General features: G+C 34.6%; 4 protein-coding genes across 7 annotated transcripts in view; 3 read left to right on the plus strand and 1 right to left on the minus strand.

Annotated features, from left to right (window-relative positions):
* Positions 1-3098, plus strand: part of LOC142349362 (uncharacterized) — a 10468-nt gene extending 7370 nt beyond the window's left edge. For all 3 annotated transcript variants that reach the window (XM_075400847.1, XM_075400846.1, XM_075400848.1), the window contains exons 3-4: positions 1652-1781; positions 2607-3098. In XM_075400847.1, the coding sequence (XP_075256962.1) occupies positions 1652-1781; positions 2607-3054 (578 nt within the window). In that variant the 3' untranslated portion in view covers positions 3055-3098. The remainder of the gene's footprint in view (positions 1-1651; positions 1782-2606) is intronic.
* Positions 3099-18882: 15784 nt separating this feature from the next.
* On the plus strand, positions 18883-28123 carry LOC142349424 (uncharacterized). The gene is made up of 4 exons (XM_075400966.1): positions 18883-19114; positions 21185-21546; positions 22740-22903; positions 27888-28123. Exons 1-4 carry the CDS (start codon positions 18981-18983, stop codon positions 28056-28058), a joined length of 831 nt encoding a protein of 276 aa, XP_075257081.1. The 5' UTR covers positions 18883-18980; the 3' UTR covers positions 28059-28123.
* Positions 28124-40759: 12636 nt separating this feature from the next.
* Positions 40760-60209, plus strand: LOC142349220 (vesicle-associated membrane protein 3-like). Of its 2 annotated transcripts, XM_075400636.1 has the most exons (5): positions 40760-40994; positions 42638-42807; positions 54533-54699; positions 58770-58877; positions 59981-60209. In XM_075400636.1, the coding sequence occupies exons 2-5, from the start codon at positions 42690-42692 to the stop codon at positions 60089-60091; spliced, it is 504 nt and encodes a 167-aa protein (XP_075256751.1). In that variant the 5' UTR covers positions 40760-40994; positions 42638-42689; the 3' UTR covers positions 60092-60209. The 2 variants fall into 2 exon arrangements, with proteins under 2 accessions (XP_075256751.1, XP_075256750.1); XM_075400635.1 differs by lacking the exon at positions 40760-40994 and having other exon boundaries at positions 42565-42807.
* Positions 60210-66926: 6717 nt separating this feature from the next.
* LOC142349145 (tryptase-like) overlaps positions 66927-69832 on the minus strand; it is a 31595-nt gene continuing 28689 nt past the window's right edge. The window contains exon 6 of the mRNA XM_075400560.1: positions 66927-66965. Within this exon, the coding sequence (XP_075256675.1) occupies positions 66927-66965 (39 nt within the window). The remainder of the gene's footprint in view (positions 66966-69832) is intronic.

Below are 69832 nucleotides of genomic sequence, written 5' to 3' on the forward strand. Positions count from 1 at the left end.
ATGGTTAATTACAAAAATCTTCATGGCAAAACTAAATGTGAAATAGGAAAACATTCAGCTGTTTTGTTACTACCGGTATCACGGCCCACAAAATAGTTACTCTGAATTGGCTCTCAATTAATTGCAACCTAATTGCAAGCAATAAACTGTACGGTTAATTCGTGAGTTTTTTGTAGGACTAATTTTTCTGAATCGTCGAGAATTGTCAATATGATTGTGGAAAATTGGAGTCAAAATAATTGAGAGCAGCATTGCTGTCATTGATGTCGAAAATAAACAGATGGATTTTTCATCGTGGACTAAAGTGGTGTACAGTCACACTTATTGACGTAATATATTGTTCGTGAAAGGCCCCCAAAATGAAAACCTCAAAATTAGATAAAATATTTTCTGGAAAGCAATATTAATTGTTTAAATTGTCTATTAAGACCAAATGTAAAGAAACCTTAAACGTAGACCCATTTTTGAAAAAAAATATCCTTTCTGCTTTACGCGTCACAGTTACTTCTGTAAAGTTTCTATTTGCTCAATATGATTGTGCTATACCTTAATAAAAAAGCCAAAGTTCAAACTCTACGCAACAAGGGATGAGACTACTTAATTTCATCAGAAGGTTTTGAAACTTGACAGTTTTTGTATGCTGCTCTAGTATTATGCTCACGTCTTGTCAATTATTTTTTCCACCGCCTTCACCGCATTTCTTACAACCAGACAAAATTCAGCCAAAAATCTCAACCCCAGAGTCAATTGAGTATTCAACCTGTTCATCAACCACATCAACCTGTTCCGTATTTAAAACGTTTCTTGGAATCGTAATAAAAGATGACTTATCCTGTGCGGTTATCAAACTAGTTACAATGAAAACTATCCTACTTTTGGATACTTTAGAAACTTAAGTTTTCATCTTTTTCAAGCGTAGGAATAATCATTATAGTAGCTTTATTATGATCGAATACTGAGCTCAGAATGGACCGTTTTCTACTTTAAACAGATCTTTTCAATGATAGTTTTATTGATTTTATAGGAAAAGGCCACATTGATTGCTTTTGAAAATTAAGATATAAACCATTCTTGTAATTATTTTTCCGAGAACAACCCGTTATCGTTTATTGTCACAAATGACCGTTATCCTTTTGTCGAAAATTAGATCTGCGCCAGCAAATAATTAAATAGCTTTTCATAAGAACCACTTCCACTTCGGGGAAAAAATCATTATCAAACCGAATTATTAATAATTTATATCGTGATTGTGTTAATAATTTAGCGATTGACATCAAAACAAAAATTTTTGTAAGACATTGTTTCATGAAGAACGATAGAGTCAATCATCCGTTCACAATGAACATCAGAAACATTCGAATAATCTTATTCCCATTACGCATATAAAAGCAATATAATGTGATTAAAATCCTAAAAATACCCAAAAACAATAATCTTTGTAGATAGCAGTCATAATGTCACAAACGCGAAAAGATCAGCAATTCCTTTCAACTATAAAAACTATGATTATGGTCTTTTCGCGCTAAAATTCGACAGTTTTGGACTAGTCTTCTCATCTGGATAATGGTTAACGCGATGCAAATGACCAACAAATAAACAAAAAATATGACAGCATAGAATATAAAAAGGAAAATATGATCTTCTTTTTAAGGCACACAGCTAGCTGCAGACAACAGGAAAAATGAGTCAACTGGAAAAACTGGAAAGCACGTTCCGTTGTACACTGGCGTTCATTGTGCACGTTTTCAAGTGGAACGTAAGGGGTATTGGTGGACGACAATGGAGAGAACTGTTTCTTTTCTAACTTCTGATTTTATAAACAAATTTGAACCCCACAGTGAACAATATTTTCAGAACCATACGTGAACAAACTAACCAGCTTTTCTGCACAAATCATAATTTGCACGGCCTAATCTTGCAAGATAACCGTCCGATTTTGACTGGGGTAGTCTGTCCCATAAAGTTGAAATAAGCGAACGTTCGAAAACGTCAAAAACATGCAATTGAGCATTAAATTGGTCATTTGAAAGTCAACGTTTTTTCCACTAAGCTTCTATTCATCAATTTTTTCTACATGTTTTAAATTTGAACTTTCACCTTTGAAATCTGTCCAGTGGCTTCTGAAACGTTCGCTTATTTCAACTTTATGGGAAACCCTATAATATAGCGTGTCCCATAAAGTTGAAATAAGCGAACGTCTCAAAAGCCACAGGTTAGAGTTCAAAGGTCAAAGTTCAAATTTAAAACATGTAGAAAAAAGTTGATGAATATAAGCTTAATCGAAAAAACGTTGACATTCAAATGACCAATTTGATGCTCAATTGCCTGTTTTTGACGTTTTCGAACGTTCGCTTATTTCAACTTTATGGGACAGACTATACATTAAGATATGGGACTAGGTACTACAATTAATGCATTATTATAAAGGTGTACGCATGTAAACGGGTCAATTATATATGTTTATGCTGCAGGGGGTGTGGCTTGAGGGAGATTATTTCATTTAGGGGCTATTCTATAATTTCATTTATGACATACACATAGGTGTAAATACAGAAAGTCAAATGTAATTGATAAAAATCATCTGGGGAACGAAACAGTTTCCAAAAGGAGGAATACCCCTATGGAAGATGGCCTCATGCGTGTGGGGGGTATCTAGTCGTCTATTCATTTGAGATGATTGAACCTGTAAGTGACATTTGCCCTTATCATTGTATTGGTCTCCATGACAACAGTATTTTCAACGCATCCGTGCCTTGTCTTTATCGGTCTGAAGACATCTTCCTTGGTTCCTGTATCGGCACGATGAAGGAAAAGCTCATATTTGTTGAAACAATTCCGCATTCTTTGGGCATTGGTGTGAAATTTCTCAATCCCAAGCAAATTGCACAGAACAGAGAGCGCTATTACGCAATACACACAAATATTAACGATGGAAAGAAAGACCAAACGAACAATAGTCTGTTACAGAGAGTTTCGTTTAAAGCCCTGAATAACGAAATGACAGAATTGCATAATCTTTACATGAACAAAGAAAAAACAAACGCATTGTCATAAAGTGTACCCCTCGTCCGAAACCGACGGTTCTGTTGCAAGAACTTGTCACATTCTTGCAAGAATTTTGCAAACATTAAGCATAATCATACTGCAGTCTAGCAGCGATTTTTTGAAAGATAGCCGTCTTCGCAAGATGTCACAAGACCTCGCAAGATAATCGTACGAGTTTGACTAGATTCATTTAACATTTTATAATTCTTGACAGGTTCAAAATAAAGCAGGTTCTTGACTCATTTCGTTGTCTGAATCACCTCAAGCAATTAGTTTGACGGTTCTTATTCTGCCAAACCCAAGACCAAAACCTGCAGGCGCCCGGTTTCTTAGACATCCTAATAAAAAAGCCCGTAAAGCCGGCTCAATTGAAGTTAAGGAAAAGAAGTAGTTTCATATGACATTACAACCTCTAAATTAATTGACTTTGATTTAAAAACCGCCCAATCAGGGCTGGGAAGTTTTACTCTTTTGTTCGGGAAAATCAAAACAACAAGTGAAACAACTAAACCAATAGATCCAAACTGACTAGAGTAGTGTTTTACAACGTGTTTTGGAGACCCACCTCCTTGTTAACACATTGTTACCCTGTTGAAACGGATTTTTTTCTGACAAAATTATATGCCAGCATCCAAAAGACTAATTCAAGTCTGGGGAATCTCAAGGACAAAGTTGCTCCCCCAGAGCATCAAGACGATTTTTTATATCCAAAAGTCACGAGAGCAAAGGCCTGTTATTTTAAAAGAAAAGAAATTAGCAACCCCACAAAATAGTGTTCCTATATTCTATCATTTCTTATATGAATTTGCTGTGAGAGAAAGATTTGATAGAAATGTATAAAGAGAGGTTAATAAGTAACACTTGATCTCAAGAATAAATGTTTTTGAGATCAGAATTTCAAAAACCGTTTCTGAGATCGGTTAATTCAAAAGTCTTTTTCTGATTTCTGAGCCAAAAAATTTAATACTGAATAAAACCAACTATTGAATTCAGCTTTTCTATTCGTCATTAGCTTTTTATTTTGAAGAATTTGCAAAAAGTTGAACAAGTAAAAAAAAATGCAACAACCGGTTTGAAATTAAAAGAAAATTTGCCGAAAAATTTAATTTTGAACAAATTTAACTGTCGAAGTCACATTCTCCATATGTTACTAGTAGGCCAAAATATTCTTACAATGAACCAGCTGAAATATGTTTTTACTTTTAGTTTTCTTTCTGAAAAATTACTTTTCTAGATCGGAGAATTCAAAAAAGGTGTTCTGCTTTACGAGATAACAAACAACATTCACTCTTGAAAAGCATTCGATTTTTATTAAAATTGGTCTTGAAAATTTTACATCTCTTTGAAACAAATTACAACATTTTTGACAGGAGATAAAAAAAACTGCAAAACAAATCTCAAGAAAGATAAAAGTAAAAATAAGTCTTGTACTTTCTGAGTAAAAAATGTTTAATAAATTTTGCTATTTTTGCAAAAAATCAGTTCAAATAAACCCGGGTTGACCAAACTTACTTACCATAAAACGGACAATATATGGTCCATAAAAGTCCATACAAATTTCCGTTTTATGATCTTGCTATGGTTAGTAGGTTTCCATATATGGTCCGTTTTATGGATAATAAGTTTTTCTTGGAGAATACTATTGTTTCCTACTATGGTAATATATGAATGAAAGAGAGGGCCCTGCCATATATGATCCGTTTTATGGTTAGTAAGTTTCCATAAATGGTCCGTTTTATGGTTAGTAAGTTTCCATAAATGGTCCGTTTTATGGTTAGTAAGTTTACATATATGGTCCGTTTTATGGTTAGTAAGTTTTCCTATACTCTAACTACACTGAGGATACCCCATACCGAGTTTGGTTCACTTTGGACAACTCTATGACCTAATCAAAAAGACCTATTTTTTTAAAAAAATATTTAAATTTAATTATTCGAATTAATCGGAAATTAACGTACGAAAAACTAACTTTTTTCCTAGGCAAGCTCTAGCAAAACTTTTTTTTGTTTTAGACCCTAGGTGCACATGGAATACTCCATGCCGAGTTTGGTTCGATTTTGACAACTCCTTGACCCAATCAAAAATACTATATTTCAAAGTTAATTATTCAAATTAATCGGAAATTAACGTACGAAAAACTAACTTTTTTCCTAGGCAAGCTATAGCAAAAATTCTTTTTGTTTTAGACTCTAGATGCACTTGGGATACTCAATGTTGAGTTTGGTTAGATTTGGACAACTCCTTGACCCGATCAAAAATACCATATTTCAAATTTAATTATTTGAATTAATCGGAAATTAACGTAACAAAAAACTAACTTTTTTCCTAGACACGCTATAGCAAAGATTTTTTTGATTCACACTCTGACTACACTGGAGATACTCCATACCTAGTTAGGTTCACTTTGGACAACTCTATGACCTAATCAGAAAGACCTATTTTAAAAAAAATAAAATTAATTATTCGAATTAATCGGAAATTAACGTACGAAAAACTAACTTTTTCCTAGGCAAGCTATAGCAAAAATTCTTGTGCACAACCCAAAAACAACAAACACAATCTTTGTAAACTACGGGAGGGGTTATTCATACTTCCACTTCCATTGAGAGTATTCTGGAAATAAAATGTTGCAGTTTTTTGCTGACTTTACTCAATGTTTATCAAAAATGCAGCATTTATTTTGGAGTTTTTAACTGACAAATTATCTTTATCTATAGCATTCTCTAAATCGTTTTTACTATATGATGGAGCAAAAAATCGACCCCAAACCTGGATTTTTGAACTCTTGCAGTAATCTACTATCCAAAAAATGGGCATTTGATAGCACAGAACTTTTTATTGGAAATTTTGTAACCATGAAACGGTCCATGAAAAGTTTTTTATGGCGTTTTGTGGTAAGTAAGGTATCATAAAAGTGGAATTTTTTGATTTTGACGTTTAATGAATCTAAAACTGTGCTTTATTGTTCATTCGAAAAACAAACCTCACAAAATCAGCCATTTTGTACCAAAGAACTTTTTATGGACAATTTGTAACCATAAAACGGTCCATAAAAAAATTTTTTTATGGCGTTTTATGGTAAGTACGGTACCATAAAATTAGAGTACAGAATTTTGAAATTTTATGCACAGAAACGTTGTTTTGAAATTGCATGTGGCCCTTTGGACTGTTTCTCAGCCAAACTCAAAGATTTTTATGATCGTTGTATGTTTCCATAAAATCCATATATGGCGTTTTATGATTAGTAAGTTTCTTTTACGGTGGTCAACCCGGGAAACCAAAAATCAAAAATAATTGCAAAGTTGATAAACGAGACGGAAGTGGTTTTTGAATTCAATAAACTCGAAAATGTTTGATTACAGAGCGAACTAGAATGAATTTTTACAACTTTCAAAACTATGTTTCTTTTATTGTTTAAAGTTGCCTTCTTCCAGCAGTTTTTTGAATTCTCTTGTGCAAGGTTCAAGAATTAATGGATAAATATCCTTTTTTCTCACTATCTGTTAGTTTCATACGACCCCTTGGCAACAAACCCCTTCAATCATCCCCTAGTTTAAACTGTGATGGGAGTTGACAACTCATTCGTTCCTTTCAAACTTGTGTCAGGAAATGCCGAAAGAGGTTCACTTTCATTTTTATGTCCGAGTTGTCAAAATTTGAAGATTAAGCAATTTTTTCGGTCTCAGTAGTCCGTAAGTGAAGAAGAGCATGTTTTGTTTTGCCTAAATTAATACGCACCAAAGTAAATATATGTAATTCATATCTGCAGAAACACATAAAATTGAACAGAGACAGTGTTCTGATAGCAGGGATCGCTGCTTTTGGAGTATGATCTAAGAAACCAACTGGTTTGGAAATAAGCATTAAAAAAAGGACACCATTAAACTATTCTCTGTTTGTCTAGAGGTCAGATTGTTTTGTTACAAAATAAATTCGAAACTTTTTTTTGCAGTAGCTTTGCAAAGTTGCTTTGTTTATGTTTTATGTTTTAATTTATAAGGCCCATAACAATAAAGATAGAATCTATTTTGGTTTCAAGTCTTTGAATTCACTGATTTGTGAAAAAAATATTTATGATTTGCAAAAGAATCAACCATCCTTTACATTTGTTGCACTCAACGGTACAAAAAATACCCTCCCGGACCTAACGCCAAGTCAATTTCAGTACTGGACAAGTCTAAATCCAAGTCTTATTTCATTACTGATTCAGAGCTATGATCATGTCACTTTTTACACTTGTCAGTATAAATGCAAGTCTGGGCTGAGACTTGGCAAGTCTAATCCAAGTCTGATTTAAGACTTGGCAATTCTTAATCCAAGTCTGATTTAAGACTTGGCAATTCTTAATCCAAGTCTGATTTAAGACTTGGCAATTCTTAATCCAAGACTGATTTAAGACTTGGCAATTCTTAATCCAAGTCTCGGCTAGCCGAAAAAATCGCCTAAAATAGCCGGGTTTTTTTGGTCTTGTTATCCGGGGTATACGCGTTGAATTGCTAAGGTTTTCTCTCTTAAAAAACAAACTTTGGCTAGATTTAGCAAAAAGAAAATCATTAGGACACCATTTGTAACAAATTGCGTCGCTAGGGTTACCATTAGGAAAATACTGGGCAGATTAACCCAGTCAAACATAAAGGAACTACCACCTTAAATAAATTGTCGTCACAATATTTCGAGAATATTTATTTTTAGTTTGTACGAGCCAGGTCAGAAACAAATCAAATAATGGCCCGTCCTGTAAGTTGTCAGACGAAAACTGGTGGAGATATTGGTATGGTCTGAACCAGTTCAAGATCACTGGACTCAAATTGATCACCTGCTAACATACGTTGAAAAGAAAAAGCTTCCGAATTGTTGCTCTGCTGATCAATAAAATCAATAATGAAAAATTTCAAGACCAAAAGAAGAACCTCTTCAACGTCATAGCAAAAAATGTATACCAGAGTAGCATCAGTTCGGTCAAGAAACGTCACCCGAGTTTGAATTTTGGACTGGAGACGTTGAAGTTGGACATCAACGGTCTCGAAGATGATCATTGGTTGAGTCAATGTTCAAATCTAGCGTGTGATGTCATCAGTCGCGCTTGCTAATCAACCGGAAAAAATTTGTGTCATAAACTGTCACAGATCAACAACTGTCTGAAGACGCAGAAACGGCTGATAACAGAATAAAACTTTCAACGTCAGTTGAATCGTCTTAGCTCCTGTCACGGGGAAAAGGCATCCTAACATTCATTGTCCAAAATGCTTCAGAGAAGCCAAAAAATTGCTCAGAACACCGAACAACTGACCAAACAATCAGCTCAAATCGCATTCCAACAGCTAATTATATGCACGGCCAATTATGCTGTACGGGGTGAGGGTTGAAGAAGATAATTTAATTTAGGGGAAGTTTTTATAACTTCATTTGTAGATAACATACACATAGTTGTAAATGTAGAGTCAAATGCTCACGCCAGCAACAGTTTTTCACAACAATGTTTGAATGAATACAAATCTTTTGAGTAAATTCAATCTCTAAAATCTCAAACTGCTCCCAGAGACCCAAAGAACAATTTTTATAAAGATCGCTGAAAACCACCCAATCCTTCATTTTTTTGAAACCATCAGCACTGCTGTTCGAGCTAAACTCTGCTGACAATAAGCTGAAAGAAGCTAGTCCTTCAATAAGAAAAGTCCCGGACCGAACTCCAAGTCTATATCAGTACTAGGCAAGTCTAAATCCAAGTCTTATTTAGTTTCCCAGTATTGGGCAAGTCTAAATACAAGTCTTACAAGTCCGGCAAGTTTTAACCAAAACTTGGATAACACTTGGATGTTGATTCCCAAGTCAATACCAACTTTTCGAAAATTCCGAGTGAAAATTTCGAATTCAAAAAAATTTTGCAACGTGCCAAGATTTTTGCATTTATTTTTGGGCACTCTCTCGGGGGCCCTGAAAACGTGTGCAGACTGGTGCCGGGAAGGTCAAATTGGGCCGTTTTCAGTTGTTTCGGGGCCGTTTTCAATCATTTTTCAGCTGTTTTACGTGCTTTAGTTTTTTGTTAAATTTCTCAAAGACAACTATTTTGACGGATTATGTCTTCCAAACAACTGCAAGTGCTTCAGTCAGACCTAACAAAAAAACTAAAATGCCACTCTCAATTTTGTCTATTGTTGCCTGACTTTTTTTGACAGAAACAAGCAACAGCTCGGTGACGCAAGAGCTCAGAGCACACCTACAATGTCTCGTCTCATCGCCTGCAGTCATATCTGAATTCAACCAGATCAGGGATGCCTACAGAGAACTTCACTTCTATTTTCCGTGTGTTTCAGGGTAGCCAAACTGGAAGCCATTTGACAACAAAACCAAGCATCGTTGTAATGCAGCCGGAGAGCAAGAACGTTATTAGACATCCATTCAAGGAAACAAATGTCAGCGCTAACCATGGCGTTTACAATGTCCCACGAAAAGACCACGCGGAAAAATAAATTATTTTGAAGTTTTCACAAAAACAAAAATTAGTGATATTTTTCCAGAAAAAAATGAAAACAGGCTGTTGAACAGTACAACAGAGCAAACTATAGAAAACTCAGAACGGTGTAGGATATCAAAAGTCTTTCCCTGGTAGCCTGTGAAGAGACCTTGTGAACAATTTTTTTACATCTGTGCTCAGCTGAAAACCTGTGGAAGACGTTAAAAACAGATCAAAAGAACCAAAGTACCGTTATGCACTTTAATAGGCACTCACAAGGTTTCAAACAGGCAGAATTATGCCAAACAAGCAGAAGCAATTCCCGAAATCTCACCCAATGGCAGAGAAAAATGGAGCTTTTGCTAAAAAGGGGAACTCTTCATCTGATTAGTTTGTTAAATTTCTACAAAAATGTTTCTTAAGGCAGCTAAAACGCGAAAAAAAACATTTCACTATGGCATCCTGAGTCATGAATCCTTTGCGCCTATTGTTTTTTCTGGCATAGAAAATCAGAAATGGTCTTCAGATGATCTGATCCGGAAAAGTGAGAAGAGTCGGGATGATTGATACCTCAAGTTTTTTAAAATGTGCTTCTCAAGATGCCTGGTGACTTAGTTGCCATGCTAAACATTTGCCTAAAGAGAACTCGCTTCAATTGAAAAATGAAATTGATTAGCCAACTACATTCTTTGTGGTGGTCTCAATAGGGGCAATAGCCGCTATTTTTTGTCATCTTACAACTGATAGCCAAACCAATGAAATGAAAACCTCATTACTTATGGGAAAAGGATTATTTCCCCCTCATTAAACAAATACAAGAGCTAAAAAGGGTATAAAAAGCAGTTGTTAATTGAGTGTGCATTTTTGAACTGATTCAGGGAAAGACGACATTTACACTGAACTAAAATCATCCTGGTCCTGGAACCAAGTAATCGCGGACTGGATAGCCTCTGACAGAACGCAATGTGGTTTTTCATCCAACATGTTGCGAGAAATTCACGAAACTTCTCCTTCTTGACAATGGTATCACCTTTCAACGAATCAATATCAACGAATGTCAGAAACGGTCTTAAACAGATTTGATCTGAAAAATTGAGAAGAGTCGGGATGATTGACACCTCAGTTTTTCAAATTTTTCTCCCGAAAATACCCAATAAATAGGCTGCCAAATATCTGTCTAACAAGAACTCTCTTCAATTGAAAAACGAAATTGCTTAACTAACTACCTTCATTCACGATACTAGGCCTCCATTAAAAGAATTAATTGTCGGTGTTCACCATGGCGTGTACAATGTCTCACTAGAAGACCTTGCGGGAAAACCACATAATTCAAAATATTTGCGAACACAAAAATTGGCGACACTTTTCCAGAAAACAATGAAAACAGTCTGATGAACAGTATAGCGGAGCAAACTTCAGAAAACTTAGAACGATGTAGAATACCCCAAAAATTTTTCCCAGGTAGCCTGTGAAGAAAACTTGAGAACAAATTTTTTATCCTTGGTCAGCTGAAAAACTGTAGAGGAGTTTAACAAAAATCTGTCATGATCAAAAGAATCAAAGTATCGTTAAGCACTCCATAAAGACTTGATAAATAATTGATAAAGCAAGTCGATAATTCAGAATAACAACATCCGGAGACAGTATGCTTCTTCTCTTATCAACATCTAACAAATCAAAATAATCAGGTCAAAGTGATAACACTGGCAAACGCTTCATTAGAAAAATTGGACCTTTGAAATTAAAACTTTTCTATCCCTCAATTGCTGAAAAAGTTTGTTGGAAAACTTTTGTGCTTCATGGAAGACCCAGTTACAGTCATGATACTTATCAAAAGGTTATTTTTTCTGATAGATTAGAGACTTTTTGATGAGTCTACACTTGATTTTTTTGATAACAAATTACAGGGTTGTGTTTTGCCTAACGTGATCACTGTTTAGTTCCACTTTTGTAATTCATAGGTGTGCCAAACAAAAAAAGTATTAAAAGAACCCTTCAATGCAATTAAGCAAAACATTTTATATTATTAACTACATTTGGTAGGTACAGACAAATGAAAAAAAACTAAGATAATATTTCATAGTTAATTCAGTTTTATATTTCATTCAAAAAATGGAAAACAGAGCTTTTGCTACAAAGAGGAACTTTTCATCTGATTAGTTTGTTATATTTCTACTAAAAATGTTTCTCTGAGCGGCTAAAACGCAAAAGAAACAATTCACTTCTTCATCCTGAATCATGAATCTTTTGAGTCTTTTGGTTCTTGTGACAAAAAAAGTCAGTAACGGTCTTAAACAGATTTGATCTGAAAAATTGAGAAGAGTCGGGATGATTGACACCTCATTTTTTCAAATTTTTCTCCCGAAAATACCTAATAACTCAGCTGCCATGTCAAACAACTGTCTAACAAGGACTCTCTTCAATTGAAAAACGAAATTGCTTAGCTAAATACATTCCTTCACGTTACTAGGCTTCCATTAAAAAAATGAATTGTCAGCGTTCACCATGGCGTTTACAATGTCTTACAAGAAGACCTTGCAGGAAAACCACATAATTCAAAATATTTGCAAACACAAAAATTGGCGACACTTTTCCAGAAAACAATGAAAACAGTCTGATGAAGAGTATAGCAGAGCAAACTTCAGAAAACTTAGAACGATGTAGGATACCCAAAAATTTTTCCTTGGTAGCCTGTGAAGAAAACTCGAGAACAACCTTTTCTTTCCGTGGTCAGCTGAAAACCTGTAGAGGAGTTTAATAAAGATCTGTCTTGATCAAAAGAATCAAAGTACCGTTAAGCACTCCAGAAAGACTTGATAAATAATTGATAATGCAAGTCGATAATTCAGAATAACTACATCCGGAGACAGTATGCTTCTTCTCTTATCAACATCTAACAAATCAAAATAATCAAGTCAGAGTGAGAACACTTGCAAACGCTTCATTAGAAAAATTGAACCGCTGAAATTAAAACTTTTTACTATCCCTCAATTGCTGAAAAATTTTGTTGGAAAACTTTTTTGCCTCATGGAAGACACAGTTACAGTCAGGATACTTTTTTGCGCCACTTTTGTAATTCATAGGTGTGCCAAACAAAAAAATGTATTAACAGAACCCTTCAATGCAATTAAGCAAAACATTTTATATTATTGACTACATTTGGTAGGTACAGACAAATGAAAAAAACTAAGATAATATTTCATACTTAATTCAGTTTTATATTTCATTCAAAAAATGGAAAACAGAGCTTTTGCTACAAAGAGGAACTTTTCATCTGATTAGTTTGTTATATTTCTACTAAAAATGTTTCTCTGAGCGGCTAAAACGCAAAAGAAACAATTCACTTCTTCATCCTGAATCATGAATCTTTTGAGTCTTTTGGTTCTTGTGACAAAAAAAGTCAGTAACGGTCTTAAACAGATTTGATCTGAAAAATTGAGAAGAGTCGGGATGATTGACACCTCATTTTTTCAAATTTTTCTCCCGAAAAACCTAATAACTCAGCTGCCATGTCAAACAACTGTCTAACAAGGACTCTCTTCAATTGAAAAACGAAATTGCTTAGCTAAATACATTCCTTCACGTTACTAGGCTTCCATTAAAAAAATGAATTGTCAGCGTTCACCATGGCGTTTACAATGTCTTACAAGAAGACCTTGCAGGAAAACCACATAATTCAAAATATTTGCAAACACAAAAATTGGCGACACTTTTCCAGAAAACAATGAAAACAGTCTGATGAAGAGTATAGCAGAGCAAACTTCAGAAAACTTAGAACGATGTAGGATACCCAAAAATTTTTCCTTGGTAGCCTGTGAAGAAAACTCGAGAACAACCTTTTCTTTCCGTGGTCAGCTGAAAACCTGTAGAGGAGTTTAATAAAGATCTGTCTTGATCAAAAGAATCAAAGTACCGTTAAGCACTCCAGAAAGACTTGATAAATAATTGATAATGCAAGTCGATAATTCAGAATAACTACATCCGGAGACAGTATGCTTCTTCTCTTATCAACATCTAACAAATCAAAATAATCAAGTCAGAGTGAGAACACTTGCAAACGCTTCATTAGAAAAATTGAACCGCTGAAATTAAAACTTTTTACTATCCCTCAATTGCTGAAAAATTTTGTTGGAAAACTTTTTTGCCTCATGGAAGACACAGTTACAGTCAGGATACTTTTTTGCGCCACTTTTGTAATTCATAGGTGTGCCAAACAAAAAAATGTATTAACAGAACCCTTCAATGCAATTAAGCAAAACATTTTATATTATTGACTACATTTGGTAGGTACAGACAAATGAAAAAAACTAAGATAATATTTCATACTTAATTCAGTTTTATATTTCATTCAAAAAATGGAAAACAGAGCTTTTGCTACAAAGAGGAACTTTTCATCTGATTAGTTTGTTATATTTCTACTAAAAATGTTTCTCTGAGCGGCTAAAACGCAAAAGAAACAATTCACTTCTTCATCCTGAATCATGAATCTTTTGAGTCTTTTGGTTCTTGTGACAAAAAAAGTCAGTAACGGTCTTAAACAGATTTGATCTGAAAAATTGAGAAGAGTCGGGATGATTGACACCTCATTTTTTCAAATTTTTCTCCCGAAAAACCTAATAACTCAGCTGCCATGTCAAACAACTGTCTAACAAGGACTCTCTTCAATTGAAAAACGAAATTGCTTAGCTAAATACATTCCTTCACGTTACTAGGCTTCCATTAAAAAAATGAATTGTCAGCGTTCACCATGGCGTTTACAATGTCTTACAAGAAGACCTTGCAGGAAAACCACATAATTCAAAATATTTGCAAACACAAAAATTGGCGACACTTTTCCAGAAAACAATGAAAACAGTCTGATGAAGAGTATAGCAGAGCAAACTTCAGAAAACTTAGAACGATGTAGGATACCCAAAAATTTTTCCTTGGTAGCCTGTGAAGAAAACTCGAGAACAACCTTTTCTTTCCGTGGTCAGCTGAAAACCTGTAGAGGAGTTTAATAAAGATCTGTCTTGATCAAAAGAATCAAAGTACCGTTAAGCACTCCAGAAAGACTTGATAAATAATTGATAATGCAAGTCGATAATTCAGAATAACTACATCCGGAGACAGTATGCTTCTTCTCTTATCAACATCTAACAAATCAAAATAATCAAGTCAGAGTGAGAACACTTGCAAACGCTTCATTAGAAAAATTGAACCGCTGAAATTAAAACTGTTTACTATCCCTCAATTGCTGAAAAATTTTGTTGGAAAAATTTTTTGCCTCATGGAAGACACAGTTACAGTCAGGATACTTTTTTGCGCCACTTTTGTAATTCATAGGTGTGCCAAACAAAAAAATGTATTAACAGAACCCTTCAATGCAATTAAGCAAAACATTTTATATTATTGACTATATTTGGTAGGTACAGACAAATGAAAAAAAATCCTAAGATAACATTTCATAGTTGCAGGAAAAATGATAATTACAGACTGATCAGAAATGCTTCAAACTAGCAGAATTTTGCCAAACAAGCGAAAGCGCTTGCCGAAATCTCACCCAATGGCATCGAAAAAAAACAGAGCTTTGGCCACAAAAGAAACTTTCTATCTGAATAACTTTTTGTTAAGTTTCCACAACGAATGTTTCTTCAAGCAGCTAATACGCAAAAAAATCAATTCACCTTGAATCATGAAACTTTTCGGCCTTTTGGTTCTTCGAACATAAAAATTCAGAAACGATCTTAAGCAGATTTTAATCTGAAATAATTGAGAAGTGTCGGGATGATTGACACCTCATTTTTTCAAATTTTTCTCCTGAAAATAGCTAATAACTAAGCTGCCATGCCAATCATCTGTCTAACAAGGACTCTCTTCAAAAGAAAAACGAAATTGACTAGCCAACAACATTCATTTACGTTACTAGATTTCCATTAAAGAAATCAGTTTTCAGCTTTTACCATAGTATTTTCAATGTCTCACGGGAAGATCTTGTGGAAAAACAAATTAATTCAAAGATTTTGCAAAAAAAATTAGTGATATTTTTCCAGAAAAGAATGAAAACAGGCTGTTGAACAGTACAGCAGAGCAAACTCCGAAAAACTCAGAACGGTGTAGGATATCAAAAGTCTTTCCTTTTTAGCCTGATAAGAGACCTTGTGAACAGTTTTTTTAATCTGTGCTCAGCTGAAAACCTGTGGAAGACGTTAAAAACAGATCAAAAGAACGAAAGTACCGTTGTGCACTTTAACAGGCACTCAAAAGGTTTCAAACAGGCCGAATTATGCCAAACAAGCAGAAGCATTTCCGGAAATCTCACCCAATGGCATAGAAAAATGTAAAACAGCTTTTGCTAAAAAGGGAACTTTTCATCTGATTAATTTGTTAAATTTCTACAAAAATGTTTCTTAAGGCAGCTATAACGCGAAAAAAAAACAATTCACTCTGGCATCCTGAATCATGAATCCTTTGCGCCTATTGTTTTTTCTGGCATAGAAAATCAGAAATGGTCTTCAGATGATCTGATCCGGAAAATTGAGAAGAGTCGGGATGATTGATACCTCAAGTTTTTTAAACTGTGCTTCCCAAGATGCCTGGTGACTTAGTTGCCATGCTAAACATTTGCCTAACGAGAACTCTCTTCAATTGAAAAATGAAATTGATTAGCCAACTACATTCTTTGTGGTGAAATTGATTAGCCAACTACAACTACAAACAAATTAATTCAAAGATTTTAATTAATTTGTTTGTAGTTGTAGTTGGCTAATCAATTTCATTTTTCAATTGAAGAGAGTTCTCGTTAGGCAAATGTTTAGCATGGCAACTAAGTCACCAGGCATCTTGGGAAGCACATTTTAAAAAACTTGAGGTATCAATCATCCCGACTCTTCTCAATTTTCCGGATCAGATCATCTGAAGACCATTTCTGATTTTCTATGCCAGAAAAAACAATAGGCGCAAAGGATTCATGATTCAGGATGCCAGAGTGAATTGTTTTTTTTTCCTCAATTCAGGGAAAGACGACATTTACACTGAACTAAAATCATCCTGGTCCTGGAGCCAAGTAATCGCGGACTGTATAGCCTCTGACAGAACGCAATTTGGTTTTTCATCCAACAGGTTGCGAGAAATTCACGAAACTTCTCCTTTTTGACAATGGTATCACCTTTCAACGAATCTCAACCCTCCTGATAGCAAAATTGTGGTCTTCTATCAAATGATTTTCAGCCGAAAGGGCTATGTTTACACAAAATAGCAGAGTACGTGATTTGTCATGTACTATTGCCAGATTTTCTCGGATTGGGCGCCTGAAATTTTCGAATGACTTATTCAAAAATTGATGCAATTATCCCGTAAGTTATTGCAGAGACATATGTTAGATACGTTGACTCACGAAAAGATCCTGTGTTGACCAATGAAAAGATTTTTGTTAGATATTTTGACTCCTGAAAACACCCTAATTAGATCCATGAAAAAAGTTTTCCTCGGTTACAATAGTCTATGATAAAACCATGACTGGACCCATAAAAAGTAAGTTGGACCGTCTAAAAAAAACCGTGATGGACCCATGAAATGAGTTTGTCGTGACTTAAGGTATGCAGGCTCGACCGTATATTTTGAATCAACATCGTCCGGCATTGATTTTTTAGGTCTTTTCATCAAGTCTAGATCTCGACCAGGATATTGTTTTGAAGAGACAGAAATACCATTTTTTTTTAAAAAAAAAAGATTTTCGGTGTGACTCATGAAAAGAACTTGTAGACTTTAACTCGGATCCTCGACTGTGTGGCTAAAAAGTCAACCTTAAACCAAAGCGACTACATGTCATTATTTCTACGTGATAAAGTATTGCTCAGGGTTTCTTGAAGCGTGGAGCTCTTCACTTGAACCTGGTTCACTTTCTAAGCTAATACGTAAATGTAATTTAATAAAACAACATGTCACACTCGATAGTGGTTTTAAAAGTGCTGTTAATCCTGACCATTGGTTAACAGCTCCGACAAACAGATTAAACATTATCAAAGTGGTATTACATTCAATTTTCAAGGTTGCCAAGTTTTCTAGGCAGATTAAGAACACTCAAGTAGTGGTATCAATTGTAATCATAAAAGAGTCATATTAACTCTCAGCTAGGGATAGTGAGAAACTCAACATTTGCGGTATATTTTAAATTTAGGCATATGTTTTTTCATTCGCTCATATGGCTATTTAATTTTATTGTTTTAATTTAAAGTTTGAGTTTTTCTACGAGCTAACTCAAAATCAAAATTAAACCGGTTGGTCAAAAAACTGTTTTCGAACCAAAATTTTTTCAACTGGGTAAAATTTGTTTATGAATGCATTTTAATACCCAGATCAAGGCCCCAGAAAAATTGACCACTGATCAGAGTGTTAAAAACAAAAACTACTTCCGATCCAGATTTCTTGTGTTAAATCAGTTTGTGCGCTCGAAATGCGCTCAATGCAATTTTGGCCACACCCTCCAAACAGACACAGCAAAGCCATACTTGAAATGACTTAGAAGCTTTTCCATTAGGATTAAAAAGGCATATTCTTGGTTCAGGATTCAAAAAATATATATTTCAAAATCATTCAGTTTTTGATTGAACTGTTTTCCGCAAATACAGTCTACTTAAACCAGTAAACCTCTTAAAATGAGTATCTGGACGAAAATAAATCTTCTTCATTTTTTCCATTATAGACAGCCCTGGACGAGAGAGAACGGTTATCTTGCAAGATCTTACAAGACTCTTATAAAAGATGGTTATCTTATAAGTTTTGAAAAAAATCTTACGAAAGATGGTTATCTTGGAAGATCATGCAAGATGAATGGCTATTTTGTAGGTTTCTCGCAAGTTCGTTCCGGTTGAGCTGCATTCTCATTGGTTCTTTTATGCGTAATTTTCTTCATTTAATGCATTGATTTTTTGAGAATTAGTTTCGTAGTTTTGACTGATATTTTTATTCATTAATTTGTTTGAAAAATGCTTTTCAAGATAACTTTTACTGTATCAGTACAAAATTATTAACTTTTACTTTAATTTAGTGCCAAAAACTAAAATAACGTGAACATATAAAGCATATATCCAGAAATTCATGCCTTCAATAGAAATTCTTTTTCAACTTTTGGGTTTTGAGCGTTGGAATTCACCTGTAATCATGTTTTTATGCATTTAGAATGAGTTGTGAATTCAAAGTGTGCTCTAAATCATCTCTAATGAAACCAATCGGACAATTCAATGTCAATGCTTAGACTTTTGTGCGCAAAAATATTTTTACAATCTATTCAACTCGAGCGCAAGGTTAGAAATGGCTTTGCTCTGTGTCCCCGATTTGGCAGAGAAACAGTTCTAAAGAGCAAAAATATGCAAAAGCGTCGTTCAAATGAGCTGAATGTTTTGACTAAATGCATAATAAACTTAGCAAGCGTTGAGTTCTCAAGTTTTTGATCAGACAAACGTCATAAACCAAATTACAGCAGTTGTAAATACGAAAGACAATGGTCCAGATAAACATTTGGTTTGTTCCAAGATCCAGATCAACAGCTTTGATGAGATGTTTGTCAAATATTCCAGACTCCAAAGTGTTTTTCGAGAACTTTATATGGGCTTATCTTCTCGGAGACAAAGACAGGTAAGGATTTTTTTCCTTCAAAAATAAAGAAGCACTTGAAATAATTTATTGTAATTGTTGCGGAAAAATTAAAATTATGAACCGAATGATAACTTTATAACACAAATCTTTCAATTTTACAAAAAAACGAACCTTCGATTAAAAACAGCAAAGAATGTTGATTGAAAACCATCAATTAACAATTACCCTAGAGTGCCAGTCAGTCCAGCTATGCGCATTTTATCATGACTTTAAACCACCGTTTTAGCTGCATTTTCAAGGTCAATCTAATTTGTTTTGAGACTCAACTCAAACGCTAGCTTATCCATAAATTGTTTAGTCACCCTAGTCGAGAAATCGTCGGTTTTTATAAAAAAAAAGAGCAATAGTTGGTATCGTTGTTTTCTTCTAGCCAAAACAACAAAACAACTTATCATCACAGTTTTTGTTTGGTATTTAATATAAAAGATATTCGGTATCGTCGTTTAGACGTAAGCGAGATTGGCTATTGTCGTTATTTATACGTAGAGAGTTTCGGTATCGTTGTTTTTAAAAAAAGGAGAGTATTGGGCGTTGTCGTTATTGTGGTTTTTAAAAGCTAGAGATATTCGGTACCGTCGGTTTTTTAACGCAAGAGAGATTCGATATCGCCTTTTTTAAGGCAAAAGAGACTTGATATCTCGCTAAATTGAACATCCCGAAGTCTTTTTAAGCTCAAGATCCAACATACCTAATCTTCCCAAACCAAACATAACAAAACTTTCTTACGTTTCAGACAGAATATACAGAAAACTTCTTACAACTGAAAACTGAAACCAAACATACCAAACAAAACCAAACAAATCGACAATTTTTTACGAAGAAATCTTTCTAACCAAAATCCAACTACAGCAGAGTTGAGAATTTTGCTGTTGAGTTTTAATCTCCTCAAATCATGCATTATGCCAAAATTTTTTGGAACGCTCGTGTAATAATTAGAGAGGACTAGTAACGCAGAGGCTGTCTTCCGCAATGGTGACGGCACTGCAGCGCGAACTCCTGGAACACTTTAATCTGATGTGGATGATTTCATTTGGTCTCATTTCTTGGGATCGTTTACATATAGTACATTAACTCGGCAATTTTTTGACCCAGAAGCTTCCTGGAAGTTAAAACATAAAAGTATCACTGATGACACACTCAAAAAGTTTCCTAAAAAGTCAAAAAATGTCATTTGGTTGAAAAATTTAATGTTTTTTAACTAAAGATGTTGGAGGTCAACTTAATCAAAAACATTAAACACTAGCCAAATAAATTTGGGCGACGGGGCTTTGGTTTTTCAGTTTCTCATAGAAACTTCTTTTCCGGAAATAGGAAGCAAATTGTCGAATTTTCAGGAGCATTTTTCAAAATCGTGTAAGTGGACAGGTCTGCTAGATACAAGCACAAAATAGAGTACTTTAAAACGATGGGGCTGCTATTTGTGAATGAAGAATGTTTAGGTTTTTTAAATTTTATTTGATTATCTTGACAGGCTGTAAATTAGGCAGTTTTTCTCTAAGAGCATACTGGAGAACTTAAGGACAATAAAATGAATTTAAACGAAATCTAATTTTATCAGAAGTAAAAGGGAGATCTGTTGCTAAAACCGAACGCGTTTATCAACAAATGTACTTATTAAGAAAACTAGAACACATAACTAGCACAAAAACTGTAAAACAATAAAAATTTCGTTACGAAAAAGCATCTTCAATTCAAACGAATCCACGAATTCAAAAAAAATTCTCACTGAAGTTTATTATCTTAAATCAAGTGAGAATTGAATTACTACTTAGAAACAACACAAGAATTTGCCACATAAAAGAAACCACTTTTTGATTAAATAATCAATCCCTTCTTAGAAGATTAAGATCTTATATAGACTTGGAACGTATGTAGTCCGACTCCAAGATCTTGCGTGGAATTGGTCTAACTGATGTGCTTCAGAGCATTAGGTTCTATGTTGTCTTGGATACCTAGGTCCTACGAAATTGCATATTTTGAGGCGGGCTTCACGATGGTAGCAGTAAAATCAACAAAATAAATAATGATAACAAAACAATCCCTTTATAGCATGCATACTGAGCGTCCTGAAGATCTTGGAGTTGTTAAGAACATCGCAACAGTTCCTGGTGTCAACACCAACTCCATTATTCAACAATGGACCGAAAACCAAGCAAAGGTGAAAATCCTGAAAGACCTTTTCTTCGCCTTGAAGGGACGTCACGAGGAAGTAATTGAAAAAGACTCAGTCAATATTTTCCTGGTGCGTGACCCGGAATATGTGTTCACGAGTTTCCTGCCGACTGCAAATAAGTTATATTATTACCCCGTTAAAAGCGTTTTCCCAGACTTGCGGGTGTTCTATGAGTGTATTTTGGATGGCATAGAAGCTGTGACCAAGTTGTCCAGTAAACAACCCCTTATCATTGATGGTTAGATGTCTCTTCTTATACCATAATCTTTGTTTGCGCATCAACGGGTCGAGATGTCAGCGCCGTTTCAGCGCAATTTTTTGTAGGAAATGTGCTGAATGTGCTATAATTATGTAAGACGAGTTGAATGCTCTGAAATGCTCTGAAATGCGCTGAAATGAGCTGATTTTTCAAATTTTTCTGCTCAAAAATCTTACATAATATTTTATAAATAAATTTTATAAATTTTATATTTTATAAATAAATTTTCTATTTTATAAATAAATTTTATAAATTATAAACATAAATTTATAGAGTGGAATTAAACGCTTTTTGAAACCAATTCCTGAATTTCGAAAGACTTAAATTTGCTTTTATGTTACATAATTTCAGCGCATTTCTTCGTCGACGGCTTATTTATAAAAAAATCAAACTGCCATCGGAGAGCAGGGTTCGAGTCTCAGTCAGAGCTATTATTTCAAAAATCAGTGATTTTCAGCGCGTTTCGTGCAAAGTTTCAGCGCATTTCAGCACATTTCAGTGCATTATTATTTAAGGTTTTTGGGCTGAAATTTGTGAAAAATCAGCGCATTTCAGCGCATTTCTTACATAATTTTTCTCTCGACCCGGGTTTAATGTGAAACGAGTGTGTCACAATTTTGTGTTTTTGTTCATTTTTGTATCAATCACTTACATTTGGAGTAATACTTAATAACTTGTGCTTGTCATGTATCGAAATTTTGGCTCAAAGTCTTAAACCAATAAAAAAAGTCTACGAGCTTGACCCAGAATGAAAACTGAATTTGAATCAAATTTCTTGGCAAATTCCTATTGGCGACCATGAAAGTAAGATAAAATTTTGTCAAGAACAATTTGAGAAACATGCCAAGGACTCCCGGTCATGGTAAACATCTCAGGTTGAAGTAGCAGATTCAATTGACCTCTGATCACTCCATATCAGAAAAAATTAATCACTGATCAGATACTACCAGACCAAAGCAACCTTAAAATGGGTTCTGATCAGACGCAATTGATCTCAGGTGGGTCCATTGTCTAGACTTCGGCGCACTCGGGCCCATTTTCAGACTCTGTAATATTAGTTTGTAAAAACAATGCGACTTAATTTGATAAGTTGTCACACCTGAGATGGGCAAGTTATTAAAAATTAGTCTTCGATGAGCGGAACTTGAAACGAAGTCATTTTTTCCTTGCAGGTACTCAGCTCTCATCAAAAGACGGCTCGGCAAAAGTAGTGAAAGCAATTTGTGAGAAAGCAGGAATTGAGTTCACAGAATCTCTTCTAACTTGGAAGCCAACAGAGTTTCTGGATCCCACATGGACTGCACCGGCGACACTCGAAGCGTCCGATGTAGAGCAGGCAAATATTTTTGGTTTTGAGCCATATTTTTTGAATAACGTATATCTTATTAATAAATCTTTTATTGAAAATAAGGACTGGGTGTTTTTATCAATTAGCTCATTTTATAATTTGCAGTATTGGAGAATTTACGTATAAATGAAAAATAAATCTGAATTAGAAAAGTAACTGAAATTTCAGTTCAATATGCAGATTTTTTATTATAGCTGTTAGCAACATCAAAATTAATAATTGTTTTTTATTTGCCAAAATTTTCACTCAACCAGTTGTTTAAAACGAATAAACTTCTTAACTGTTGAAAGCTTCCTCAGATTCATATGTACTTAAGAGGCTGGGAAATATACAACCCTTGCAATATGATACAAAACAATCTAATTCAGGGTACCTTGTTTCACAAAATTTACAATTCCCGCACCGTGTGACCTAAATCTTGCCTTTCATTGACCTAAAATCATAGTAAAATTCTGAATTTCTTATGAACATAATGATGTTTTCGCTGCATTTATTCTGAACATTATGACCTTCTTCTCTGCATTTATTCTGAACATCATGACTTTTCCTCTGAATTTGCTCTGATCAGTATGACAAAAAATCTTTAACACGATGAAAAAAAACAATAAGAAAACTCGAATTAATACAATCGAATATTTAAAAAGGTATAATTATCAAAAGAAAAAATTCATTGCAATTAAACGTTTTGTACATTATTGTCATGTATCAATGTCATCCTCTGGCGGCAACTACCATATGTAACCCTTCACTATTTTGGTTGCGTTCAATTGCAAAAATCGTGCTACAAAATTTTATATTTGAATCCGAAAAAAATGACTTTTCATAAGTTTGCGGAATTGCGTTACGTTCCAAAAGAGAACCAGGTTATCAAATCTTGTAACTGAACTCTAATTGTGTTTAAAAAAATGTGAAATGAGATTTCACAATGTGCATTGTGGTTAATTAAAGCATTGTCATCACTGGTTATTCAATTTGAAAGAAAATTATTCGAGGTGCCTCACTTATTTCCAAATATTCAGCTGAGGCAATTTCGTTTTATAAATATTTTTTAAAATTTTTTTCAATTAATCACTTCTAAGCTTTGAAACCTTGTCTTACTTTTATAAGCACCTTGATTGAAATTAAAATTAATTGTTTCAACGCGGAATTAAACTACCAGTGTAATGAAATGGAGTCCGGATGTCACTGCAGATTTCAGGTTACCAAGTTTGTAGCCTGGTATCCGCGATTCTTAAATTAATTGTTCCGACCCTCTTGAGGGGGGAGGAACTATATACTCAAATGGTTTTTTTTTGTTCCGTGAATTTTCGCCGATCGATATATTCATCGTAGAGAGTTGAGACTGGTATCATAAGAAAGCTCGTCCAACGTAGAATATAGAATCAAAAAGATTTTTTTAATTTTCGTTTTCTACAGGGAGTTATCGAGGTTTAAACTTCTGAGAAAAGTAGAGTGAATTCACGTTGTTTTTATTCACATTTTCCGGAATTTTTGCCTAAAGTTTCGTCAGTTTTGCTAAAATTTGCTATAATTTTTAAGAATAGTGTCTTTTATTTTATTTTTGAGGACGAACAAGCATTGTTGATTGTTTTAATTTAATTTTTTTGGTCAAAAAATCTGGATAAACATTTCAAAATTTAGCCTTTTTCACAAAAAACAGCACGAAATAGGCTACTTTAGTCCACTTTGATTAAATTTGCCGACAGTACACCCCCAAACAACACCCATACAATCTTTGTAGACTCAGAGGGGGGCTATTTCTACTTCAGAGTCCGCTGAGAGTGCTCTGTAGTTAAAACTTTGCCTTTTTTGCTAACTTTACTCGTTGATTATTCGAGTTTTCAATTAACAAATTATCTATATCTACAACATTCGAAAAATCAATTGTTCCTAACGGACAATAAGCATTGGCAGGGATAGTTTTGGGCCATTCTTGGACTGTTACAATCCAAAAAAAATCGGGTTGTAATCAGTCGGTCTTTTTTTTTTAAAAAAAAAAGACCTTTTTTGATAATAAAGAACAGAACATATCAAATCAAAGCTAAGGAGTGATAGGTCCAACCAATTCGCTCACTAAGCAGCTCGAAGCTAATGCATTTATTTTTTACTTGAAAATTTATGGTCGTTTCTTTTTCTTAAAAAAATAATTGACTTTTCAATAAATAATGGCCTAATGAAAATTTCCTCTATTTTTTTCTTAATTTGTTCAACTTACAGCTTAGTTTCATCAAAGAAAGAATGCTTCTTCTTTCTACTGATTTAACATTTATTCTCGGTTGCAGTTTTAAGCCTGAAGATATTGTTTTCTGGCTTTGATACTACAACATTTCAGATTTTTGTTTGTTTTGATATTTGCCAGTTTTTCACACTTTCTAATTTCTAATTTTCACATTTTCAGTTCTCATGTCTCATTATTAGCGTTCAGAATAAGGCACATACTAAAATCGTGAAAGATATACATCATCGTTTTAACGGCCCCGAAGCCTCTTTCTTGAAGAAATCAACTGAATTTTTTAAATTTTGTCTAACTGTCATTTATACTTCGTCGTTTCGGTCGTATGAAGTTTCCTGTATAGTGATAGCTTTCATTGGCTTTTCATGGAAAAATAGAAGAACCGATATTCTGATATTATTAGATAGCTGATGGCTTTCATGACTTTCAAAAACAATTGTTTTCCACAATTTAAAAAAAAACTTTTCAATTTCGCAATTTTGCTCTTTTTATGTTTCTTTTTGTTACCTAATCTCGTTATTTAATTACAGGTCAAATATGACATTATGGATGTCAAGGGAATAAAAGGGATTGGCGTCCCAAGATCTTTTTTAAAGAATTTGTTATGACCTTACTGGTTTCGTCAAGGGTTTTTCACAAAAAAAAGTAAATTAATTTGATTTTTGTCATATTTGACGTTCTTTTTGTAGATGCAAGAAATATTCTGGATAATTGCAGGTATCGAGGGCTTCTTTTTCATGAATAAATGACCCTATTTGAATAGTTCTTATTGTAATTAATGCCTTTCATGACATTGAATGTAATTTTGTTTCGCAAAAAAAAATTAAAAGTAATACTTTAGCACTTCGCTTTTTTGTCTACTTGTTACTTAGTCTTACTAATGAATGGCCACGTAATACTTTATAGCTGTTTGAAGAAAGCGCAATCGAAAATATTTTGAGGGCCAAAATATGGTTTGACGGTTTTGACAGCGTTTTCTGGCAAGTTTCAATTGAAATTTTGTTTGTTTTTTTGTTGTTCTTTTTAGCCGCTTTAAAAAATGATTAGGGACAGGTCCTAATGTCCTTCTATAGAAACAGTGGTAATCGTAAATTTGTGGTAATATTAATTGATTCATAATGGTATTTATTACTTTGTAGTTAACTGTTTCAAAAAATATATTAATTCTTTCACTTTACTGTTTTTGTTCCTTTTTGTATAATTGTTACCAAACCTTTTTATGGATTGGTCGCATATGTTTTCTGGTGATTTATAAGTTATTTTTGTTTAGTTTTAGGTTTATCTGACGGTATGCTGACTTTTTTTGTTAAATTTAGTTTTTAAGAGGGACATAAATTTTTTGATGTAATTAATGTTTGTTGTTGTTGTTTTTTGATTTTGCAGTTCAGCTTGACTCGCTTTCTTAATATTGACATATTACAGCAATCTAATGCATCAATTTTTACTCCACTGATTTATTTGCTTCGGAGGCTATCTTATCGTTCATACAGAATTTTTTGAAAAAGACTTGGACTTTTTTGGGATTCGCAAAAAATATTTTTTGGGTTTTTCTATCTGTTCCTCATTTGGTAGACAATTATGCCAAAATTGTGGATGGGCGGGGTCGGAACCTTATGTGCCATCGCACATTACCGAGCCGCCTTGTTCAACTCCTGCGTATTTAAAAATCGGAATTAAGGTTTACACTCGGTCAAAACTGACCAAGACAACTTTACCTTTGCGGTGTATTTAATTTATCTTGGTGTCTCACTGTAAGAAATTGAGCAAAAATCAATCTTTTAAAATATTTCTCATACTCTTCACGCAAGGCATGTTGATATGCAACTGTAAATTAAACGTAGTGATTGCAGTGAATGATTTTTTGAACGCACTCACCGACAATTTTTGTAGTATTTTGAAAGAAAAATACACGCGATGAAAATATGTAAGAATATCGTGACCTTATAGAAGAATATGGTAGCAGTTGCAGCTAATTTGTTGAAATGTTTCTCGACGAAATTGACGTAATTTGACGTAAACGCTATCACAAAAATACAGCATTCAATCCATACTCCAATATTTTTTACGGTGAAATCCTCTCACAGACTCAGAACTTCATTCAAAATGTCGTTTGATCAAACCCATACCCGCAATGATTAGCCATGATCAGATAATTCGCACAATTATCGAAATTTAACCTGGCTTTAAAAACTCACCCGTCGACCATGGTGTACTCGTTTTGCATAGTTTTGCATAGAATAACATTGTCTTCGGAACAGATTAAAAATTTGTATTTTGTCACCTGAAATTTTTCAGGCTAAATAAACTGTCGTCCAGCTGAGATACAGTTTGATTTTTAAAAATTAAAGTGGATTTTATTTTCATGTGGTTTATGAAACTTTCCACAATCAGGAAGTGAGGTTTTTTTTGCGTACCGAATGCTTAAATAAGTTTAAAAAAACTTCAGTTTTTGACCGACTATTTTTTCAGTGACGCTAAAGTTAACATAACTTAAAGGTTAGTTCAGCAGAAGAACGTGAATTTGATCAAGGTCAGCATAAACAAGACAACAAGAACGGTAAAATAAGGATTTTTCCAGGCAACTTATCTTACGTTTTCCGATTCTCTGAAGTATAATGCGGAAAATAAAAAAATATATTGAATTAAACATCGATCATTGCTTGCTTAAATTGGGGACCCCCCCCACCCCCCCCCCCCCCCCGGTCAAACGCTAGATGCAGTCAATTGCTATCAATGTAGGGATTCTTCGCAAGAGTCAACACTACGACCTCATTTGCGGATTCGAAGGAAAGAGTGGTTGATCTTGAGGAATTGGCCAAAGAACATCCAGATATGATAGAAGACATCAGACTGTGCAAGCCAATTTATCAGAAGATAATTAGCATGCCGTATATGTTGAAATTGGACTGAATTAATTCACCATTACGTAAATTTGATTTAAAATAGTCATTCGATTTTGAAACATGACGTATTTATTTTGAACTGCTTACTTAGCCCCTGTCAGAAAAAGTTACTTAGCCCCTGTCAGAAAAAGTTGTTGAGGTTTACATTGTAAAACTGTTTTGTGGAGAGTAATTACAACTGAGCAGATGATGACATAACCTAAACAGGTAGCTGATGAGATTGCGAATATTTAGCTCAACCCATTTTTTCTTCAGAAATTGCTCCCTGGGTGAAATCTCTACGTATGCAGAGACTGTACAGACAGTTATTTTGTGAGAAATGACAAAGGTTGACAGATATAATGAATAAAATGTTTCGGGTAAGACTTAATGGTCGCAGTTGTTCATGGGTTGATCGACAATATCGGAGTTGTCCTAACGTTGAATGTAACGGCTGCTTTCCTATCGATTACAAGGAAAGTTTTATACCGCCCAGTTCGTTATTAGCGGTTTACAAGCTGTCTGGATACTAAGTTGTGCAGTTCGCTTTTGTAACTTTATATCCGCTATTCTGTAAATTACGGTTGCATTAAACGTTGCTTTATTAGTTCAAATAACTAATCGCTCAGCTTTGCTGAATAATAAAATCAATTGTTGGAACTACTCAGTAAGTTCCAATTGAATAATCAAACAATTTTTTCTGAGTTTTGGTTAACAACTCAACAATTCAATTTGGTGCTATTCAAACCAAAATTTGTGTCCCTATAGATTGCTCACTGTTTAAGTTTATAGACGAATCTAAGGGGGTACATTCAGTTTCAGAATAGAACACAATTCACAGAGGAGAACCCGTCTTTTGCCGTAAGCGGACTTGAATTGTTGGTTAAAACAGAGGTCCTTCGTTAGTCACTGGGGCCGAAGCTATAGAGACGACGTAGCATCTAGGTTTTTGGTTTGGAAAACTCAAGTCTGTGAACTGAAAATCTATCTTTCACCGCCTATTACTTTCAACGAACTGATTATAAATCGTTCGTCTGGTCGAAGAAGAGGAATTTTTTGTCACCCTAATGTTCAGCTATCAGAGGTTCTTTAATTTCCTTTCTCTCAAGTTATTCAAACTTTCAAGACCAAATCGATGATAAGATAAATTACAAGTTTCACGTTAGCAAGACGCACTATTTTACTGCTCAAGTGAGATTGTTAGGCAAACTGGATTTCCTTGTGAAAATAGTTTTCTTAGTTCTTTCAAAGCCAACCTGACTTCAACTAATAATCTGGTGCTCTGCTCAAGCTAGAGCTCCCGTTTTTCCACAAAAACTGAACCCGGTTTCTATGATCACAACAAAGCTCAGGCATATTTATCTGCTCTTCGCAGCAATCTGCGACCGACACACACCTACTTTTATTAAGCTTTGAAGTGTGTGGAATCAGATATTAGCGGAATTTCACGAGTCTTAGTTCTTTCGCTTCACTTCTGTATAAGTGGCAGCAGATGTGATTATTTAGAAAAGTCAAACTAACACTTCGTTGTTACCAGGTGTAAAACGCAATTTTGTCATACAATAGTTTTAGTGACCTTGTTTTGTTAAGATTTTAACCCGGTCAGCTTGTTTGCACGTTTGGTGCTCTTTTTACATGTTTACAAATTAAACGCAGTGATTGCAGTGAATGATTTTTTGAACGCACTCACCGACAATTTTTGTAGTATTTTGAAAGAAAAATACACGCGATGAAAATATGTAAGAATATCGTGACCTTATAGAAGAATATGGTAGCCGTTGCAGCTAATTTGTTGAAATGTTTCTCGACGAAAATGACGTAATTTGACGTAAACGCTATCACAAAAATACTGCATTCAATCCATACTCCTATATTTTTTTACGGTGAAATCCTCTCACAGACTCAGAACTTCATTCAAAACGTCGTTTGATCAAATCCATACCCGCAATGATTAGCCATGATCAGATAATTCGCACAATTATCGAAATTTAACCTCGCTGTAAAAACTCACCCGTCGACCATGGTGTACTCGTTTTGCATAATTTTGCATAGAATAACATTGTCTTCGGAACAGATTAAAAATTTGTATTTTGTCACCTGAAATTTTTTAGGCTAAATAAACTGTCGTCCAGCTGAGATACAGTTTGATTTTTAAAAATTAAAGTGGATTTTATTTTCATGTGGTTTATGAAACTTTCCACAATCAGGAAGTGAGGTTTTTTTTTGCGTACCGAATGCTTAAATAAGTTTAAAAAAACTTCACTACTTTTTCAGTGACCGACTACTTTTTCAGTGAAGCTAAAGTTAACATAACTTAAAGGTTCGTTCAGCAGAAGAACGTGAATTTGATCAAAGTAAGCATAAACAAGACAACAAGAACGGTAAAATAAGGATTTTTCCAGGCAACTTATCTTACGTTTTCCAATTCTGTGAAGTATAATGCGGAAAATAAAAAAATATATTAAATTAAACATCGATCATTGCTTGCTTAAATTGGGGACCCCCCCGTCAACAAACGCTAGATGCAGTCAATTGCTATCAATGTAGGGATTCTTCGCAAGAGTCAACACTACGACCTCATTTGCGGATTCGAAGGAAAGAGTGGTGGATCTTGAGGAATTGGCCAAAGACCATCCAGATATGATAGAAGACATCAGACTGTGCAAGCCAATATATCAGAAGATAATTAGCATGCCGTATATGTTGAAATTGGACTGAATTAATTCACCATTACGTAAATTTGATTTAAAATAGTCATTCGATTTTGAAACATGACGTATTTATTTTGAACTGCTTGCTTAGCCCTGTCAGAAAAAGTTACTTAGCCCCTGTCAGAAAAAATTGTTGAGGTTTACATTGTAAAACTGTTTTGTGGAGAGTAATTACAACTGAGCAGATGTTGACATAACCTAAACAGGTAGCTGATGAGATTGAGAATATTTAGCTCAACCCATTTTTTCTTCAGAAATTGCTCCCTGGGTGAAATCTCTACGTATGCAGAGACTGTACAGACAGTTATTTTGCGAGAAATGACAAAGGTTGACAGATATAATGAATAAAATGTTTCGGGTAAGACTTAATGGTCGCAGTTGTTCATGGGTTGATCGACAATATCGGAGTTGTCCTAACGTTGAATGTAACGGCTGCTTTCCTATCGATTACAAGGAAAGTTTTATACCGCCCAGTTCGTTATTAGCGGTTTACAAGCTGTCTGGATACTAAGTTGTGCAGTTCGCTTTTGTAACTTTATATCCGCTATTCTGTAAATTACGGTTGCATTAAACGTTGCTTTATTAGTTCAAATAACTAATCGCTCAGCTTTGCTGAATAATAAAATCAATTGTTGGAACTACTCAAGTTCCAATTGAATAATCAAACAATTTTTTCTGAGTTTTGGTTAACAACTCAACAATTCAATTTGGTGCTATTCAAACCAAAATTTGTGTCCCTATAGATTGCTCACTGTTTAAGTTTATAGACGAATCTAAGGGGGTACATTCAGTTTCAGAATAGAACACAATTCACAGAGGAGAACCCGTCTTTTGTCGTAAGCGGACTTGAATTGTTGGTCAAAACAGAGGTCCTTCGTTAGTCACTGGGGCCGAAGCCATAGAGACGACGTAGCATCTAGGTTTTAGGTTTGGAAAACTCAAGTCTGTGAACTGAAAATCTATCTTTCACCGCCTATTACTTTCAACGAACTGATTATAAATCGTTCGTCTGGTCGAAGAAGAGGAATTTTTTGTCACCCTAATGTTCAGCTATCAGAGGTTCGTTAATTTCCTTTCTCTCAAGTTATTCAAACTTTCAAGACCAAATCGATGATAAGATAAATTACAAGTTTCACGTTAGCAAGACACACTATTTTACTGCTCAAGTGAGATTGTTAGGCAAACTGGATTTCCTTGTGAAAATAGTTTTCTTAGTTCTTTCAAAGCCAACCTGACTTCAACTAATAATCTGGTGCTCTGCTCAAGCTAGAGCTCCCGTTTTTCCACAAAAACTGAACCCGGTTTCTATGATCACAACAAAGCTCAGGCATATTTATCTGCTCTTCGCAGCAATCTGCGACCGACACACACCTACTTTTATTAAGCTTTGAAGTGTGTGGAATCAGATATGTGCGGAATTTCACGAGGCTTAGTTCTTTCGCTTCACCTCTGTATAAGTGGCAGCAGATGTGATTATTTAGAAAAGTCAAACTAACACTTCGTTATTACCAGGTGTAAAACGCAATTTTGTCATACAATAGTTTTAGTGACCTTGTTTTGTTAAGACTTTAACCCGGTCAGCTTGTTCGCACGTTTGGTGCTCTTTTTACATGTTTACAAATGTATGAAATTTAGAAACAAAATATGTTGACATAAAATTGTTTTAATGAAATGAATGATGAATGTTTGGGGAAATAATTAATGCTCGGCCTCTACATTGAACAAAAAATTTTTTTAAACAACTTTTGGTATGAAAGACTGCAGGTTGACATATAAACATATTTTGCTTCTGTTTCTACTATTATTCGCGACCATAAACGTGAACGAGTTATGGAAATGACCAATTGAATTTCCGAGTCTCTAATTAGAGTCGAATCTCAAACTGGTCATTGATTTCATCAAGCACAAGCAATAATGTATTTCTGTAGCTTGAGCACAATTGCAAAAAAAACTTATCTCTCGTAGTACTATAATGACATTACGTGCCCTAGAAGGAGTACTTCATCAAGTTTTCAAAAGGGATGTACTGTAATTTTATGTATTGTTATATAGCAGGTTACTTTGTAAAATAAGAATGTGCGAAACAGTCTCAACAGAACCAAATTTCTCCCTTTGGAGCTCATCTCACTTCTGACGTTTGAAGTCTCTGAATATTTTGGGCGCTCATGGAGTGTTTTGAGAACTTTGAATTGACTTCTGCTAAGTTACTTTTTAAGCAAAGATTACAGGACTTTTCAGAAGTCACTTCAAAAATCAGGCTCAATCTCTCGAACCACCTCAGGTTTCATGATATACGCCAGAAGTGTACTGACGTTTTTAAATTAAAGTCACCTAACCTAGAAGCACCTAAAAGTTTGAAAATTTCGAAAACTCACGCATGTCAACTGGCTATGTATATAGAAAAATTTGGCAAGTTTGACTTTTTGGATCTATTCTCTTCTGGTCCCCCAGCTTAGTGAGAATAAATCTTTTATGACCCCCGGCGCACGTGCTATTTTCTTACATAGTAACGTGCTATATAACAACATATAATCTGTAACTGGAGGTCATAAAAAACACTGGGGGGGGGGGGGGGACAGAATAGATACCAAAAGAGTCACCAATATTGATTTCTGGCTAACTAGACGGGGGGGGGGATAGAATAGATCCAACAACTGCCTTCTATTTAATAATAAAGCTGCATTTTTCAGCCATCTTAATTTATCCGAAACAATTTCAAATTGCCAGGTCTTGCAATTTTCTAGTTTCAATGCCGAGTAATTTAAACAGCACCTGGGTGCAAGCGTCCTCATATCAGGGCGCTAAATTCCTCAGATAATCAAGGTAAAAACTATAACCAGACCCTAAAACCAGAAATCAGTTGAAATTAGTCAATTTGGAATTAAAACGAGGAATTCCACGCGTAAAAAGCACATCTTCAACGAAAATGTACGTTTGACTTAAATTGCTTGGGTGTCTGCCCAAAAATAGTGTCGCAGTTTACTCGCCATCTTGTTTTATACTAAAAAACATCACTTTTGACTCTCACTAATTTTAACAGATAGTTGACTCCTCTCTTTAACAGCTTGGCTCTCTAAAAAACTTAGAACATAGAACAAAGCCCGGCCCTGCTAACTAACATTTTTGGGTTTCTTTCCATTATAGTCTCTCCGACAAAATTACAAACCCCCCTTACGGTATATCTAAACATATTGGGGTTGGGGGAGAAGGTGGCTAAACATCGTATGACAGCTAATCTGAGAGGTTATAATGGGAAAGAACCAACGTTTGTTCTATTAGAGCTTTGGGTTCCAGAATTCTTACTCCAAAATTGCTCAATAAACATGAAAGTAACTAGTTGACGCTTCTGACCCTAGTTAATACTGGCCCAGAGAAGTCAAGCCAAAGTGTAATAACCCTAGCGATGAGAGAAATTAAAAATTGCAAGAATGTTGCAAGCTGATTCAAAACTTGCAAAATTCTTGCAAGAATCTTAAAAGATATCAATCAAGGCAAAAAAAAATCAGGGTACAAATTTTTTAGAAAACATCTTTAAAGCAAATTATTGTTTATAAAACAAATTACAAAACCGAATTCAATGAAAAAAATTTTTAACCCCGATTCAAAATCTTGCAAGTTTTTGAATTCTGGAAAATTTATTTGTGTTTTTTGGTAGCTAAAACTACCTGAAAACCAAATTGAGATGACTGATATTAGGATTTTCGGTCAGCAGAACTGAACCTATACGACTTTTTTCGTAAACGCCTTTTGAATATGAAATCTTGCAAGATTCTAGAAAGATTCTGAATTCAATTACAACTTTTGGAGAAATGACTAGAAGCATCTTGAGCTAACAAAATCCGTCTTTTTTAAGTTTAATTTAGCTAATAAACGACAAAACAACTACTTTCAATCTTTCATCTTTTTATACAATCGAATTATTTATAGAGAAACAAACAGTTGAAATTATTTGTTAATAATCCTATCGGTAATTGTTTTTCTAGTCAAAAAAATTTTCTGATTAATGTTAGTTTTAATTATCTTCCTATTGAGATTTAAGTTAACCTATTTGATGCCTTCATTTGATAGCTATTGGTGTTAACGTCCTTGAAGTTATTTCATTTGAAAAGTTTTTCAAAACCAGTTGAATGTTTTCTTTCTGATCTAGCCGAAGGTTGTGATGCAAGAATAGGGTGAACAACGAATGAATAGATCAACAACAACACAATGCGAATGCAAATTCCGAAATTCCGAAACAAGTTTGAAAACTTTTTTGCTGCCAAAAATGATTTTAAAAAGAAGTTGGTTTTAAACGGCATATTGTAGGATTGATTACTGTTATCCGTGCCGTTGCAGTTGCAAAAGACTTCTCAGGTACAGGTATTGTGTAGGAAAATGTACAGGATAGATCTGAAAGATATTGTCATGCAATTCTTGATTATGATTTAAGGAACTTTTGGTTACCAAAGGGATGTTGCTAATAAGTTCATGGAGTTTAACAGAAACCGTGCTGAGATTTTTTTGAATGATTTTCAAACTTAAAAGAAAAAAATGATTTAAGATCTGCAATTTTTTTTAAACGACTCATAAGAGTGGAGTACCTCATTTAAAAAAAGATTTCGGGATCAGTCAAAGTAATTCTCTAAGTATTTATCGATCAGTCGAAGTATTTCTCTGAGAAATTATCCTTCTCGAAAACTTTTGATATTTTCTTAACATTTTTTGTCGTTTAAATGTCTGGCATCTTAAATCTTTTATTATTATAGTTTTGGGTCTCCGCTGATCGTAAATCGTAGTTTTTTTTTACTATTTGCTTGCATACCGTAAGTACTACGAGTCTTCTCATCAGTTTCGAAGTTTTAAATAAAGCTGCTTATCAGAACGATTTTGAGTGGCTCCATTTCGCCGTTATTGTTTCCTACTTGAAACCAGCTCCAGATGGTCCTCGTTTTACATGCGTCTCTTATGTTGTTTTTTTTTTCAGTTTAAGATCCCACTTGATCAAACACTTTCGTTAAAGAGCTCATTGTTTTCAAGTTTGCGAGACAAATCCAAATACAATTTACACATCAGTTCTTTCATCAAAGACTTTTAGTCATCAAAGGTTTAAACCTTAAACAAGGACTGGAAATGTTAATTTTTGACTTTTTGGCGAACCAAAAAATATCTATTTTTTAAAATTTTTATATTCTTTTTATTATGATTTGCTCGACAATACAGAAATGATATGGCACTCATTGTATTTCATGTGTTTCTTGTTTTCATTAAAACAAGCATTTTATTAGCTTAATAATACTACTTCTCCTTTTGTCTTAATTCAGCATTGTTTTTCCAAACTAATTTTGTCTCTGTCTAGATATGCGTGAAAACGTTCCATCTGTCCCAAAATTCAGCCTTGTAAAAAATATTCGTGAGCTTTTAAAGTATAATTCACCTAATACGACCGTCAGAAAACAATTTTCTTTTTAGTAGCCGCGAAGTGATAAGGGCTATTACTGGGGACATAGTGAGTTTTTTAGTTCTCCGTTTCCATCGATGATTCTCACGACCCGACTTCTTGGAATTGACTTTTGCAATGACTTCTAATGCTTTGCAATAAAAGTCTGTGTGCGTTATTTTAGGTCAATTGCGTGACGAACCTCGCTCGAAACAATGACTTCTGAACTCACCCATGAAATTTTATGAACATTTACTAGATAAAGTTCGATATTGTGCATATGAGTAGTGCCAAACTTATATGCCCTTATTCTTGAACCCTAGTCTTGTGTTTTTGTTTTCGAAAATTAATTTTGATAAAGCTTTATCAATGATTTTTCCTTACAAAGCGTATATGTCTCAAAAAAAGGTAGTCCGAATCTAACCCAAAAATCTAGTGGTCTGTTAAACGACTGGTGGTCGATCTGTCGATATTATTTGTTCAGATGTTTCAATTCATGGAAGGCCCCAAGCGTCTATCGAGGCTATTCTCCGGCAATCTGCTTGCTATATTTTTTAAGAAAAACCTAGTGCCTTAATATGCTTCGATTACCATAATTCAAGCAATCTTTTATTATTATAGTTTTTGGGTCTCCTCTGATCGTAAATCGTAGTTTTTTAACTATATGCTTGCATACCGTAAGTACTACGAGTCTTATCATCAGTTTCGAAGTTTTAAATAAAAATGCTTCCCAGAACGATTTTGAGTGGCTCCATTTCGCAGTTATTGTTTCGTACTTGAAACCAGCTGCAGATTGTCCTCGTTTTACATGCGTCTGTTATGTTGTTTTCTTCAGTTTAAGATCCCACTTGATCAAACAATTTCGATAAAGAGCTCATTGTTCTCAAGTTTGCGAGACAAATCCAAATACAATTTACACATCAGTTCTTTCATCGAAGACTTTTAGTCCTCAAAGTTTTATACCTTAAACAAAGACTGGAAAGGTTAATTTTTGACTTTTTGGTGAACCGAAAAAATATTTATTTTTTAAAATTCTTATATTCTTTTTATTATGATTTGCTCGACAATACAGAAATGATATGACACTCATTGTATTCATGTGTTTCTTGTTTTCATTAAAACAAGCACTTAATTAGCTTAATAATACCATTACTCTTTTTGTCATAATTCAACGTTGTTTTTCCAAACTAATTTTGTCTCTGTCTAGATATGCGTGAAAACGTTCCATCTTTCCCAAAATTAAGCCTTGTAAAAAATATTTGTGAGCTTTTAAAGTATAATTCACCTAATACGACCGTCAGAAAACAATTTTCTTTTTAATAGCCGCCAAGCGATAAGGGCTATTACTGGGGACATAGTGGGTTTTTAGTTCGCCATTTCCATCGATGATTCTCACGACCCGACTTCTTGGAATTGACTTTTGCAATGACTTCTAATGCTTTGCAATAAAAGTCTGTGTGCGTTATTTTAGGTCAATTGCGTGACGAACCTCGCTCGAAACAATGACTTCTGAACTCACCCATGAAATTTTATGAACATTTACTAGATAAAGTTCGATATTGTGCATATGAGTAGTGCCAAACTTATATGCCCTTATTCTTGAACCCTAGTCTTGTGTTTTTGTTTTCGAAAATTAATTTTGATAAAGCTTTATCAATGATTTTTCCTTACAAAGCGTATATGTCTCAAAAAAAGGTAGTCCGAATCTAACCCAAAAATCTAGTGGTCTGTTAAACGACTGGTGGTCGATCTGTCGATATTATTTGTTCAGATGTTTCAATTCATGGAAGGCCCCAAGCGTCTATCGAGGCTATTCTCCGGCAATCTGCTTGCTATATTTTTTAAGAAAAACCTAGTGCCTTAATATGCTTCGATTACCATAATTCAAGCAATCTTTTATTATTATAGTTTTTGGGTCTCCTCTGATCGTAAATCGTAGTTTTTTAACTATATGCTTGCATACCGTAAGTACTACGAGTCTTATCATCAGTTTCGAAGTTTTAAATAAAAATGCTTCCCAGAACGATTTTGAGTGGCTCCATTTCGCAGTTATTGTTTCGTACTTGAAACCAGCTGCAGATTGTCCTCGTTTTACATGCGTCTGTTATGTTGTTTTCTTCAGTTTAAGATCCCACTTGATCAAACAATTTCGATAAAGAGCTCATTGTTCTCAAGTTTGCGAGACAAATCCAAATACAATTTACACATCAGTTCTTTCACCGAAGACTTTTAGTCCTCAAAGTTTTATACCTTAAACAAAGACTGGAAAGGTTAATTTTTGACTTTTTGGTGAACCGAAAAAATATTTATTTTTTAAAATTCTTATATTCTTTTTATTATGATTTGCTCGACAATACAGAAATGATATGACACTCATTGTATTCATGTGTTTCTTGTTTTCATTAAAACAAGCACTTAATTAGCTTAATAATACCATTACTCTTTTTGTCATAATTCAACGTTGTTTTTCCAAACTAATTTTGTCTCTGTCTAGATATGCGTGAAAACGTTCCATCTTTCCCAAAATTAAGCCTTGTAAAAAATATTTGTGAGCTTTTAAAGTATAATTCACCTAATACGACCGTCAGAAAACAATTTTCTTTTTAATAGCCGCCAAGCGATAAGGGCTATTACTGGGGACATAGTGGGTTTTTAGTTCGCCATTTCCATCGATGATTCTCACGACCCGACTTCTTGGAATTGACTTTTGCAATGACTTCTAATGCTTTGCAATAAAAGTCTGTGTGCGTTATTTTAGGTCAATTGCGTGACGAACCTCGCTCGAAACAATGACTTCTGAACTCACCCATGAAATTTTATGAACATTTACTAGATAAAGTTCGATATTGTGCATATGAGTTGTGCCAAACTTATATGCCCTTATTCTTGAACCCTAGTCTTGTGTTTTTGTTTTCGAAAATTAATTTTGATAAAGCTTTATCAATGATTTTTCCTTACAAAGCGTATATGTCTCAAAAAAAGGTAGTCCGAATCTAACCCAAAAATCTAGTGGTCTGTTAAACGACTGGTGGTCGATCTGTCGATATTATTTCTTCAGATGTTTCAATTCATGGAAGGCCACAAGCGTCTATCGAGGCTATTCTCCGGCAATCTGCTTGCTATATTTATTTAAAAAACCTAATGCCTTAATATGCTTCGATTAGCATAACTTCACGTTTTCCGCAGCGTGTAATGTACAAACACACCTACGACTTACACAGTGACTATCATAATTGGTTAACCATCATATTTTTTCTTTGATTTCATACACAGTTATATAAGACTCTTTGTGACCACATAAAGTTTTAAATTATTCGTTTGATTTACAGGAAATCATACAGAGAACATACACAAATTTTGAAAGCCAAAAAATGTTAAACCTTCAGTTTCGGATTGTGTAAGAATTTCTTGAAATACATAAAAGGTCATATACGACATATAACTTTGAGTGGTGCCACAGACTCCCCCTCAATACAGTTAGAGGGAATTTGCATTAAAATTATTGCGTGTAAAGTTTACTGTAAGATTTTAAAGGTGCGATAACCAATTACTTTGGTCTCTATATCCAGTTAAAACCCGATTCGGATCTGATAAACCAAAAATTTTTAGTCCGTTTTTAAATTGACATCAATTGGTAATCATACAAGCAACGTACTCGAAATTAAGTATGGACAGTATGGAATCATGCATGAGTCTTGTTCGAAATCAAAGAATCTTCAACCCGGGATATTTAACGCTATTTACCACTTGTTATAGCAAAGTTTCCTCATCATGTACTGAAACGTTTTTCTAACATTAAATTATCTATTTCTTGCAAACTCTCGTAGTACTCACTTAGTTTTGCGGTACAGGCTTGTTGCTGAAGTTTTGATACAGGTTAATGTATAAGTGTTCTTGATAATTAACTTAACCCTGACAATCCGCCAATAATCGTATCTTTTCCCTGAAGTTGTGTAACTCTTTCATTTAATTAAACCTATAAAACAGTAGTCTGTTCTACGCCGCGCTAAGACTGCCTTAAAAAAACTTTAACCAACTATATTCAGGTTTATTTAAAATTTTTTTTACTCATATGCGTTCTTGATCTCTATTTTTTGTTCACATAAAAATTGTCTAAATAGCAGTGCGGCATATGCTCTGTCAACTGACAACTGAACAAGAATCGGTAATAATTGAATGTGCGAAAGTCAAACTACTAAATGCATTTCAAACTAGCAATTGTTTGCAAAACTTGTTTGAGAAGCAAAGATTGCCAAAAGTGAAGCTTCAATGCTCTGCTGTTACATGGAGTCTCATAACACCATTACATCAAATATTTGAAATACATTACGTGGACACTGAATATAGTGGTAAGTTGATCAGATACAGGTTATAATAACTTAATTTGGGCATTTATATTTGGTACCGCAACCCTAGTTTGTAACTGTTTTTGAATGAGAAATATCAAACTGCGAATCTTTATTGGAATGAATATATTGTATTCGTTATAATACAGGGAGGGCTTTGATCAATAGAACTTGCTGTTATTTGTCATTCAAATTTGGCTCCATCATTTTTCAAAAGTGCCAAATAAGGTAATATTGTTTGTTCTCTTCTGATCATGTTGCTTCTGAGAATTATAAACTTTCTAGCAAACGAAAACTGTACTTTTAACTATAAACAAGTTTTGATTATGATTATATAATCGTCGCTTGATTAACGGAGAAAAATAAGGGAAATTTACAACTGATAGTGTGGTTGCTTATTTTGATGTTTAAAACATAAAATTAAAATTTTTCCTTTAAAAGCTTTTCAACTCAGTTTATTCTCTGATCTTGCACAATATCCTTTATAATAAGGTTGAAAACACCACTTAATATAATTTAAAATCCGACATGTTTACGATCGCAAAACTTCGAAAAACCTGAATTACAGCAATATCCAGTGCTATTAAAGATGGCGGTACTGATAACTTTTCGACTGATTTCATATCTTAAGACGGGTGAAGACTTGTCAAGACTTGCTCAAGACTTGTCTAGTCCTAGTCGAGGCTTGACCACGATTTGATAACTCCTGAGTCAAGTCGTGGCCGAGACTTGCCAATTCTTGAGTCAATTAATGACCACAATTTGAAAATTATTGATTATTGCGCAGCCAATATGCAAAGTAGTGCTTTGAGAAAACATTATTTAAAAATAATGTATTTAAAAAATTGCTAAAATTATAATTTTAGCTACTTTTGACTTGCTTTTACAATAAATAAATGCTTCTCAAAACTCTATACTGCATATTGGTTCCGCAATAATTTTCTAAAATAAATGTTTTCCTGGAGTTCCTGGCAATTTTCCAACGGGAAAATGACAATTCTATCGGGCAATAGCAAATAATGGTGTTTTCCTGTCCTAGCGGGAAATACCAGGAATGATAATTCTCCTGTTTTACTCTGCAGGATTTACCGGGAAACGTTGCAATGGGTAGTCAGAAATTGGTTCTTTCCGATTATAGCCCCCATGATATTATATTCCCATTTCGGTATATTTTCTATGATTGGAAGAGGCTATGGGTTATCTGACCACTAAGCTGTGGGGGCTATAGTGGGAAAAACGTTCGCTTGTTTAGTGAATCTCAAATTTGTTGATCTGACCAAGTTATTTTTGATATGAGCTTCTACCGCCCTAAAATGTCCCATATATTCACTCAGAAACCAACTTTCTTTGTTTAATGGACAAAGAAGAGTGACCATGATTGGTACAATTGGGCGAGATACGGAATTTCTTCATTATCCATCAAGTAAACATTAAGAAAGTGATCGCGTTTTTTTGTCCTTCTTTTCTCATTTTGGAGAGTTTTGAAGGCAATTCATTGAAAATAGCTGCCCTTTTACCTTCGTAGAAAAAAGAAGGAAAAACAACACTGTCAAGTTTTGGCCAAGTCTTGCTCAAAGCTTGTCAAGTCTTGACCAAGATTTGTGAAGTCTTCGCCGATACTTGCCCAAGATTTTTCAAGTCTTGACCAATACTGGACTCAAATTTTGCCAAAACTTAAGACTTAGTTCAACACGTGCCACGTCTAAAAAGCGACACGATTAGTGCTCAGATACAGTCCTCTTTCAGGACATGTGATTTCACAGAAACAGTTCTGATTAAGTCTTAAAATTCAGTTCAGGTCAACAAAACCTAGGTCAATTTTTGTTACCGTTAAAATTTTAAAATCAAAACCGTACTATGATATTGTCAAGTTGACTACAGCACTGGAGGAAGCCCTCACTGCGATTTCTAAGGTAACGTAAAACAACCGTCATACTACAAATGACAGTGTTCTTGAAGGAAATAATCGGACAGCTGTTGGGACATTCTCAATTCGAACAAAAAATTGAAGTTTTAGAGATTTTTCTAGCATAATTTTGTAGCTTTTCTTTCCGCCTTTGCTGCTACGGACTTGCCTACTAGAGCAAATTAAGTATTTAAATCTCTAAACTTGGCGTTGGTGTTTTTTACCTTTGAACAAATAAATTTTGCAAAAAAAAAATCAAATTTATTGTTCACACGCCTTTATGGCCGACGCTGATTTACGTGAAAAAATTCAACAATTAGAAGACGACGAACTGCGCGATGAGTTGATGCAGATGCATGAAGATATGATGAACGCCCAGAACGAACGTGAAAACGCAGGTCAGAAAATTATATCGTAAGCTTTTACAAATGTTTTGAGAAAAAATACTTAAAATGAATTTTCGTTTTAACTTCTAAGATCTTCTGAGATCTTCTAACACCAATCATCATTTTATTTTGCGAATTCTTTCAACACTTCTGATTTATATTGCATTTAAAAATCTTCTTCTTTCCCTCCAGAAAGTCTGCTTCGAGAACACAATTCAGTATATCTGTTAGATTTTCGAATGCAAGTAGAGGTAGAGGTCCCGTTTATGCAACCTGGCATTTCAGTCAAATAAAATCTCACCGATATATTTTTTCAAGCCAACAATGCAGCCCGCATTTCATGAAACTAGAAATTTATGTAGATTGAGACCGCTAAATTTTTCTTACAAGACTAAACACTTACGACCCTAATGAGAAAGACAAGTCCAAAATTGACAACCAGTTGAGACATAAAACGCAACCCAAAAAAAATCCGCGTAACGTCAGGGGCAAACAACCCATTATACTGAGACCACTTTACATTTGACGGCATGACTTAAAGTTTGAACGTCGCATTTACGATCAAGATATTCAAAAAAACTTGGGTTACAGTGATAACCAACGCTCTTAAAGGTGGCGAAAATCACTTTTTATATTGCTTGCGTCATCATTACTTAGGTTCGTAGTTTCTAACTTGTAAATTTTAGATCACAAATTGACAACGAGATGGCAAAATTGACGACGGTAGTGTACTACGACCTCATGGCGATTTTTAACATAACCTACAAGAGCCGTCATATTAGGGTTAAAGAAGTTCTGAAAAGAAATAGTAAAGCATTTGTCGGAAAACGCTCAAGTCCAAAATAAGGAATTTTATTTAGAGATTTTCTAAGTGTAATTTTTTGTTGCTTTTCCTTTAGTTTTTTGTTTTATGGGTTGTCTCACACGGTCGTGCTAAATACATAAATCTATGAACTAAGCATTCTTTTTATCGCTCAACTAATAATTTTTGATAACGCTAAAGATTTTTGATAACGCTTTGGCACTCTTTTATGCCGACAAGGATTCATGCGACAAAAGTCAAAAATTAAACGCAATGCACTGCGAATGAGTGATGAAACCTCAAAAAAAACTAAAAACGAAAGCCATAAACTTAGATCGGAATATATTAGACAAAATTTCAAACAATGAATTGTTAAGGTAACTGAGATTTTATATCACCAATCCTTGTTTTACATTTTTGCGTTATTTTTTAACATTTCAACTAATAATTTTTTTGAACACTCCAAGTTCTTTTTTTCACTCCATTATATCTGATAGTTATTCACATGAAAACAATTCATGAAATAAAAGTTACTGGTCACAGCAATAGGCGATGATCTGGTGCAGATTCATGATGATATGATGTTCTACCAGAATGAGACTTAAAACGGAAGTCGGAATTTTGCTTTGAAAACTTTTAATCAAACAAGGAAATTGGTAAATTTAGCTGAGATCTACAAACACTTTTTTTTCTCTTTCAAGGAATTCCATTTTTTTAGAATTTTTGTTTCGAGTACGCAACTGTTTGAACTCAGATATTCAATTGCAATAATTTTCAGAGACCGGACCACGTGCGTGCAACCTGATAATCCATTCACCGCTGTGTCAAACAAAGCCGCATTCTATTTTTTTCCAGCTGACCAGGCATATAATATAATTCGAGATACTTGTAAATTGTGAAAAAATGGAACTGCGATATTTTTCAAATCAGACCAAAAATATAGGAAAACGCCAAATACAAACCCAAATAATTCAAAAAATCCCTTACAAGACTAAAAATAGAGTCAAATATAATGAGATACAAAGGAAGCAGCCCAAAGAAAAGAGCCCAAAAAAAACAGCCCAAAAAAATTTGTTTCTTTGTTTTTGATACAAAGAAAACAGCCCAAAAAAAATTGTTTCTTTGTTTTTGAGACAACGAAAACAGCCCAAAAAATTTGTTTCTTTGTTTTTGAGACAACGAAAACAGCCCAAAAAAATTGTTTCTTTGTTTTTGAGACAACGAAAACAGCCCAAAAAAATTTGTTTCTTTGTTTTTGAGACAACGAAAACAGCCCAAAAAATTCAGCTGATGTTAGGGACAACAAAGACAGCGTAAACCAATCAGACAAAAAGAGCAATTTAGACTCCACGAAAAAGAGATCCCTCAAAAGTACACTGATTTAGTTATTCAATTTTTGTAGAAATTCTGCCGACTTTCTGAATAACTTCGAAAAGTTGGGAAATTAATTGTTCATCTTGTAGACAACAAATTTTCCAGCGTGTTTGATATCAGTAGCCTTCAACAGGCTAGTTCATGCGTAAGTCTGTTCAATGCGTGACTCAATTACAATGATTATTGCAAGATATGCAAAAATGTAAAAAATAAAGCTGCAATTTGCGTGATTTGCACACCAAATGATTATTGAGAGTTCTTTTCACCCAACGAGAAAGGACAGATAGCCCCAATACCTAAATAGCCCAATGAATGAGGAGTTAGTAAATGCGTATACACGAATGAATTCCTGTCACCCATTAAGTAAGTGGAGGAAAAACTTTTATCTTTTAACATCACACAATGAGAGGGGAACCTCCAGTTTTAACTGCTCGGTAGTTTTAATCAGCCACAATTGCAACAAACTATCATTCTCTGAATTTAAATGCCATTTTATCTATGATGAATTGTGTCATCTCTCCGGTTGTCACAACAATTCTGACTTGTACTTTGAGTTTTTGGGCGGGTTGCGTGGTGTAGAATTTAAGAAGTCCTACTTTTCTCACAAAAAATTTGCAATTCAAAGTGATAGAAGTTGAGTTTCGAAAACCGGTTTCCTAAAAATTGTTAGTAAGACTGTTGGCTTCCAATATCCAGATTTATGTGGAACAAAAACAGGTGGACGTAGAAGTTGATGGGATGCAGCATGGATTTTTTGGGGGGACCAAGTTCATAAAAGTTGTTTATCATCCGGTATTTAACTCAGTGTGGCCAAATTTGGTTCGAAGAAAGTGCATACTTTGGTGCAAGTTCCACCAAAGTTTTATAGATACCTTAGGGGGGACGTTAAACTTCCAAATAAGGCTTAAGTTCTTGAGTTCATAGTTTGACCGATTGATTAATGGGTGGCGTCTTATCTCTGATACTATTATTTCTATAGTTTGAATAGCATGAGTAGAAGTCATTATTGTAAAAAGAAGAAGTTCAATCAATTGTTCTTTTGAAATCATATCATCTTTACGTAAGAAAGGCATAACTAATGTGGTCCATAATGCGAAGTGAACAGATTCTTTTGTTTGAACGTTCTTGTACGTTGTTGCTTGATAAGTTACTAAGGAGTCGAACCACAACAATAACAAAACAGTACCGTAACAGAGCTGTAGCTTAGGAGTTGACCCGTAGAGAAGTTGTGATAACAAAAACATTGTTGAGAGAGTTGAGATTCATCCTTTATAATAAAACTCAGGTTGATCTTTGATGTGGTTTTGTAATCTTTCACATTTCTTGTTCAGATTCAGTCGTTTGAAGTTATTTGATTACTCAAATCAATTCATTATTCCAACAAACTTTTGTTACAGCCGACACGAGCAGCGTTGGGACGAAATAACCCTCTAATAGTAGTCTGAGAGCCATCATAACACCCCTTTCATTTTGTTAGAGTTTTGGGGGCAAGTCGGTCCCCAGCTAGTCAGCATATGCAAAGAACAAAATTCTACAGTGAGCTATCTCGAGACTTCTTGGCAGTTGGAATGGATTGTCGGCTGTGGTGGTTGTAGTTGGACGTTGGACTTTGAAAGTGCGGACAAAAAGCGGGCGAAAGAGAATTGACTTGTGCAAAGATGAGTGAAGAAAAATAAAACCGTGGACAGAGTCAAGTTGGAGCGGGAGGGGAGAGAGAGAGAGAGAGAGCGAGTTTGCACAGCAGTTATGCAGGTGAATTGGAGTTCGACAGTTGGTATTGTTAACAATTAGTTTTTCTTGACAATAGAGGAGAACGTATTTTGACTCAGTCAAGGGCGTAAGTTGCGTGAGACTGAATTTTTATAGAGCATCGGCTTTCTTAGTAAAGACTGTTAGAAGGCATTGGCTGAGATCAAGAGATTTGTGAGGCAAGTTAAATAAAAATTGCGAGTAGAGAGATAGAGGTGATCCAAAGAATGAAAAGCTAAGTGAGAGCAAGTTATTCAATACTGTGATTGTTAGAAATTGATTGTTCTTGAAGAAAAAAAGGCCAGTTCAGATTATCGAGAGCCTAGAACGTGATTGGTAAGCCGGTATATGGCAAGTGATAGCTACGAGTGTGAGGCTAGCAAGCGTAGAGTGAGAGAGAGGTTTTCCACAGGTTTAATCATTCTTGCAAACTAGAGGAGCACAAGTTAGAGAGTTTAGTTCTGAGGGTGAGAGGAAGAGGAAGTTCGCAAAGAAGGCCAGTAAGCGGTGGTTCAACAGCAGCAGGACGCTAACGTAGAGTGGCAGAGCAAAATAAGTCAGCTTAGAGGAACGGTAGGTACTGATAATAAAGGAGGAACGAGAATTAGAAGAAATGAGAGGCTAAGGGGGTCTTCTCAGACAGAGAAGTCTGTTAGACAGAGCGGAAACATTTAGAGCAGTGGAACACAACGAGTAAGGCGAAAAGGAAAAAAGAGATGCCTCATTTTTTAGAAAACATGGATTGGAGTGCGTGCCCGTTTGCAGAGTATTTTCCGTCGTGGGAGGACTGGACGATGTATTACTTTCACGTCGTAGACGTGTTACAGTTGAGTAAGGATCAATCTATAATGTCAATGCTTTGTCTTTTGACAGGATGGGCGTTGCAAGCGGTTTTGGATTTGCATTTCAGCTTCTGGTGGTCAGAAACTGATGAAGGGGTAATGTCGTTAGGACAATACCTTAACATCATTGAGAAGAGGCCATCAATAGGTAGCGAGGAAAACTGTGATCGTACGGACAGTAGTAGGAATAGGGGAAGAAAGATTATGGAGAAAAAATATTAAACAGAGAATGGTCAAGCAGAAGGCAGGATGAAAGACTCGTTAAGCGAGAAGTCAGAAGATTTTGAGCCGAGTGAAGTTGGTTCAAAATTAGTGAGAACAGGATGCAGTAATCAAGCTGCAACAGTGTGGAACTTCCAGAACGTGATAGATTTGCTACAATTGAAAGAAGAGCAAGCAGAACAATTAGATCTGGGAATGGTGGGAGAAGTGAACAGGGAAGGGCAAGTAGGTATTAAGTATTGATACAATCAAAGGGCTGGATAGGAAAATAATGGGATCCCAAGTGCAAAGCGCGAGATAAACAGTGTTTTAAAAGGCTCGAAAAGGAGTCAATTAAAAGTTTTGATGAAGAAGCTTGTCGAAGAGAAGAAAATGTTTGCAATGGAGTTGAACAATGCAAAAAAGTTGACGAAGAAAAAGATTTGGGTTACAGATAGTTACAGTCACAAGTTAAAGGAAAAGGAGGAAAGCGAGCGCTGTGATATAGAGAGCAAAAAGCAGAGAAGACTACAGGAGCAGAGGAGGGAAAGAATCTTGTCAAAATTGGAAAAAAGTAGTCACACCGGAGGGATTCGAGTACTATGTAGACCGTTCATCAGCAAACAATGGAGGCGATGACTGTCTCTTCATAAAGGATTCTGACTATGAGGACAGTGAGGATGAGGAAAGTGAGCTTCCTCCTGAGTTCTTTGGATGTAATCAAAAGAAAAACTTGAAGGATGTAACTCTCATAGCAACTGAGTTGCCGTCTATAATAGGAGGCGGTGAAGTTGATATGAGACAAATAGAGTCCATTCAAAAAATTTTGCGGAATGCCTGGCTGAAGACAATCTTCGAGCAACTTTGAATGAAGAGATTGACACTGTAACTGAAGAAGAAGAGAACTAGTAGAGATAAAGAGGAGTCTTTTCAAAATGAAAATAAAGTCATTAAGGAAAGTAATGATTCCGTTTATTCTCCGAGCTTTAGTTCTGGACCCTGGCGATGTACAGGCTCAGAAACAAATAGGAATGGAGAAATATCTAGACAGGCTGTGTTGAGTAGCAACTCGGGTGACTTAAAGAGGAGGAAAAAAAATCTGGTCAAAATTGGAAAAAGTAGTCAAACCAGAGGGATTCGATTGCTATGTAGACCGTTCATCAGCAAACGATGGAGGAGATGAGATGACTGTCTCTTCATAAGAGATTCTGACTATGAGGACAAGGAGGATGAGGAAAGTGAGCTTCCTTCTGAGTTCTTTGGATGTAATCAAAAGAAAAGCCTGAAGGATGTAACTCTCATAGCACCTGAGTTGCCGTCTATGCTAGGAGGCGGTGAAGTTGATATGAGACAAATAGAGTCCATTCAAAGAATTTTGCGGAATGCCTAGCTGAAGACAATCTTGGAGCAACTTTGAATGAAGAGATTGACACTATAACTGAAGAAGTAGAGAACTAGTAGAGATAAAGAGGAGTCTTTTCACAATGAAAATAAAGTCATTGAGGAAAGTAATGATTCCGTTGTTCTCCGAGCGTTTGTTCTGGACTCTGGCGATGTACAGGCTTACGAACAAATAGGATTGGAGAAAAATGTAGACAAGTTGTGTGGAGTGGCAACTTGGGTGACTTAAAAAGGAGACGGCCAAAGCTGTGTGCGGTTATTAATCCACAAGAGGATGCAGCGGTTCTAGAGTTTGAGACAAAGTTAGAAACTAGAACACGGGAAGTTGTGGACTTTCAAAACAATAGGAGCGTAGTCCAGAGACCCAAACTTTGAATAGACGCGATAGGATTCAAGTTCTTTCCAGAGGTTGTGAATTTGACTTTTGCTGGAAAACAACAGGGTTTCTTGAAGTTAGTGAATCAAGCGCGTCTAAAACTGACTGTGTTCAAGTCCCTGATAACTGCACATCAGTGGTTTCAGTGGTAAATCCAGGGAGCAGTTCAGGTGAATGCAGGTAACAGGTGCTGTCCTTAGCTAAAGCCGCTGAGTTGGAATGGGAAAACATGTCATAGATTGCTATCAACGGTATATGTGTAGCAATAGCCATTAGAGATTGGGAGACACTCTCCAGGTTCACTGAAGTAATGGAACAATTTTAGGTTTGTTCACTTAAAGACAAGATGAAAAAACGGGTGTTCACAATAAGGGGGTGATATAGGTCTGCAGGACTGATTCAGAGGAATGTCATGAATTACAATGTAGCTACGATCGTAAATGGGGTCTTGAGAAACAATCATGCTTACATAGGTCCAAGCTCCGAGTCAGACTGGAAAAGAACTTAATTAGAGTTGAAGACGCGTTGCTTGAGGGGAGACTGACCGGTGTGGGAGAGTGATACTGAGCGCAAATCGGACGCCCAAACAAACAAGATTTCATGGTCTACCTCAAAGTTTAGAGAAAACCTGAGTGTCTTAACTTGTCATAACTACTGGAGAACAACTGAAGTTCCTTTGGCTGAGAAAATTTTGAGAGCTTTGGAGCAGTTTTTCATGAAAAGCCAAATAGACTTAGGAGAAAAGTTTTCTTTTCAATGGTCACATCAAGGAAGAAATGTAGGACATCATAGAACGGAAGAAGAATGGAAGAGGGTTGGTTTTAGAATTCAGTACATAAAATTCTATAAAAAGTGGCGAGAAAACTTCAAAAGCGGAGTCATAAGGCGATATCTGAGAGGGTGGAAGGGCAGAATAATGCCGACTGAAGTCGCAGTGAGAATCAGAAGAATCACTTGCCTAATGTAGTGAGGACTTCGGATCGAGGAGTTTTGGTCAGGTGTTAGCCGAAGCGAGTGAGTCTTGCAGTTCACCGGAGGACTTAGCAGCTGATGAGCAAACAAACTGGCAAGGGAGTCAAATTAAAAATTTGAGCCATAAGCTAATTCACATTACTCAGGTACCAGAGATGCTGATCACAACCGAGGAATTGGGCTCTACTCTTGATAGTGAAGCAGGAAGTTCATTGGAACAATCAGAAACTATTAATGGCATGACATCAGATAGAGTAGAGGACAGATATGCAGATCCCTAATTGAATACAGGAGTCATTAAATGAATTAATGAAGGAGATATAATGCACAATGTTTGGATGATTGAAAGAAACTCCGATGACCTGTGGTTTCGAATGGGAGCGGCGTTTAACTTTGTTAGTCTGGGCCAATGCCCACGAAAAGAATATTATCTCTTCTTTTGGGGTTTTCTTAGAACTTTGGAAGCAGAAGCGAGGAAGTCCATGGAACGCCAATTGTATGGTCCCCAACTGTTTATAAGAACAAATGATGTAGTCTACGACAAAAGAAGGAATCTCAGTAAGTCAGCAAATTGCATTATGAGTTGATGGGATTGATGGGCGATGTGCACAGCAGAAGCAAGGACTTCTGTCAGAGGGGATTTTCTTTCAACGTTTGTCGACACTCAATGTCGAAAGGGACAATGTGGCTTCAGACAATTTGGTAGAAGTGGTAGAGCTGATGAGGAGATGGTGCTGAAGCGGGAGACCTCCTGATGTGAGGTGGCGGTCCACCGAGGAGATGGGAGGACACCCGTTCGAGCATCAAAAGAAGAAAGATCTTGAGAAAATTCAGTTGTTGTTGTAATGTCAGAACGATAGTTTTTTCTTAGTTTAGTATCTATTCTTGTGTTTCAAATTAGTTTCTGTGTCTAATCAGTTCAAAAGTTAGTCCGAACTTTTGGTAATGATGTTAAATTTGGATATGAGGTGAAACCTTTGCTTGATATTGTTATTGAAACTGTAACTTGTAGAGGGTGCATGGAGTACCAGTGGTGAGACACAGAAACTCGATTTGTGAATAATATGTAGAGCAAGCTAGTTGCATTTAACTAGCCTTGAAATAGTATTAGATATGTGAGTTGGAGCATGAATAATTGGACCTGGAGATAATAAATTGTTCAAAAAGAATTTTTGGTGAGATGGCCGGGATAAATGTTGAAATGATTCGATGGTTCAACCAACCAGTTATGATGTAGATAAAAAGTAGCAGAAATTGGTTGCCTCTTTATTAGTTGTTGTATGTGTGGTATCTATAGACAGAGATAAGTTTTTAATTTCCGTATTCCTTCTAGTATTTTTTAGCATATTTGTTGTTTTAAATTCATATGCTGTAAATTTGTTAAACGTTCTAGAGTAATACGTTGATGTACTATTCATACTCTTTCGTAGTTTGCGATTGTTCACAAATTGATCTAATAGGCCTAGCTTGATAAAATAAGAAAAATAAGAAAAAAATAAGAAAAATAAGAAAAAAATAATACAGAAAAAGTAAGGTATGCATGAAGCAAAACCTACTGGCAAGGGATACTAGGTGTGTCATCAAGACAAGCAGAACATTTTTAGGATTATTGTTGGTTAAGATTTAGGTCAAATGCCAAATTTAGCAATTATTTGGGAAAATAATAATCTAGAAGGGAGGAGTGTAGAATTGGAGAAGTTCTACTTTTCTCACAAAAGTTTTGCAATTGAAAGTGATAGAAATTGTGTTTCGAAAACCAGTTTCCTAAAAATTCTTAGTAAAGCTGTTGGCTTCCAATATCCAGATTTATGTGGAACAAAAACAGGTGGACGTAGAAGTTGATGGGATGCAACATGGATTTTTTGGGGGACCAAGTTCATATTAGTTGTTTATCATCCGGTATTTAACTCAGTGTGGCCAAATTTGGTTCGAAGAAAGTGCATACTTTGGTGCAAGTTCCACCAAAGTTTTATAGATACCTTAGGGGGGACGTTAAACTTCCAAATAAGGCTTAAGTTCTTGAGTTCATAGTTTGACCGATTGATTAATGGGTGGCGTCTTATCTCTGATACTATTATTTCTATAGTTTGAATAGCATGAGTAGAAGTCATTATTGTAAAAAGAAGAAGTTCAATCAAATGTTCTTTTGAAATCATATCATCTTTACGTAAGAAAGGCATAACTAATGTGGTCCATAATGCGAAGTGAACAGATTCTTTTGTTTGAACGTTCTTGTACGTTGTTGCTTGATAAGTTACTAAGGAGTCGAACCACAACAATAACAAAACAGTACCGTAACAGAGCTGTAGCGTAGGAGTTGACCTGTAGAGAAGTTGTGATAACAAAAACATTGTTGAGAGAGTTGAACTGACTTGATAAAATCAGATCACCGGTTTGCGCGATTGGAAATCAGAACACTTGCATACACCAGAGAACCGTAATTAGATCAAATGGCTCAAGTGACAGCTTATAGAATTGAGAGAAAAGTAGCTCTTAAGTTGTGAATTTGGTCAAAGTTGTGATTCATCCTTTATAATAAAACTCAGGTTGATTTTTGATGTGGTTTTGTGATCTTTCGCATTTCTTGTTCCGTTGTTTGATGTTATTTGATTACTCAAATCAATTCATTATTCCAAAAAGAGTTCCTTACAGCCAAAAAGAGCAGCGTAGGGACAAAGAAGTCTAAGAACCATCAAAAACCCCTTTCAATTTGTTAGAGTTTTGGGCGCTAGTCGGTCTGCAGCTAGTCAGCCTACGCAAAGTACAAAATTCTACACGTGGTTTGTGAATCGCAAACCCTCTGTAAATGACCTGGGTGACTGTGTCGCAAAAATTTTGTCCGGGGTTAAATAATAGAGGCATTAATGCAAGCTTTTAGATTTAAGTAGTTTACAGAAGCAATGCATAGATGAAATTACATAAACGAACCGCGGATGAGAACGCCATAGGTACAAGATATGCTTTTAACATATGTTAGGGGGTCTATTCAGGTGCAACTACTGTGAAAATGGACCAGTACTGGATTCGAACCAGCATCTCTTACTTGCAAGCCTAGTGTGCTACCCAATTACACCAACTGGTCTTAAGCTCTCGAACTTGGGCATCTCTTATAACCCGTTCTTACGTTCTTTCTTGTTCCTCAAGGCTTCATTTCTCTAGCCAAGTATACGTTGAACAAGTAGAGCTTCTTGTCAAGCTATGTCAAGCTCATCTTATGCACAATTTACATTAGGTTATTCTCTTTCAACCTTCTAACACTCCCCCTTAATCTGCGCATCCTCTCTTTCACAGTTTCTAACTATCTTGTCTCTCTTTTGCGGTTAAGCTCAGAGACTACGGTCTGGGCCCATAACCTGTTAGGGGGTCTATTCAGGTGCAACTACTGTGAAAATGGACCAGTACTGGATTCGAACCAGCATCTCTTACTTGCAAGCCTAGTGTGCTACCCAATTACACCAACTGGTCTTAAGCTCTCGAACTTGGGCATCTCTTATAACCCGTTCTTACGTTCTTTCTTGTTCCTCAAGGCTTCATTTCTCTAGCCAAGTATACGTTGAACAAGTAGAGCTTCTTGTCAAGCTATGTCAAGCTTATCTTATGCACAATTTACATTAGGTTGTTCTCTTTCAACCTTCTAACAACATAGAACATAATTAAAAACAGAGAAACAAAAAAAAAGAATGCATGAGACAAGTTCTTGAAGAGGCAAAAAACAGTCCCTGGAAAGGCTTTTTTTTCTTTTGAATAAGTAAAGTACATATGAATCGTGCTATTATAAATTTTAACTGACGTTAATATTAAATTCAATCGAACTTTCAACGAACTCTCACCACGAATATTAGAAATAATTGTGATAATCGGAGTGCTATATTTCATTTGCTCCTCTTCATAAATCATCCCTTTTTGTTGAAAAAAATTATACTTTGAGTTCTATGTAATGTTTACTTGTGGAATACACTTTTTAAAGACCTTTCTATTTATAAATTAATTTTATAAGAGACTGAGCTCGCATCATTTTAGACAGGACCAACACAAAACAAAGCGAGTCAAACAAGAGCCCAGAAACATTTACGGATTCGAAAAGCAGCAACCTAAGCAACATGTCTGCGTCCTACAACAATCAACAACAACAAACAAGACTGCAGTCTACTCAGGCACAAGTGGACGAAGTTGTCGAAATCATGAGCGTGAGTTTGAACTCTTTAGATCCTGCGAGACAAGAGTTTTCCGAACAAAGTGTTGCAAGATGAAAGTTTTTTGAAAGCATCTTGCAAGACATTTACCGCTTTTTGTGAGAATTGTCTAAGATACTGCAGACGATTATTCTTGCATAATTTTGTATTTGGTTCTATATTGTTTAAACACCGTTTTGAGATAACGCGAATGTTTCTTTAGCCTAGGCCAGCCGAAAGAAAACTGACAAATTGACTTGTCTCTAATATGAACAGCAGCGCAACCACCAGTGTGCTCAATATCTCCACGTGAATTGCAAACTTTTCAGATTGGAGTTGAGGAAACAAATTTCGCGGAAAATAACCCCCACAAGAAAAAGCCACGGAGATAATTCCTCGCGGAAATAAAACCATTTGATAATTTTGAACTTCGGTACTGATAATTTCTTCGGCTGTGATCGTAAAAACAAATTGTAAAGACTGTTCGGTTTCCTGTTTTCAAATCTAAGGGAGCTTTGCAATGCTCAGTTTTGTTGCTATCATTGTTATAATTCTTAGGGAATGTTCGGTATGTTCGATTTGAGATCGTAATAAACCGTGGGTAAGTTCGGTTTTATACGTAGCAAATTGTCTGTTTGTTGACTTTTAAACACATTAAGACGTCAATTTTTCAGTATTACTAAGTTTCCATTTATTGTTTATAATACAGTCACAAATAAAGATCGGTTTTATTATGAGCAATATAAGTTGTAATTCATGAAAGTATTCTAGGAGGTAGAAAACATTTTTCGATTCTTCTTCCCAAGCTTCGAAACTGAAGATACACCGACGATTTCCTGCGTTTGGAACCTAACACGCAACCGATTCGCTACGTTTGAAAATCTATCATACAGACGGTTTCTACGTTTAAACAATGACCAGACGAATGATTTCGTAGGTTTTGAACCTTAAATACGGACTTTTTACGTTTAAGAATAGAAAATACCAAATATTTCTTAATTTTGAAACCAATCACAGGATAACTTTCTCGTGAAAACCAAACATAACAAAGATTTATTGTTCCGACCCCACATAGTAGGAAGGGGTAACTATATACTCAAATGGGTTCTTTTGTTCAGTCAATTTTCACCGATCGATATATTCATTGTAGAGAGTTGTGTATGGTATCATTAAAAAGCCCGTCAAGCGTATAATTTAGTACCACAAATATTTTTTCAATTTCGTTTTTCTCCTGGGAGATTTTGAGGTTTAAGGTTTTGTGAATAATAGACCGATTTCCGTTGTTTCTTTTCATATTTTCCGTAATTTTAGCCCAAATCGTCGTTAAATTTGCTAAAATTTGTTAAAATTCTCAACATCATGTGTTTTTGGTTTTACCTCTGAAGATAGAGGAGGTTTGTTGAATGGTTTGATCCCAGTTTTTTTGCTGAATTTCTGATTACTTTTTCGAACTTCAGACTGTCTCATCAAAAATGTTCCAAAGGTGCTTCTATGTCTCACTTTGTTCAAGTTTGCCAGAAGTAGACACGTGATAACTGCCAACATAATCATTTTCAATTTCAAAAGAGGCCCAATTGTTTTTTAAGTTCCTATAAGGGTCACTTCAAATTAAATTTTAGCCTGTGTTTTGCGAATTTAACTCGATATGTATCCCAAACTTTTCATTTATTTTTGATATTGTATTATTTCATTTGCCAACATATGAAAGAAATATTTGTTTATTGGGACGGGAAGCCTTATCGGGGCCAGTTTGTTTCCCCTTGTGGACTCTTATAGTCAAAAGTTGTTCGAATTACATTAGGAGGCGATCTTCTTTACAATGTATTTTTGCAAATTTGCTTTTTTGTCTTATTATGTACTGACTAAAATGACTACATGCTAAGATTTTTATTGAAGCAAGCCCACTTCACAAGAAAATGAGATCCAATGATCAGAACGGATTAGCGTTTGAGAATGGACTCCTGGGTATTAAGGTTTCGACAGCTTTTCGTTTTAAAAAATGAATTATTCTTGTGTCTTCATTGCTCTCTTTGTTCTATTTGCAGACTCATGATTTAGTCTCACTAATCGAAACTCTAGTTGGCCTTTTTATTTGGAACAAATAAAAACTTTTTTTTCAATTGACATCTAATGGCTCTTATTACTTTGTATTTTTTTGGTTTGAGAAAGATCACGCAATGCAATATTTTTAAGGTTTTTGGTGAATACATTACAATTTTGGCAGCTGCAACACAGTTCCCTTGCAAAATTTATTAAAATTTTCAATTCTTACTAATGTTTTTTGTTGTGTTTGTAGTCATTCAAAAAGTTTTGGATCACGGAAGATCTCCTTGTTTTCTTTTGAATGTACAATTGCACCAATTGAATAATTTTATATTATACCTAATGATTTTAATGATTTTCAGTTAATACCTTTTCAAAAAACAATAATGGAACAGTTTGATTTTTTTTTCTTTTTCGATATAATCAAAATGAGTTTCAGTTTTGATCCGTTTTGAAGCAAGCATTAAAAATTTTATTGTTCATAATATTTAATTGATGTTAATGGGGCTTAGAAAGTTTGTTTTCATGCAAACTTATATGAATTTTTTAATTGTCAATATTTCGTTCTTTTGTCTTTTTCACGTACACCCTTTATAAAGTGTACCCATTAAAGTTCAACTGAGACTCAGATAAAAATAAAAACATTTGCATTTGATCACAGTTTTTAATTGTTTTTAATATCTTGTAGATATAATGGCTTCAGTACTGCGGTTTTATAAAAATAATTGTTAAATTTTGGTTCTGGCTACTTTCATTGTTTTTGTATTCTTATGACTTAATCTCACTGAGAGCAAGCCGAATTGTATTCCAAAGAAGTTGCAAGTCAATCTTTTGTTGTTTAGAGTTAAAAACTTATGGCTTTCACGACTTTTGAAAAAAATTGTTTTGAAAAAATTAGCTGATTTTCAAGCCTCCACATTTTTTTTCTTTCCTTCAAGAGTAGCTCTCTGTAAAGATAGGCCGTATTCTCTTTCTAGCTCAGCTTGAGGTTATTTTTTGTTTTCTTGCCGCAACAACAATCTAATGTGGAAATCGCTTTGACGTTGAAAGATTGCATAATTGAGCATTTAATAATTTCAATGGATAGATTATCAATGCCACGGCTGCGACACCGTTCTTTGGTAAAGAAATGAATTTTTCAAGCAGTTTTTTTGCTGTTTTTGTTGTTCTTTTTGTAGTCGTATAACATTATCTGATAACGTCAGATCTGAATTGTTTCTTTAAGGTGTAGAAATTAACACGTTTGAATTGCTTCCTCAATTATACATCAGAAAAAATAAATGAACCTTTTTAATGGTTTCAGTTGATACTAATGGCTTCAATCGCTTAGAATATAATGGTTTTCAGAATGGCAAATTTATTTTTGAACTTTTCTCGGTCTGCATTTATTTTTCCTATTTGTTACTAAGTCTAATTAAGGAGAGGTTTCATATCTTTGTTAACGTGGAGATCAATTTGTTTAGTTGGGTGTTATCTAGAGCCATTTTGACTTTGTATTTCTGTTTTCTTTTAAACATATTCATCTAGTTTTGAGTGCAATTAACTTTTGTTCTATTATTTTTTGTTTGTCTTGTTTCGTAGCCTTATCTTTCGCAAGTTTCAAGTTTCAACAACACTCTAAGGCGGCATTACTTTCATTTTGGGGCTTGTTGAACAATATGTCACTCTATGAAAGTTTTCTATCTCTTGCTCACGCGGTAGACTATTAAGTCCAAAACGCAGATGAGCGAGGTCGGAACATTATGTGCGAAGTCCCGTTAACGAGCCTCCTTGCTGTGTCTGAAAACCAAATATATCCACGATTTCTTTCTTTTCAACGAAATATCGATCATATCGCTTTTTTGAAACTGAACATACCGACGATACTGATGGAAAAAATGTGTAGGCTTTTGTCGTCGTTTTATCTCACTAAAACCCAACATACCGACTATTTTCCTACGGTTTAAATCAACAACTCTGGAGTATGGCAGAGGGTTCATCCTGAAATCTTTCAGCTGTTTCGACTCCGTACAGTGCTTTCATAAATCAATGTTTCGTTTCAGCAAAACGCCAACAAGGCGTGGGAGAGGGGAGCAAAGTTGGATGACCTTGATAATCGGGCAGCTGCTTTGGAACAAGGCTCTAGCCAGTTTGCCACAACTAGTCGAAAAGTAAGAATATTCTTTTGAACACGACCTCCAAAACAACTTCAATCGAAAACTATCAAAAATCAGTTTGCAGCTCTTAATTATCATCGTATTGATCAGGTAACGGTTCAGTTTCGAAAAAAACTGCCACTCGTCAACGCACCTTAACTTGGACATGCTTACAAAAAATTGGCGCGATTTCAAATATATTATATAATGGGATTGATCCGTATAATGTTCAACCCAGTTTCAATTAAAGTGTAGTTAGATCATATGATTAAACGAAAGAATAGTACACGGGTAAAACGAACAACCCAAGTGTGCGCTAAACTAGGAAAATAAGAACAAGTAGACCGGGTTAAAGTTTTTACAAAACGAGGAAACTAGAACTGCTATAAACCAAACTTACGGTTTACTTCTATAGCCACTTGGAATCTAACTTTTAACTAGATACAAAAGTGAAGTGAACGAATTAAGTTCTGTAAAAATTCGGCATAAATCTGATTCCAAACACTTGAAAGCTGAAAAAACTCAAGCTTTTGTTTGTCACAGATTGCTGTGAAGAATCAAATAAATATTCCTGAGAGTATAATTAATTGTCAAGAATTACTATTTTAATTTGGTGTTCAATAAAAATCCTACACGCAATCTAAGTAAGTTCCCACCCTTGTTAATTGATGTGTGTGCTTAATTTAATTATCCAGAAAGATCACCGTCATTTACTATTAGCTTTCAATTTTAATTGACTTGAAGTCAAATCTTTGTCCGATTTATGTTATCTGTTTGAGACTTAACAAATTTCGGGATCTTTATCTTCGAATATCAATTGATCACACAATTGGCAACATGAAACTACATGACACCGCAGGTAACATTATTCAGCGCGTAAAAAATCAATCTGATAATATCTTAATATTTAGCATTGTGGATCAATTGTCCAAATCGAGGTCAACTTATAACTATATTGATCATATACGGTACCCATTTTTGACCCACAGAATTGGAAAAAAAAGTTTGAATTCTAAAACACATTTTGACATAGCATATATAATATAATGCCAAAAATAGTCATTGCCAATTAACTCATTTGAATTTTTGAGAATTAATTTTTTATTTTGTGTGTTTAGGTGAACCGAAAGTACTACTGGAAGGACAAGAAGATGTTGGCCATGTTGGTGGGGGCAGTCATTCTTGGGGTGGGACTCATTGTCCTCCTCATATACCTCATCGCATCATAACAGACAAAAACTATTCACACTCGCACACGTCTCAATCTTCACATGTGAAATTATATTTTACAATATTTGAGAACACATATCAAATTTAAGAAATTGAATGTAGAGATATTTTGAGCAACTGTTTTTTAAGGAAGCGAAAATGGTGATCAGGCAGCTTTTAAGACATTACTCTATTTAGACATAGATTAAACTCAAGGAGGCTCGGTAATGTACGTTCGCACATAATGTTCCGACAACGCTTATCCTAAAGTTTGGCTTAACTGTTTGCCAGATGAGGAAGAGATAGAAAACTTTCGAAAAAACTCACATATTGATCAAAAATATTTGGTGTATGAATTAAAAAAAAATAGTTCCCACTCAAATCACTAAGTAAAGTAAACAATGCCACATTAGTGGACCGATGGGACCTGCCATTATTTAGGATACGACAAAAGACAAACAAAAAGATCACATAACAACAAAAAATTGCACCCAAAACTTAAGGTCTCTGAAAAAAAAACTACATAGTAACAAGTTCAAAATAATGTTAAATGAAACCTAAATTTAACAATCTAGTTTGTTCTTCCCTAGAAAAAAGATGGGTCACGTCCTTGATGAGACTTGGTAACAAGAAAGAGAAAAAACGAAAAAGTTATAAAAAAATAGGTTTATGTTTTCTTGAGAGTATATTTTCTCAAATAATGAAAAGCATTAGATATCAATTGAAATCCTTTAATAGGTTTCTGTTCATTCGAACCAAAACAACAAGTACTTTGAGACCTGTCATTATCCAAAATTTGTTGTACGACTACGAAAATAAACAAAAAGCTACGACGCAAAAAAATCCCTTCAATTTTCCAAGAAAACGGTGTTAAAGCCGTTAAAACAATAATTTAAACATTAGAACATAATTTAAAACCATTTAAACTTTATCTATCAATTGAGTTCTGTAAAAAGGTTTTCTTTACTCTTCCAATGAAAGGTGTTAGGAACAGCAATTATCCAGAACCTGTCAAATTACTACAAAACGAACAACACACAAGGGCAAATGTAAAAAATTAAATTAACCTTTTGCGAAAAACCGGTATTGAGTCTGTTGAAGCAAAAGGCGATGCACAAAAACCTTCACTATAATCCATTCTGCTTTTTTCTAAAACCTTTGAAATCTGCAACCTGTAATCTGCACCTGTATTGAGAATGGGGAACAAGTAGACAAATAAGAACAACAATGCGCAAATTCGAATATTTATGTCTATACATTTATTTAAAAGTCACGAAAAAATTCACCTGTCCACTGCAATCAGTACATAAGCTCCTTGGTTCGTCCAAGTGAAGCCGCTAAGACCTAGAAAATTTCAGAAAAAGTTCTAATGACTTAAGAATAGCTAGACAAAAGACCAAAATTTCCATTAAATTCTTCTAGAACACGGTAAGGGCATTTGAAATCATAATCTATTCACTGAAAAACTGATATGTTCAACTGTACATTCTTCGTAAATATCACTAAAATGATATATGACGTGTCAATGGTTTGAAAAGAAAAAGAATCTCATTGATGGGAAAAGGTCCTAAAATTGAAATTCTTGTGTGAGAACTCTTAGTATTGAGGCAGAAAAACAATTATTTCAAACCTAAAAGTTTTTAAATATTAAGTTTTAACTCAATAGAAACGCGATGCAGTGTATCTTTGCTGACCATAAGCTACATGTTGGCCAGAAAATAGAAAGGAGTTCCAAAACTCCATAATCTTTTGATCATTTTTTAAATTTATCAATCTTTTTTTTAAGTTGGAAACATCCTTAAGCTTTCAATAAAACCTAGATAAGTTAACTGAATCTCCTTAGGAGGTCAATTGCAACTCTCGTTATTGCGACTTGCAGTCTTGCTTTGCTGCCCTTTATCTACATGACCTCTCATTACTACGCCTTCAATTGAATTCTTCATTTCTGTAATTAACGCAAGAAAAAGCAAAAAGTGAAAAACCTCGACTGATTACAATCAATGTTTTTTGGACCTCAAGAAACAATCAACACAAGCGTTGATAATGCCGTTCGTCTTTTAGAAACACGTAAATTGTTCCGAGTGTTACGCATATGGATTATTTGACAAAAAGTCAATATATCAATATATCAAATATAAATGAGGCATTTTGCATAATTATTGAGTTAAGTTAAAAAAAGCCGGCAAAATTTAGATTCTAGAACTCTCTCAAAGGATCCACAATTAAAATATTAAAATTGGCTATCGTTGGTGTTGACATAGATTGTCGTCGGCAGTTTTTAGAATTTTTTTGCAGATATATGTTGTGTCAGTGTGTTAACGCGGTAAATGTTAAATGTAAAGAAATTGGACTAAGGAAGCCTATTCCGCTCCTTTTTTGATGAATAAAGCGCTGAAAAAACAGCTAAAGTTGTAGCCAAAGTCGGGATTAAACAGTTCAACATTAACAATACTCTTTTTAGACGTAGAAAGGAGTGCAGTTGGTACCAAATTTAACAAGGTAAAAATTGCTTAAAAATAAGGAAAACATCAACAATAAGAACAAAAAAAAGTCAAATGTCCACAAAAACTCTCAACCTTGATAACTGTGTAAAAACAGAAAGTCAAAAAATTTTTCTAGTTATATATTCCTAGATGGAAGGGTTTTTTATGATTCCAGTCAGAACCTTCTGCGACGAATATATCGATCGGCCAAAATTAACTGAAAAAAAACCTATTTGAGTACAGAGTTCCTCCCCCACTACAGTTGGTTGGAAAAATAAACGTAGGCATTTCAAGAAAACTTCCCATCCGTATAAATAAGGTCAATAACAAATTATATATAAACTTTGGTTTATATTAAATTGTAATGCACTTAAATTCTGTTTTCAGACATATATGAAAAACATGTATGAAAACATTGACCTTAGCATATTGCTTTTTATTTTTTTATTCCGAACCCCCTTAGAGCTGGAAGCAGCTATAGGTTCTACTGTTTTTTTTGTTTAATTATTTTTGATGGATCGTGGTATTTACTGTACATTTGTGTGAGTGGTGTCATTAGAAAGTCCGTCAAGCTTGTAATAAGTAATTAAAAGACTTTGTATTTTTCGAATTCCGTCTTTATCCAGCAAATATCTGAGTTTGAAATTTTGGCGAACTTTGTAACTCATTTTTACTAATTTTGTTTACTTTTGAAAAAGTTATAATCAAATTCTGTTTTATTTTGCCGTAATAATTTAAAATATACTCAATGACTTTAAACAATACTCAAAATTTTAACAGTTTCAATTGATAGGTTTTAACACCTAAGGCTTTTTTGCTATATACATCACATTAAATATTAATGAGATTCAAATTTTTCTTTTATGTACAAACACACAAACACACACACGCACACACACACACACAAACACACATATATATATATATATATATATATATATAAATACACTAATTTATATGTATATATTTATATATATATATATATATATATATATATATATATGTATATATATATATATATAAATATATCTATATATATATATATATATATATACGTGTATATATATATATATATATATATATATATATATAAATATATATGTATATATGTATATACGTATATATATGTATATATATATATATATATATATATATATATATATATATATATAGTGTGTGTGTTCAAAAGTTTCAAATAAGATTCTGTTTTTCTCTATTGTCTGACTTATTGTCGTTTTTTGTTGGTGTTTCGGAGAGTCTCAATAAATAAAGACTTTTTGCTTTGCTAAGCTAGTCTAATTTCTTCACTCATTCTGCTCATAATGTTTTTAAGAATAGTTTGGTTAGCAAAGCAAACTAAAGTTTATAAAATCAACGTCGAGAAACTAACCTAAATCATAGATGGAAACGGGTTAAAGCCAAAAGTATATGTACAATACAAGGAAGCTCGGTAATGTGCGTACGCATATAATGTTCCGACCCCGCTCATCCACATTCTTGACTTAATTGGCTAACAAAAGATGAAGAGATAGGAAACTTTCAAAAACATACACATCGTTCAATAAACAACAAAAAATACCATAATGCCAGGCTAGAAGGCCGATGAAGGTTGTTGATAATAGGACTACTAGAAAGGACAATAATAAAAATCAAACAACGAACATTATTTGCGACCAAAAATCGATGTCTGTAATAAAAAAATAATAACCAAATCGAACTCGCACCAGATAGAAACCAAAACATAACAATTCAACCTACACTTCATTAGAAAATATACGGGACCTGTCGACAATGCGACTGGTTTACAGGTCGACAAGAAAGACGAAATAGGTGCGAAGCTCAAAAACAATTTTCTTTTTGTGAAAACAACTAATTTCACAGTCATTAACGTCATTAGATATCAACTGAAATCACTAAAATGTTCATATATATCTACATAGGAAGCAATTGAGACATGTCATTGTCCATTGTTTGATTGCGCAAAATTTCAAAGCCAAAATGATCAACGATTATTGTTATAACTTAAGAACAAACCAAAAATCCTTTGAAAAATACAAATATATAAAAGTTTAATATTTTATGAAATCTTGTGGTAACAGTAGTAACAAAGCCGAGAAACAAATGTCTGATGCTAAAACCGTTATAAAGATTAATTTATAGCTCACTGGAAACAGGTTGTGACTTGTGTTTACAAAACTGAGCTACAAATCGACCGGAAAACTATTAAAAGCCCAAACCCAAAATTTTATTTTGAAAACAAATAATTTTAAGAGTCATAACAGAAAAAGAATTTCAACAAACGCCTCAGGAAGCCAATTGGGCCTGTTAATAATGAGACTAACGCACGACCCACAAAAAAAAACAAACTCAAAAAGAAGCCAAAATTTCACAAAAATTTCGTGACGTGACACTGTTCAAGGCACTATAATTATAAAAAACTACATACAAGAACTGTAAATTGTCATTTTCTCTTTTAATCTTAACATCAACGAGTCTTCATTATAGAAAGACTTCTCAGAAATGAAAACAAAAAGAAACAAACAAATTGATTAGTGTAGATATCTCGAAAATTTTTATGAAACTGAATGGAAGCAATCAGGCACAACGTATAAACAAGCGCGAAATGAAAGTTTTGAAACAATAAAAGCAATTGAATCTTCTAATGAGTGAGATTCAGTTACATGGTGATGGAAGTAAAATCAAAATGCACTTTTTTAAATTTGATTCTAAAGTCATGAGAACAAACAGCTACAAACTGATATTTTTTAATTAGTTTGAGTAATACGTCTCGAGTTAGCCTCAGACAGATAGATCTACTGTTATCGGGTATATGGTGTACAACAAAAAAGTGAAACATAGGCAAAATCAGAAATCCAAAATTTTTGCGAGATAACTGCTAGGTCTCAGCCCAAAGAGCAAAACTTTTCATCAAAAACAATTAACATATCCAAAATACGCCTTTTTCCCAACGCTTGGCATTTTCAATAAAATGGCTTGCTTTAATTTGACGTGTCAATAATGTGATAATTTGACAAGGAAACAAAAATGAACTGATAAATTATGCAACTATGATCAAAAATAAAGGAAAATTGAAGACTCGTTGTACCAGAATAAAAGAAAACCATTAGTAGAATATAAAACCATTATCAACCTTGATGGTTTACTCACAAGAAGTCGGTTGCTGCTTGTTTTTACTGTGACTGTGCCCGAAGATGAGAGATATAAAATAAAATATTTGCAAAGTTTAAATATTCACCGGTATTTTCTCAAAACAAATGTATTCAAGGTCATAACAGCCTTTAGATAACAACTGAAAAAAACTGTCTAAGTTCCTCTACATCTTCTAAAAAACTGGGTCTCTGATTGGGGACAAAAAGCCATTGGTCTACAAAAGTATAAGAAATGAAAGCAAAACGCAAAAAGTCCACAAAATTTTTATGAAAACAATTGGTCAGAGCCATAAAGACCAAGAGCTTAACTCTGAAACCATGATATAATCCCGTCAGGACTCGTTTTTTGTTTATATTATCTGTCAGTAATTGAGCCCTGATTTGAAAGTCTTGTCCGTAATTTACATAAAAAACTTATTTAGCGGAAATATTTTGAAAAAAAAAGTTCACGCGCCATTAAAATCTAAAAGCTTTATCATAAGGATCCATTGTAAGTTCAAGATTATCCCAGATATCTCTGCGCGTATAAAAAACGCTCAATTGTTGAAATGGTTGCAAAATATATCAATTCTTTACGAAATTTTTCAGTTTATTAAAAAAAACAATGTGTTTTTTGCATAATTATTGAGTTTAAATTTGCAAAAAGAAATGCACTCGAAATCAGACCTTCTAGACCGAATTGACTTCTGATCAGACCGAACCCAGAACATGGTCCAGACTAAAAAGACTATGATCAGACCTTCTAGACCGAATTGACCTCTGATCAGACCGAACACAGACCATGGTCCAGACTAAAAAGACTATGATCAGACATTCTAGACCGAATTGATCTCTGATCAGACCGAACCCAGACCATGGTCCAGACTAAAAAGAGTATGATCAGACCGTCCAGACCGAAATGACCTCTGATCAGACCGAAATCATACCATGGTCCAGACTATTGTGCGCTCGAACCGCTTTCCAGACCCTGTAATTTCAGTCTGGGAACACAGGGGTGTGCGCTCGATTGGGTCTGATCATAGCTCAATTTGGGTCTGGACCAAAAGCTGGGCCCTGATCAGCAACAACCTGATTGCTACTCCATCTGATCAGAGGCAATTTGGATCGAGTTGGTCTGAACCTAGTTTAACTTGTTCGGGGTTTTACGATCAGAGTCCAATTATTTCTCCAGGCAATTTATCTAGTAAGTATATCAATTATTGCTAACATGTGAAGGTCGCCTTAAAATTTCCCCCTCCCCACTAGAACATGATCATCTACAAAATCTAGAAGTTGTGAATTTATACTATCCGGCGTCGAGGTTTCGAAAAATGTAAGAGTTGCGGTGCAAATATTTTTCACCCCAAAGCGCCCACATCTTTTAGCGATGAATGCTGTGATGGCGGTGATTTTTGTAAGGTTTGCGGTTTTTGGCGGTGAAATCAACTGAAATCACTAAAATGTTCATATATATCTACATAGGAAGCAATTGAGACATGTCATTGTCCATTGTTTGATTGCGCAAAATTTCAAAGCCAAAATGATCAACGATTATTGTTATAACTTAAGAACAAACCAAAAATCCTTTGAAAAATACAAATATATAAAAGTTTAATATTTTATGAAATCTCATGGTAACAGTAGTAACAAAGCCGAGAAACAAATGTCTGATGCTAAAACCGTTATAAAGATTAATTTATAGCTCACTGGAAACAGGTTGTGACTTGTGTTTACAAAAACTGAGCTACAAATCGACCGGAAAACTTTTAAAAGCCCAAACCCAAATTTTATTTTGAAAACAAATAATTTTAAGTGTCATAACAGAAAAAGGATTTCAACAAACACCTCAGGAAGCCAATTGGGCCTGTTAATAATGAGACTAACTCACGACCCACAAAAAAAACAAATTCAAAAAGAAGCCAAAACTTCACAAAAATTTCGCGACGTGACACTGTTCAAGGCACTATAATTATAAAATACTACAAAAAAGAACTGTAAATTGTCATTTTCTCTTTTAATCTTAACATCAACGAGTCTTCATTATAGAAAGACTTCTCAGAAATGAAAACAAAAAGAAACAAACAAATTGATTAGTGTAGATATTTCGAAAATTTTTATGAAACTGAATGGAAGCAATCAGGCACATCGTATAAACAAGCGCGAAACGAAAGTTTTGAAACAATAAAAGCAATTGAATCTTCTAATGAGTGAGATTCAGTTACATGGTGATGGAAGTAAATCAAAGTGCACTTTTTTAAATTTGATTCTAAAGTCATGAGAACAAACAGCTATAAACTGATATTTTTAATTAGTTTGAGTAATACGTCTTGAGTTAGTCTCAGACAGATAGATCTACTGTTATCGGGTATATGGTGTACAACAAAAAAGTGAAACATAGGCAAAATCAGAAACCCAAAATTTTTGCGAGATAACTGCTAGGTCTCAGCCCAAAGAGCAAAAACTTTTCATCAAAAACAATTAACATATCCAAATACGCCTTTTCCCAACGCTTGGCATTTTCAATAAAATGGCTTGCTTTAATTTGACGTGTCAATAATGTGATAATTTGACAAGGAAACAAAATGAACTGATAAATTATGCAACTATGATCAAAAATAAAGGAAAAATTGAAGACTCGTTGTACCAGAATAAAAGAAAACCATTAGTAGAATATAAAAACCATTATCAACCTTGATGGTTTACTCACAAGAAGTCGGTTGCTGCTTGTTTTTACTGTGACTGTGCCCGAAGATGAGAGATATAAAATAAAATATTTGCAAAGTTTAAAAATTTCACCGGTATTTTCTCAAAACAATTGTATTCAAGGTCATAACAGCCTTTAGATAACAACTGAAAAAACTGTCTAAGTTCCTTTACATCTTCTAAAAAACTGGGTCTATAATTGGGGACAAAAAAGCCATTGGTCTACAAAAAGTATAAGAAATGAAAGCAAAACGCAAAAAGTCCACAAAATTTTTACGAAAACAATTGGTCAGAGCCATAAAGACCAAGAGCTTAACTCTGAAACCATGATATAATCTCGACAGGACTCGTTTTTTGTTATTATCTGTCAGTAATTGAGCCCTGATTTGAAAGTCTTGTCCGTAATTTACATAAAAAATTTAATTTAGCGGAAATATTTTGAAAAAAAAGTTCACGCGCCATTAAAATCTAAAAGCTTTTATCATAAGGATCCATTGTAAGTTCAAGATTAGCCCAGATATCTCTGCGCGTATAAAAAACCGCTCAATTGTTGAAAATGTTGCAAATATATCAATTCTTTACGAAAATTTTTCAGTTTATTAAAAAAAACAATGTGTTTTTTTGCATAATTATTGAGTTTAAATTTGCAAAAAGTTGGAAAAAATTATAATTCCAGAAGACTCCTAAAGACAGCGGGAGTACAACTAGATTTTTTTTGAGCTGACAAAAAATATGGCCGCAGTTTTAGGGTGTCTACTTCCAGCCAAATTTAAAGCAATTGTGCTAAAACAGCCATTTTTTCGACCAAAAAAGTCTGAGTTTGAAAAAATTTAGCATAAATTCTAACCAAAAAAACTCAGATCGAACAATTCATCAACCTTCCTCTTTCTTAACAAATAATATGAAGAACACTACATCTAACAATTTCAACATTTTTAGCAAAATTGACAAAAATTTGGTCAAAAATTCGAGTAAAAACAGATGAATTTCATCTAATATTCACAAAACTTAAAACCTCGATAAATCCCTATAAAAAGTAAAAATCTGAAAAATATTTTTCATTCCACTTTCTACGCGGGACGAGCTTTCTAATGATATTACTCACAAATCTCTACGATTATATCGATCGGCCAAAATTGTCAGCAGAAAAAAAAACCCATTTGAATATATAGATCCTCCCCCTCAAGAGGGGTCGGAACAATAAAGGAGAGTGTATTTAATTACAAAATCAGTCAAATGAGTGCGCAATTTTGTTATTTCTTGTAAAACACTCAATTTTTTTCTGTTCTTCTTCCAATCCCAGTGAGATTTGTGAGAATCTATTTCTGCTTTTTTGAGGAATCATTCAAATTGAAATCTTTGAAATATTCTTTGTTCTTCTATGACACAATACTCTCATTTGAGCTAAATTTTGTTGCGAAAGGTG

The sequence above is a fragment of the Convolutriloba macropyga genome, chromosome 11 (genome assembly GCF_964194025.1).
Source record: "Convolutriloba macropyga chromosome 11, txConMacr16.3, whole genome shotgun sequence".
NCBI lineage: Eukaryota > Metazoa > Xenacoelomorpha > Acoela > Convolutidae > Convolutriloba > Convolutriloba macropyga.

Bases quoted from the DNA above. Each gene is read 5' to 3' on its own strand.
- LOC142349424 (XM_075400966.1), top strand. From the start codon at position 18,981: ATGGTCCAGATAAACATTTGGTTTGTTCCAAGATCCAGATCAACAGCT. The intron at 21,547-22,739 runs GTTAGATGTCTC...TTTTCCTTGCAG, and splicing joins ACAACCCCTTATCATTGATG to GTACTCAGCTCTCATCAAAA. The intron at 22,904-27,887 runs GCAAATATTTTT...CTATCAATGTAG, and splicing joins AAGCGTCCGATGTAGAGCAG to GGATTCTTCGCAAGAGTCAA.
- LOC142349220 (XM_075400636.1), top strand. From the start codon at position 42,690: ATGGCCGACGCTGATTTACGTGAAAAAATTCAACAATTAGAAGACGAC. The intron at 54,700-58,769 runs GTGAGTTTGAAC...GTTTCGTTTCAG, and splicing joins AAGTTGTCGAAATCATGAGC to CAAAACGCCAACAAGGCGTG. The intron at 58,878-59,980 runs GTAAGAATATTC...TTGTGTGTTTAG, and splicing joins TTGCCACAACTAGTCGAAAA to GTGAACCGAAAGTACTACTG.